The sequence below is a fragment of the Chionomys nivalis genome, chromosome 20, assembly GCF_950005125.1.
Source record: "Chionomys nivalis chromosome 20, mChiNiv1.1, whole genome shotgun sequence".
Taxonomy (NCBI): Eukaryota; Metazoa; Chordata; class Mammalia; order Rodentia; family Cricetidae; genus Chionomys; species Chionomys nivalis.
Genome location: NC_080105.1, coordinates 13,991,439 through 14,054,497, shown reverse-complemented (window position 1 = coordinate 14,054,497; position 63,059 = coordinate 13,991,439). Strand labels below are relative to the sequence as shown.

The following is a 63,059-nucleotide window of genomic DNA, read 5'->3' as shown; positions in this document are numbered from 1 at the left end:
TCAGCTTCATAATAGTCAGCACTGTTCTTGAATATGTGTATGTAAATGAGGTAGCCGTTTGTTTTTTGCCCCAGACATACAACCATCACTGAGGGCCTAGTTTGGTCCTATGCTGGTTCTTTGCTGGAGTTGGTGAGCCCCCATTAGCTCAGGTAAGCTGTTTCAGTGGGTGTGCCCATCATGGTTTTCACCTCTTTGCTTCTATTCTCATTCCTCCCATTCTTTGATTGGACTTTGGGAGCTCAGCCCAGTACTCTGCTGTGGGTCTTTACCCATTTCCATCAGTTGATAGGGAAAGGTTCTATGATGATATTTAAGATAGTTGTCAATCTGACTAAAGGGCAAGGCCAGATGGGGCACCCTCTCCACTATTGCTTAGGGTTCTAACTGAGGTCATTCTTGTGGATTCCTGGGAATTTCCCTAGTGCCAGGTTTCTTGCTAGCCCCATAATGGCTCCTTCTATCAAGACATCTCTTTTTTAATACTTCTTGTCATTGATCTTCTCTTTCTCAGAAGGAAAATACCAAATGAGCAGGTGTTCTCTAGGTCTCTTCTTGTTCTTCTTGGGAGCAGTGAATAAGATGGAGATTGATGGTTTAAGAAAAATATTATGAGCTCTAAGCACTTCTGTGGAGACCCACTTTGTGAGTTAAACAGCCTTTGCTCAGTCATTATCTCCATTGTTCAAGGGCCCACCAAATAATGATAATTTGATTACACAGTTACACATCCCAAGTACTCAGGCGAGTCCTGTCAACCCTTTATGTTTTAATCTGGCTGCTATCATTCCGAACAGGGATAGCTGTAAAGAAACATACTGCTCACAGTTGTGCAGGTTAGAAGTGCAGTGCCAAGTGCTGGCATCTGGCAAAAGTGTTCACGCTGCCACTCCATATGACGGAAGGTGTAATGTGGCGAGGGATCACATGAAAGTCAGAGAGGCGTGAGTAACTGACCTGCTGCCAAAAATACTGAAGAGTCTCCACTACCCCTTAATAAACCACAGCTTAAAACAGTGGCCATTAAATTCCCCCATGAGTTAAAGAGGCTAAGCTGAGGCTAGGGCTGCAGGTCTTTAGTGGTCATGCACTTAGCTAGAACAATCTTAACCTGGAGCTCCTCACTCCTCCTTGTTCCCATTGCTCTTTGCCCTCCCTTCAGCTTTAATCCTCTGCCATGTAGCATTTTGTTACGCACTGTAATGGGTAGCAGACAGCAGGGATAATCAAAATAACCACAAAACTCAATTGAACCTGCTTCCTGGATTAAATATTTTTGAGTAATTGTTAAGAGGTAATGAGGTTGACTGTTTTATAACTTCAACTCCATCTACTTCCCCAGTCATGGTTTTAGGAGGATGCTATTGAAGCAGCAATGATGCCAGATCCCACTGAGAATCGAAACACAGTAAATGTAATCAGCCCTTGAGCAATGGAGAGATGGCTGAAGGAAGATTGCTGAGCTCACTAAGCGGGGCTTCACGGAAGAAATTATCACTCATGATAATATTCTGAAACCCTGAGTCCCAGCTACAGTGGCTTCTAGCCAACAATCCACTGAAACTCCTTAACTTTCAATTATTAAGAACATTTAGTCCTAGCTAGGAAAGATAAATCGCTTCCTTTGGGTTCAATAGTTTACCCGCCTCAAATTAGTTTACTTAATTTAACAAGTTCATCAATCAACAACTATAAATTCGGAGAAGCGTAGCAGTTACTGTACATTTTCTGCTTATAGGTTCTCTAAGGGAATGGAATGTGTCTCCACGGATTTATCTTTGGCCTTGTTGGTATTGTTTTCCATTTCACCTAACAGCAAACCTTGAACTTGGTTACCCTGGAGAAAGTGAGAACGTTTAGTGCTTTAAGTGAGAGCCCGTTCTCTTGCTAAGACTCTCCTTTGTCCACAGTGATACCTTAGTTGATCCAAACTAAGATCACTTTTACAATAGAAGCCTGGCTTCTGAAGACAAACCTGGTGGTTCTAAACACAGCTTTAGTGGAAGCCACATACAGCACAGAGAAGGAGGAAGATATAGTGAGAGAGATCTGATCAGGTAAAAAAATAAGCAGAAGACTTAGGGTTAAAAAAGAGGAGGGGGAGGAAAGTCAAACCAATTTGGGTTTCTCCCCTTTTTGGTAGTGGTGCAAACACACAGGGAAAGACATTAAGGTAATTCCAGATAGCTTACAGGAAAACTAAGATGCCATGTGGCTGTGGTCATCTTCTGAAGGAGAAGAGAGGAGAGCAGCATGCTGACATGCAGACATGAGCTAGATTCTGAAGGGCAGTAGGGCAGACATTAGGCCCGAGGAAGCCATGCTGCCGATACCAGTTCTTTGAGACTCGTGTGAGAATGTCATTAGTTCTCATGAATCTCAAGGATGAATGTCAAGTGTCCTATCAGTTCCCAGACTTGACAAAGGGTGAGGTCCCCGACTGCAGAGCAAGACTCTAAAAGAAGATTAACAGCCTAAGCTTGGAGTGGTATGGTTAAGTGTGGCTGAGACTCAAGACCAATATTATCCTCTGGTTGCAGAGGTGGCTTGTGGGGCTGAGGATTAGGCTCCATCCTCACTAAGGGACCATACATTACATAACAGAAAAAGGCTGGCAAGTCACAGAAACTTCTGCTGCAGCCCAGCAGGAGCCATCAGAGACCACCTTGGGACCCGGCACCATTTTCCGTACCATAGCAAAGCAGAGACGTTTCTTCTGTGCACAGACCTCTCCAAGGATTGAAGAACAGTGCAGACAGAAAAATTGGGGACTTTTAATTGAATAAACACAAGAATTGCCTGTTACTTGCAAACCTAAAGAGCCTTTCTGTGGGTGGTTGTTTGTTTTTATTGTTTTCCTTTGTGGTTAACAGGAATCAATAAAGGGGAATTCTTAAATCAATAATAAGCACTGAAGACTTCAATATTATTTATGCATCTGACTTACAAGTGCAAATAATCCATTATTTTTATAGGGATTTAGCCCTGGCTAGGGATCAGAGGCAAAGCACTTGCTAGCATGCAGAAGGCCTTCCATTCCATATCCAGTTCTGCAAAGAAAAACCAACCAAACAAATAACTGTAGCATCATCAAATGAGCTCAAATGAAAAAAATCAACAAATGAGATTACCTTCATTTTAGTGAGACAGCATGATACCTAACACACACAATGTAGAAATAACATGAAATCTATTATTTACTTTTATTTTATATTAACAAACAGTTAACTAATCACATCCTTTGTGAAGTTTTAGAATAGTCTTAGAAGTTATTTAATAATTGTAAATACAGACACCTTTGAGACTTCACATTTTAGAACATGAAAAGTGTATATGAAAGCAACTTTTATTTGATAGTTTTTAATGTGATGTAACTCTAAACAAGATTTAAAACCTATTTGTATTTGATAATTATTAATAGTAATACATCCAGGTTAGACTGATAATTTCACCAATCTTCAATAACAGGAGAGAATCATTGTCCTGTAAATTTATAATCATAATTTAAGCATACATTTATAGTAGAGTTTAGAATTTGGGTGCATATTAAATATTTTTGTACTTTTACAAAAATTATTAAGAAGCCTGTGAAATAGAAATGAGGATATCTAGGTAATAGAAAGTCCTTAAATCTATATTAAATATTCTTTCTTGTAAGAATCATTTGGCTCCTTACATTTTTGTACAAAATATCAATTTAGTTAACTATCACTTTTACATCAAACAGAAAGTACTATCCATTTATCACCAATGACATGAAATGTAACTACTTTAAAACATGACGTCACAGATTAGATTGATATTGACTCTACAACCAACTGAATTAACCATATTATTACATTAAAATTATCTTACATACATTATGGACTGGCATTAAGATCCAGGACACTTTCATGTAAATTTAATGAATACATACATCATTAGTACAGATGTATTTTAGACAATCTTATTATTTCTCCTTCCCTTAGTAAACAAGGAATCAGGACATGTGTAGGCAGTGTATAAGGGCTCTCAAGTCTGCTTTGATCCCATTATTAAGAAATCCGTATAGGATTGGATTAAGACAGCAGGACATCATGCCTAGCAAGTGACAAATGCAGTATACCAATTTGAAATGTCTGTTGGAGATGAGGTTATCATTGAAATCAGTCACCACGTGGAAAAGGTGGAGTGGCATCCAGCTCACAGCAAACACTAGTATCAGTACGGTCAGTCTGTAGAAAACACTGCGAGATCTCTTCTTTATTCTCGTGATGGAGCGCTTGACTCTCATCTCGCGAGCATCTGAGTTTTCTTCAGGTTTCACCTCGAAGCAGGTTGGGACCCCTGGGATGACCTTACTGGATGAAGACAGCTGACTTCTGACCGAGCCCAGGTTTTCCGGAACTGTTGGGTGGTGCTCCAGGGAGGGTCCTGCCGGAGCAGGTAAGACACATGCTGTCTTCTTGCTGTACCTTCTTCGGTGCTTTCTGATGAATGAGTAATTCCACTTTTGACTGCTGGGGGGTTTTGTCTGGTTCCCACTTTTTTTGGAAGGATGAAGAGTTAAATTGATCATCTCATTTTCTTCCAGTCTGTTTTCTTTGTGAGACAAGCCACAGCTTATACTCCTGCAGACACTAGTATGACTTACAGTTAGACAAACTAAAGGCAGAATATACTGAACTAACAATAAAGAGATGGTGAAAGCAATTCTGTAGGAATCAGAAGGCCATGACTCAACACACAAATACTTGCTGCTCAGCAAGGCTGAGCCAAAGGTTTCCTTAAGTTCCACAAGACTGTGAAACACGGGGAGGGGAGAACAGATAGCAAAGCCCAGGGTCCAGACAGTAGCTATCAGGAAGTAGCCATGGTTTGCTGTTAAATTGTTAGATATGGGATGTTTTATCATATGATACCTAACAATGGCAATTGATATTAAAATCAGAGTCGAAACGAGGACGGACACACACTGAAGGAAAGGCATAATGTGGCACATGGCTTTGCCGAACATCCACTGATCCAACAAGACAGAGGTCAGTGTGAAAGGGGAGCAGAACAGCACTACCAGGATATCGGAGAAGGCCAGGTTGCCTATGAGAAAGTTCACGGTAGTCTTCTGATTGCGCTTTTTCATAACAGCCATTAAAATAAGTAGGTTTCCCATAAAGCCAAGAAGACTTACAAATGTATAGAGACCAATCAGAAAGTATTGTAAATCATCTACGCTGCCCCTGTAGTCATCCCAGACAGGAAAGGCAGCGTTCCGGGCAGCCACAGTATTGTTCTCTGTACCTCTGTAGTCATCCCAGACCGGGGAGGCAGCTTTCCGAGCAGCCGCAGTACTGTTCTCCGCAACAATCGTCTTGTTAAGATGCTCTTCAAGTTCAAAATCCATACTGCAGTCCTGCTTGGAATAAGACCGTGTCCGTTAGCAGCTTGAAGTAAAATCACACACTACTCTAACTTCAAGTCCTCAGAACAAAACTAAATTCTATAGCGTGCCCCCATTCCCTCACAGAACTCTAAGACCATAAAGGACGCTTGATTTGGTTCTAAATTTGGTACAAAGTCAGCAATAATAATTACAGAAAGCTTCAATCTATCACCAGTTTTACACACTGTTATCTTCTGCTCAAGTCATAGAGTTTGTTGTTCAAATTTATTTCAGAAATAACATAAGAAGAAATAAAAAAGAAAAATCCAGAGAAAAATTTTAAGATACGTACTGTATAGTAGCCTCATACTATTATTCTCTGGTCAAGATGTCGAAAGTATGATATTAGCCTATAATCCTACCTTTCAAAATTATTTTCTATCTATTGAGATCAAACCAAAAATTTGCATCTATGTTACTGTCTCTAGGTGTCAGGGAATATTGTAGAAGAAGGGGCAGAAAGAGTAAGTGGGAGAGTGGTATGGAGTGCCGATGGATGTCAGGCATGGCATGGCAGTTGCTCTCTTGAGCTTTTAGCAGCTATGATTACCTGCACAATTAATGACTTTCTGTCCAAGAAGGGGCCTGACCATACCCTGCTGAAGACGGAAGAGAGGTTTCTGGAACCCCAATCCTATCTCAGGATTTCTAGGCATTTAAGGATTGATGGGAGACAGGTAGCCATTGGAAAGTGTCTCTTCCCCTATAAGCAAATCTCCTCTCGTGCCTTAGAAAACTCCTGGGATACATACATATCCACACATGCGCGCACACACACACATAAACACATCACAGGAAACTGGGGTGGAGGTAGCTGAGGAAAAGGAAGAGGGGAGAGAGAAGGTGCTGGGAGTAACATGATCAAAACGTATTATGTAGCTGTGTGAAATGTGATGATGAATCTCCTTGCTATGATTAATTACTATACACTAATAAGAATACTTTTAGGTCACCTTTCCTAAAGTGTCCCCTTTCTGTTAAGTTGGATGTGATCTCCTTAGAATTTCCATGACAGTGAGATTACATCTCTCGGACACTGGTGTTGCAGTCTCCTTCACACGGCCATCATAATGCCTCCAGTTTACTGCATTTGCTTCCAAGCCATGGGAAATACAAACTGCTCCTTACTCTTCGTGGCACCTGTCACATCACATGACACAATGGCTTTATCACTGGCTGTCAAACTTATGTGTGGATAAAAAATCTCAGAGAAAAAAAATCTAGTGATCAAAATGTGGTCTAGTTTGTGCAGTGCTCAAATTTAAACTCCCCACACATGCAGCCTCATCCCAAACCTAGGTGTATGCAACATTCATTCATCAAAGGCTCGAAAAGCCTACCGAATAACTCAGGATTAGTTCTCAGTCTCATGGACTCGAACCGTGGGTTGACCAGCAGTGCTGTTGGAAAACAGATTGCCCGTTTGCTTTTTAATCTAAAAATTACTCATAAATATCATCTCAAGAAAGATCCCATGAGTTCATCTTGTTTCCAGGAAGAATAATATTTTAATTTTAAATATAGAAGTGAAACTAATGAGACCTCTTATGATTTTTGTATCAAATGAAACAGTGACAGTCATACTGTGTTACATACCCCTTCATCTCTGTAGATTAGACATTTGGATACTGCTCAGTGTAGGGATAAGTAGCCTCTAATACACTAGCAAAAGGAAAAAAAATCTCTCTCTCTCTCTCTCTCTCTCTCTCTCTCTCTCTCTCTCTCTCTCTCAAGTAACTGAGAACTTTTTTGAGATAGGTTTTCACTATGTTGCCCAGGCTAGTCTTGAGCATCCCATTTTCCTGTTTCAGCTTCTGAAGTCCTGGGAATATAGACATGGTAACATACTCAGGGGTACTTTCTGCTTTCAAACAACAATTTCCTAGTGAAAACTCATACAATCACTAATTAACTCTGGTAAATATATAGTGCTATAGAATGAAAGAAGGATAGATAGATAGATAGATAGATAGATAGATAGATAGATAGATAGATAGATAGATAGATAGATACATACATACATACATAGGTAGATAGATACATAGGTAGATATATATACAGATGCATAGATAGATGATAGATGATACATTGATAAATGATTGGCAGATAATAGATAGATGATTGATAGACGATTGATAGGTAGATAAATAGATGTTAGTATACACTCATACACATAGTTAAGAAAGACATTTAATATATACCAACATACATTTACTTACTTACTTCTGCAGTAGTAAATGAGAATTACTAAAATAGTAGCAGTAAGCAATGTTCTCTTCGAACTTTGATGGACCTACGGGTCCTGATTCAATACGTTTCCAAACTAGGATGTTTTTATTCACAGAAAACATTTTAAACCAAGACGAACTTCCTTTCACTCGCTGTCATATTCACGTAGCTATTACTATTTAAGAAAAGTTGGGTGCCCTGTGCACTACCACCGACTCCACGCTGCTGGAACAACTTTCTGATGAAACTAACCACACCCCTCCAAAGAAAATTAAACCAGAAGCTCCAGACTGTGTGCATTTGTCTTAGACCCTAACCGTCAGTTTCCATGGGTTCTGACTCGAGGGAAAGAGGATAGCTGGCACAACAGTGACTCACACAGGCCCCTGAATCATCCCACTCACCATATGACCAGACAATAGCCTTCCAGCCACCGCTGTCGGGAAGTCAGTGTGCTTCTAATGAAAGCGGCCTTGACTGGAGCTTCAACCCCATTTCCTGAGTTCTGGTGACCCACCGCTGGGTCCTTTGTGTCTTGTTCATGATCCTATTTATACATGGGATGTGCACGGGCTGTTTGTAACAATACTCCTCCGCCTGCCTGTACTTTTGACTCACTTTTTTGAATCAACCCTTTTCTCTTAAACTTGTGGTAGGTCAGTAGTCACTAATTGGATTTTTCTTCTATGACCGAAGAAGCAAGGATAAGGGACAAATGGGACATAGACATCTACAATAGCTTTGTGCTTTCTTGCTATATAACATTCAGAATAAAATTGCTGTCAATTTCTTAGAGAATAAAGAAATGTAGCTGTTTTTTTTTTTCCTGCAACAAAAAATATGATTTTGAAGGCCTGAGGCTCCAGTCCTTTTGCAGAAGGCTTGCCTGTCTAGCATGTGTGAGACACAGGGTTCAGGATCCAGCACAAGCACATACTCACATATGCCTATACACGCATATAGTTTGGGGTCAAAAGTCACATTATCGCTAAAACATGACATCCCATCTCTTGATTAGATTAAATCAGAAGCGGGGAAGTTATTCATTATTTTACCAATAGTGAGAAGTATAATAAAGCACATCAGCTCTATTGGATACTAAGTAAATATTTGTTACTAATCATTTTAGACAGGTAGCTTAATGTTCTCAGATTTACAATAACAGAAATGGATGGTTCTGTGGATTCTCAGGATACAGGATGCCTATGTGTTTGCATGTCTACGTGTGTATGTATATATACACCCACTAAAATCGGGAGTTTTAAATAGTCTGAAATGAGATACCTATATAGACAATAACCATAGTTTAGCCCTTCAACTACTCAAATGCAGTATCTTCATTGATAAAGACACATGACCAACAAGAAACTAAAACTGCTCAAAATGTTACAATTCTTTTTAGATGTACACCAGATTACACAGTTTTACTAAAACATGCTTGCTTTGAATATGTGGAAATTCTGTGCATTTACCAAATAACAAAAAAAAAAAAACTACTCATTTCATGACAGATCGAAAAAAAAAAAAAATACCAGATGAAGGATTCACTGGACACTGGGGAAATGGACAGTAACATTTCTTTCCTAAGCTATTCTTTTATTTTAAGTAGATATCAAAGATAATTTTAAGATGGAGGCTGCTTTAGTGGATATCAGAGTAAGATGTTACTCCTTGCCTTTAAACAAGCCTTGACTGAACACCGGATCCGCTCAGCACACTGTTCCGAGCGCACTGTGCTGAGAAGGCGGCCACACCATCCACCGTCACACACGACACATCCACACACGAGACAGCAGGTACTCTGAACAGGAGTACCTTCTGCAAATCTTCACTTCCCTGACTGACTTCTCACAGCCAAATTATAGAGGCCGCAACATGTGTGGGAGGACACATTAATTGGTTTCTTTAAAACTGCCTCCTTACACTTAGAGGACAGTTTAACCATTAGGCATTGGCTGGAAGTCATCCGTTTTACCGCTGAAAATGCGAAGTCGGGGAGCTACTTTGAAACAAAATAAATAGATAAATAACAAATCAAAGATCTTGCTTACACTTACCCCTGTACTTTCTCCTGGTTTTTTTTTTGTTGTTGTTGTTGTCGTTGTTTTGTTTTTATTTTTTTTTTTTAAAAAAAAGCAAATGAGTCACAGAAATCTCAGTCTACGTAACAATCCTCTGCTTTTCATCAGTGTAATAATCAACTCCTTACAGCCTGGCTTTATGCAGATAAATATTTTATAGATGATGAAAGCAACGTCATAAGAGAGCCTTAATTCATCTTAGATGATGCTGGAAGTCATGAAGACAGGATGCTTTAACAACTGCATAAAGAAATATTATTGCAGAAAGAATTATTGCAATTCAGACCATGTGGGTTCTTCATTTCTACCCTATTCTCTTTCTCACCATCCCAATTTCCCCCCAAAATGCTCAAGTTCAGTTTCCTGAGTAATAAAATAGAGGAGGGGTGGGGGGGATGTTCGTTAAACTGTGGCAACTTTCAGAAGTCATATCTGTGAGTATTTATTGCAATTTTCTCATAAACTGATCTGTATGTGGCACAACTGAAGTCAGAATGAACATTAAGGGTGCTGAGAAAGTAGATAGTAAGTTCTTAAAAGTAGCAAGAGGAGAAATCACAGTGAGTCAAAGGATAGAGAGAGACGGATCCATACATGTAAGCAAGGTTTCTCTGCTACAATACTTCCCTGCTTAATAAAAATGTGTATCATTCTTGCGAAAGGTATCAACCATGCAGAAATATTAAATATATGTAGATCCCCTCTAGTGATAAACTATCAACTGCCTTGTTTGCTTTGGTCTTGCAGAAATGGCACGATTCCATGTCTCCACGTATCCTCGTGGTGTGTTGTTCTGCAAAGCAAAATCCTGCAAAAATTGGCCCTGGACAAATCAACATAGTCCTGTTCAATTAACAAACATGCAGGTACCCACGACTCTTCTACCCATTCTAGACTCTTAAGAACACAGTCTCGTTCTCCCTGAGCCATCTGAAATTTGAAATGCATTCAGTCTCAGGCTGTTATCACAGATTATGGCACCCCCCCCCCCAATTCTAACAAGATGTTCCATCTAACAAGATGTTCTTCGAATCGCTAAAGTACAGATCTGTAAACGTAGGAGTAAGCATTCCCTTTTCTGGAATTCAGGTGTGTGGATGGCTAGTTCCTCCTGGTCACCTTCCAAACCTAAGTGCACAGCAGTCTCCCAATGTGTGGCCAGCTGTGGGACAAGGAGGCATCTGATCACCCAAGGAGCTGGTAGGCTGCGTCTTGAGCACCGCCAGAGCTCGGCTAGGGCTGGTAGCCGGCCTGGGCACCCCGTTTGCTGTGGTTCTCCCCACCTCAGACGCCCACCAGGCTGCACCCCGGGCACCCACCCAGCCGGGGACAGCGCTTCTTCCATCCCTCCTCCCCATCCTCGGGACCCTTTTGAGAGGATCGGATAGGGTCTAGCAGGAGCCTGCTCCACCGCGAGTTTGGCACAGGAGGAACCTGCCAAACAAGGAAAGGTTCAGCTGCGACCATACCCTCGCTCTCCCTTCCCGCCTGACAACTGCGGTTTCTCCACCTCCATCCCGTTTCCCAATCGCGCTACCTCTGGGTCCGCACCCCACCCTCTTGGAAACCGCAAGATGCTCCAGGACCCAGGACAGGGACGCGGGATTCCGGTAGAGGCAGGCGAGGCCTGGAGTGGGTACCTCAGGATGCCCCAGCCGCCGTGGTTGCCTGGACTCCGGGATACGCGGCTGAGCGCGGTCGCTTCTGCTCGTGGCGGAGGCGGCGGCGGCAGGAGCAGGACCTGGAGGCGGCCGTGAGAAGGAGGGGCCCGAGCCGTCAGGGTTTTAGAAGAGCCTCGAGAACACGTGACTGTCCCCAGACCCCGGAGACCCGGCTCAAGATCGCTTGCTCCCATAGCCCGGCTTAGGGACATCCCAATCGGAGGCCCCAGGGATCAGTTCTTGGATTCGGGATGTGTCCTACCACCCTGTGTTCTGGTTCCAGGAGTTAACTTAGGGGTCCCACAGATGTTTACCAGTCCTGTTCTCAGCTGTGTGAGAAATGGGCTTTTTTTCTGAGACCTTTTGTTTGTATGTGGGGTGGGGGAGAGGGGAAAGGAGAAAGCAATGCGAATTCCAAAGAGAACATCTCCTTCTTGCCTCTCTCACATGGAGAAGTCTAGGTGGGAAGTTGAATTAAACCTGGGGGAAGCACGCTGTGATGCACCATGCAAGACAGACAATGGGACCAACTTCAACTCCAAGGGTAGTGTGTGTGAGAGCAAGGGACATGGACCTGGGGAACCTGGGGAATGAGGGTGAAGTGGAAAGGAAGGGTGTGTGTGTGTGTGTGTGTGTGTGTGTGTGTGTAATTGTTGTCTTAAAAAACGTAAAGATAACATAAAAAATAAACAGAAACAGACAAACCCTCTCAGACCCTTTGTATCACAGCTTGATTTCCACTTTTAAGCCTGTCAAGATCTGCATCACTTTAGCAAGATTGCCTTAGTATTTGGCCAATTATCAGTTAGCAAACACTGTAGGCTTCTTTCTCTGTGACGGCAGCACGGTAGAGCTGTGTCTTAGGATGTAGCCTGTCCTAACAGTGTATTTCCCTTTCTACCATGATGACAATCTGTGGCATTGCCTGCTACAGGCAGGACTCTAGGACTGAAGGCATTCTGTCAACTGAAGGTGACTTTTATCCCTTGGGAATAATGCAGCACATTGTCTAACCCATGGGGCTGCAAATGCTAGCTGTTCCCTCGGAGATCAGGAGACCTTGGCCTGTTTCTGCTGATCTAACATTCAGTACTTCAGGGAACTGTGGCGCATGCCATTCCATAAGCCCAAGTGATCCAAGAACTTCAAAAGAATATGAACTGATTCTTCTGAGCTCCAGTTCAAAAACACTATATTCATCCCATTAGCTGAACACAGCAGGTACCTGAGCAAGGTCCTGTGGTCCTGCACTGAGGAAAGATGCTATGAAGAATGTCCTTTTAGAAACAAGGGCTTAGCAAACAAGGACTTGGTCCTAGGCTGTCTTAACACCAGCTAGTATGTAGTTACGTACTATGTGTTGGCAGATAGACCTATTCCCCCTTCCCTTGCACAGCCACACACACACCCTCCAGCAGTGGTTTTCAAACAGCTTCTTAGTGGCATCCTTGATGGATGTCTTCCAAAAAGGCAGGTTGTGTTACATGCTCCTGTGTTGAATTATCTCAGTTCGAGAAATAAGCAGGCCAGCTAAAAGATAAAACCATTACATTTTATTTATTATTAGGAGCAAACTCACAAAACAGGAACGAGAAGTCCAAGCTCAGCTATGCTGCGAGGGAACCACACAGAGAAAGCGCATCTGGGCCACACGTTTTTTCTCCTGGTCCCAGAAAACTACACCCTAACTTGATCCCACCTCTTGAAGATAATTGGTTGACAAAGATTCCCCATCACCTCCCCCTTTTGTCTAAATAAGAGCTATCCAAACCCAATACAAAACTATATAAAATAGGAACAGATATCAAGTATAAAATTACAACCAACATAAACAATAATAAGCAAGGAACATATAATAAATGTTTTAATAAACATTGTATTCTAAAGAACCTAAGTCTTGTATTGGAAATTGACTTGGCTAAATCATAAGAGGAAGCTAACTAAGACTAGCTAATCTTCAACCCTATCGAAGACCTGAGAGAGAAAATAATATGAGTTGAGTAGGCAGGAAGTGTAATCAAGCAGCTTCCAAAACAAGCAGTATATAACGGAGACAATTTGGCTACCTGAGCAATCACCCAAAGTCTCATTTGCAATGTTGAAGCCACCAACTTTGGCTAAGGCCTGGTATAACTGACAGACCATTTTCAGAGGCAGAAAAGATTTTCAGAACCATCTTGCCTTGTCTTGGCAAGGTTTGGCAGTCCTTTTCCTTGTGTCCTGCTTATTCAGTCCAGTGGTTGAGAAATGGGCAGTTCCTTGCCCAGAGGCCAATTGTGCCAAGAAGAAAAGAAACTCCAAGTGGAGTGTCTTTGGTGTTCAACACTCTCTTGGGAATAGATTGGTACTGTCAGGAGCCATCATGTCTCATGTCAACAGAACCCTAAGTGATTTAAATGCCATGTTCTACAGATCCTTGAAGTGGTTGAAGATTACCTATTTAGGCAGAGTACAATCTCTAAAGAACCTAAATAATCTGACTATATGTTAAACAAACATGAACAACTATTGACCTATAATATTCAATACCTATGTAACTTAAGGACTAAGACTTCATATCAGAATATTAAATAATCTGTAAACAAATGTGTAGCAAATGAGGACAATGACCTCAAAATGTAAACAGTGTATAAGTATTTTGATCAGAGGTAAGAATAAAACATAATGCAATATGAAAATACATTCTAAAAGTTGTATCTATATAGAAAATGTCTTAAACAAAGGTAGAAACATGCATGTATACAATCTGACAAATAACTTGGCATAGATGTACAAACATTGTAAACAGAAATAACAAATATAATTTGAACTTGTATCGATATACAAAAAACTATACCAATGTAAATTATCCATAAATAATAGCTCATAAGTATTCACTCTATTACTCACTATTATTATTAGTGTGAATAAGTTCACAGTACATTATCTATTATCCCGTTCAATAATATTTATATTCACATGGGAATATAATGACTATCCCATGATAATATAATAAATACAAAATTTTTTCCTTTTTCATACATTTGTTTTTCTTTTTGATAATATTATTAGCATATCGAAAATTAAGACTCATGTGGCATTTAGATGACTCTGAACTTACCTGCTTTTCTTCCCAGGATGTCCATAAACGTGCAAGCCTAATAAGAAAAAAGGGTCAGTGGTAACATGCTTGCTGCTCAAACATGATAACCCAAGGTTGGATCCTCAGTAGGCATATTAAAGCTGAGCATGCCATATGCACACATAATAAGACAAGGATCCTGAGGGCTCACTGGCCAGTCAGCATAGCTGAAATAGTGGACTCCAGGTTCAATGACAGACCCTGTCTCAAAGACTAAGGTGAACAGCGACAGAGGAAGACACCTGAAGTCAACCTCTGGCCTGTAAACATACGTGTACAAGCAAACAGGCACATGAAAACACCTTACACAACAGAGAGAGAGAGAGAGAGAGAGAGAGAGAGAGAAAGAGAGAGAGAGAGGGAGGGAAGGAGGGAGAGAGAGAGAGAGCCAATAACACATTATATAAAACACCTTTTGGTATAAAATATTAAGGATATATGAAAGGAGCAAATTATCAACAATTCCTCGTTTGGAAGACTGTATAGAATTGAAAATTTCAGACATGTGCTGTATAAAAAGGCCACCATAAATGTAGGTGGGCTCTTACCTCCAGTCCCCAAAAGAACTGGAGACTAATCATCATTACATTTGTAATACATAATAGAGCAAATTTGTTTCTATTGCATGGATTCCATTTCCAGCAGAGGAAGCACAGCTTCTGGGGACAGAAACAGTAATGACCACCTCTACTGTAGGCATTATTATAAAATGCTCACCTGGGAAATTAAGTTGGATTTTATGCATGTTACAAGATGAAACTGGCTAATTCCCAGTTCCCCAGGATTCACTCTCAGCTCTAAAGGAATGCTGATCTGAAAGGGCGAGAGGCGTGGATCACTGGGGAGTCCTAAAGCAAATTAGGGAACAAGTGTGCTAAGGGTACCATTGTGCTGAGGAACATGTCTGCGGGTCTGTGGCTTCTCTGAGGTTAGGTTGTCAATCCAGCTTAATAATAGCTTCCATTTGTGGAGCATGACTTCTAGAATGCTTTGACATGTTCTTAGATGAGGCGTGGTTCTGATACATTAGCTTCAGGAGTTGTGGAGTAAGTAACTGGGAAAACACCATTTTACTTGATGAGTAGAGTTTCCTCTAAAATGTCACTATATTGATTAAGTATTTCTATGGTAAATTGTGGTACATTTAAGTCCTGGATACTTAAAAGACATGGGAAGGGTTGGGAAACTTTTGACAATGCTTTTCTCTGCATTGGCATCTGTGGAACAGTAATAGTTGGCATGTAATTAGCATCTAGGGTTTAAAATGAAACAGTAGCGTACTATTGTGAAACAACGCAATTATGTTTATGAAAATGTTTTTAAAATATTAGCCTACAATAATTTCTGCACAGTCATTTTTGTCAAACAACTCAGTGACAATCTCGAGTGCCTAAAAAGGCTCCCACAATATTTAATTGACACCTACTAAGTACTGTTCTTAAGCAACTTATTAAAACTATTAAATACATATCTTTGACGACTTCCAGAGAGATTTTACAATTGATCTTTACAAGTTAATTTTCCACATTTAAAAATTCATATACATATATGTGATACACATACATATGTATAGCTATATAATCATACACCATATGTATTTGCAGATAGACACTTAGAATACCTGACTTGTAGCCATGTTTTATAGCAAGTTAATTGTGTGACTTCAGACAAGCAGCTTGACCATTTAGTGTTTATTTTCTTGTCTGAAAAGGAAAAGTGTTTCAACTTACAGTTCTGGAGCCCCCTGTAAGCACTGAATAGTTAATGACTTCACCCCATTAACAAGCAAACATTATAGACATGTTTAGAAATACATGCTGTCCCTTGGTAGCTTCATACTGCATGAATACACTTTCCCCCATGTTTTAGAAAAAATAAAGTAAAGACAGAAAGGTACAGGATACAATATTTATAAAATCTCCTATCCTTTCTGTTGCTGAAAATTTCCAGGTATATTTCATTCTTTTTCTCAAGAAAGTATGGGTGTCTTACATGTCAACAAATCATCTTTTGTATTATTATATTATTTAAAAATTTTGTGGTAATGTATATCTATATATGGTGCAGAGATTCCTTAGGAGACATAATATTGTATCACGTGACTCCATATCCAGACTACCGTTCTTCCCTTTGCAAGCCTCCTACTCTCAGTTAGCATCCTCTAAAACAGACTCTTCCTACATAAGTTTTTCCATTTGCTACCTAAATTTTCAATGGTTACTATTTTAAATCTAGTTTGAAGTCTAAATATGGTGTTACTATATTTAAGTGGAATGAAAGGGTAACTATGTGGGGTTTTGTTTCATTTTGTGTGTTGGTTTGTTTTGAATTCTCTTTAAAAAGAATGTTTGGAGAAGCGCTCAAAGTGTTAGCCTGGAAGTAAAAGTTAGGATGGTTGAATCACGTACTCATCCAAAACGTAGGCTACCACACTGCATTCTTACTCACAGTTCTTCTTAGTGTTCAGATTTTTAAAGTAGGTCATACAGTGAGCAGAAAAAAAAAAAAAACTGTGAGACATTTTACCCAGAAGACATTGTAAGCATTTTCAAAGGCATCCGTTATTCAAGCTTATACATATTGGGAAAAACAGAATCAACGCACTTTCTATATTGGGGTACCTGTCAGGTATTAATCTACACGCTAAGCTCAAAGAGACAGGGACAAAAATGACTATCTCAGAGACATCACAGTGTACTTGTAGATCCATGCAGACAATTACTGGCAAACAATGTAAGTCCTGCGCTGGAAGAAACCCTAGTGTGCTCTAACAATGTAACTATGAACGCAAAGTCAGCTTTGAGAAGAGGTTAAGCAGGGATGAGTTGGAGCTTCAACTGAAGTTCAGGGATTATAAAGACAGAGAGGGTGGGCGAGTAAGATGTGGGCCAATACTGTGAGGTGGAGAGCGTCCCGTCCAGAAAAGTATGAACGGCTCAAGATGACTCCAGTCTCTGTGTGTGGGTGCATATCACGAAAATGAATACGGCTGAAAAGGCTCTTTGTACTTTTCTTGAAATATCTAGATGGAGAGCAATTGGAAATTTAAGTTGGAGAGATGCTACTGAACACCTTGGGAGGGAATGGAGCCAGAACTCTCTAGCAGAGTGATACACAGCCATGGAGGCCAGGAAAAAAAAAAAACTAAGGGAGAGATTTCAAGGAAAAAAACAATATAAGAATCTGGAATCAATTGGATTTGAGAGTGTGTGAGGATAGTGCTTGGGTTCTGATAATGATCCAGGAAACTGGATAGAGATTTGGAGGCTTGAGCACACAAGGACATAAGTGATGGCGAAGAGAATGACCGTGTATTGAAACTGAAATGGAACATGTAGTGCGATTTCAGAGTCAATCAAGGAGGAAACAGGTCTAAGGAAGGTATAAGCTTTATCTAGGTAGTTCTTGGGAGGGATGCAGGTCTCCGCAAGAGACCTTGTAGAGACATCTGAACTTCCACTCAGAAGGAAGAGAGGACAAAAGGACTCTTGGAGAAGGAGAGATAGAGAATTGCTGCATGAGTAGGTGGCCTTGCCTCACAGCAGGGTGGCCTGGTTCTCAGAGAGGTTAGAAGGGCATCAGTGTTTAGGTGTACTTTATTATTCAGGATATTTAATCTAGGGCATGGAAGTAGGTAGGCTACAAATAGCTAAAATTATCTTATTTAGACTATGTTTAAAGCAATTATATATTTATTTGAGTTGATGCTATCTTGGATCTACTAAAAGCTTCTGACAAGATGGAAAATTATTCTCTAAGTTGCTCCCTGAATAAGTTTTTGAGAACTTTAATAAAGAGCATCCTCTTTCAGATCAAGAGCAAATTACCAAATTGATTTTTAACATTGTGATGGTTAATTCCTATTGTCAACTTAATAGAATCAAGAAGCACCGCTAGCGAGGCACACCCTTGAGTGTGCCTGTGAGGGTATTTCCAGAGAGAATTCACCGAGTAAGAAAAGCCCATTCTGATGGGTCTGGGATTCCAGACCGGAAAAGGGAATAAGACCCAGCCTTCAGAGCTCTGCCATTGCCCTTTCTTTGCTCTGAAGGACTGTAATTCTCTGAACTATGATCCACAATGAACCTTTTCTCCTGTAAGTGACTTTTGTGAGCTATGAGCAACACTACTAATATAGACATGTTAGCTTTAATTTTCAGCTTGACGCAGACTAGAATCATCAGAGAAGGGAGTTTCACAGGGGAGGGAAAGATCAGGTCAAGTTGACCTGTGGTCATACCTGCACGGCATTGTCTTGTCAACTGATGCAGGAGAGCCCAGCCTCGTGTGGGCAACACCATTCCCTGGGGACCTGGTCCTGAACTCTTTAGAAAAGCCAGCATAAAGTAGTCAATCTAGCTAGGAAGCAGCTCCCTCCATGGTTTCTGCTTCAAGTTCCAGCTCCAGTGCCTCCCCTTCCTTCCCCCAATGCTATGCTAAGAAGTTTAACTTCCTTCCCCTAAGTTGCCTGTTTATCACAGCGACAGAGACGGAATTACAACAGATACCATCTTCATAGAAGAGAGTCTTAGTCGCTTGCCTTAGTACATGAATTTTCATGTTTTTATCTAAGCTCAAGTTAATTGCAGCTTCTGCTAGTCAATTTTCTCAAAAAAAATAAATAAATAAAATGATGTTATGACCTATTTGACCTTACTAATGAGTTTAGTCAAACTGTCTATTTAATTGCATCTACTATGTGAACTAAAAAATTCTAATACTTTTCCGAAATTTTTCAACTCCTAAAAATCCTAATTTTCCCCTCTTTAAGACAGGGTTTTTCTGTGTAGACCCAGCTGTTCTTGAACTCTCTCTGTAGACCAGGATGACCTCGAACTCCCAGATCTAACTGACTCTTACTGCTTAGTGTTGGGAATGAAAGCACTTGACACAATGCCTGGCTCAATCTTAATACTCTTAAGTTTCATTTAAAACTCTGTTGCAGGTGCTTTCCCCTATATTTTCCTAGCTACAATACTATTTAACAGCATAACATTGCACTGGTGCGGGAGAATTGTCTGTATTCTGTCAATCATGTTTTGAATAAATGCTGATTGACCAGGCAGGAAGTATAGGCAGGTCAACCAGACAAGAAGTAGAGGTGGGGTGATGAGAACAGAATTCTGGGAAGGAGGAAGCCCATTCCCCTGAGTCCTCCCCAGACCACCAAAGAAGTAGCATGTGACCATCCTGCCCCACTGAAAAAGGTGCTGAGCCACATGGCTAACATAGATCAGAATAATGGGTTTAATATAAGTGATAAGAGCTAATAAGAAGCCTAAGCTAATGGACCAATCAGTTTTATAACTTACGGAGATCTTTTGTGATTTTCTCTGGGACTTGCCAGCTGTGGGGTACCAGGCAGGACAGAAACCCCACCAAGCAGGCCCCTCATGTTACACTGCACCTTGCATTCTCGGGCCCCATAGTTTAGATCTATGTACTCCGTGGATACCAGAAAGGAAAACTTCAGATACAATCAATTCATACAATATGAACTGATTCACCCGCTCATTTCATTGGAAGTTCTATCCCAATGCACAGAATTTCTCATCAATATCATCCATCTGTGCCTTATTTTCACATAGAGTATTAGTTCCTGTCAAGATTTGTCTGAATGACCAATGTGGAAAAGTCACCCTTGTCAGGACCTTGCACCATTTTCAGGACTTCTCCTGAACATTTGGATGACAGTGGTATTCCCCTGCATCCAGAAGTGTGATTATTATTATGTATTTGCAGAGCTAAGGATTGCATATACTAGGTAAGCTTACCACTGAGCCACAGCCCAGTCCTGTATCATGGAATTTTAAAACTGGGCTAGGCTATTAAAATGTTGTGTTTTCTAAGTGATAAAAACTAATGTTTACTTAGATTTGATGAGTAAAGTTTATCTTCCAGTTTATATGACAGAGAGAAACTGTTGGCCAAGAGAATATTAATAGGTCATTATCTTAGCCAAGAGTATTATATGAGTCTATTGCAAAATTTCAGAAGGAAATAAACAGAATTATCTCTCCCTGGCAAAGATGGTGTTTTTATCTATCAATTCCAATTAGGAAAGGAGACAACTGATTGTTGGTTTGGGAATAGGAAAAGAGGGCTGGAGAAGTGGCTGTGTTGGTAGTTATTCTCTAGCATGTGCAGAGCCTTGGCTTCAAGTCCAGGGCCACATGCACCAGGTATGAGATAGCATAGACTTGTAATAACAGTGCTCAAGATGCAGAGGCAGGGGGGTCAGAAATTCAAGAATGTCCTTGGCTACATATTGAGTCTGAAATCACTTTGGGCTACCCAGACCCTGTCTCAAAATAGAAAAGAAGAAGAAACCATCTTAAAATTTAGCACATCTCTTCAGAGAAATTTAAATTGTTTTTGCCTATTGTAATTCTCCCATAAATTTACATTAAAGGAGGCTGGCAATCTCTCTGGCTTGTGAATTGGAGATGATCTTCAATGAAGGGTGTTTCTAAAGTTACGTAAACAGGCTGATGAGCATATCCAAACTTTGTACCACAAAATTTGTCGTAAAAAAAAAAAATCTCTTGAGCCCAGTAATCTTTCAAAGGTTTCTTTGTGAGGTCACTGTCTCAGGAACTCAGTTTTATGTGTGTCTTTTATGGGGACTCTTCATAGAAGCTGAGGTAATAAAACAATAAACTGCAATGGCCATATCAATACAGACCTTTTAAGGACACTTCATTAATATTCTTGGAAAACACATAAGTGCCCAAATCCAAATTATAGTCTCAAAGCCGAAACAGTTCCTAGCATAAATGATATCCCATGAAAACACATTCTTGGTAAAGAACAGAGCCATCCCACGTGTTGCTCTCATGGCAGTATAAGTCTAGCTGGAGTGATGATAAAAACTGTAGGAAAACTCCTAAGAACAGTGTGACTTACAGAAACAGAGCAGGCAGGAGGATGGGGAGAAACACAGCATCAGTGGGATAGTCCTGTACTTCAAAGGAATTGTAATTTCTCAGTTGTTCCTACTTCCATCCTTGGTGTGACCACTTGTGTGAAATTTCACTGTTAAATCACTGGAGTAGTTTAATGTACATGCGTGCCTACTGTTCTACAAACATTGTACCTTTAAAATAATCTGACAATAACCCTCCTCCAGCCACATAAAAATACATCCAGTGAAAAATATGTTAGATAATTTCTCCACAAAATCCCCAGAAATTGTGTACGAACAAACATATTCATATTAATAATTAAATAATCTCTATTCAAGATAACCCTCAAAAAAAAGGAAATCATTTTTTAACAGGTTAAGTTTCATGTGATTTCATGTTATGGGATTTTATTGTGTTGTTGTTTTATTTTAATGCCAAACAATCGTGGTTATTTCGGAATGAAATAGCTACATTATACACAACCCCTATTAACTGGGAAGACTTTACTTTTTAATAGTTTGAATTGAAATACGTTCTAGATAAATCATGCATTCGTGTCTATGAGTTTGTGCGTTCATTACTCAGCCTTGATTTTTCAAAGTGAAAAATATGAGATCTGTGTGTAAAGCAATTATCCTGAACCACCAATCACCATGTCCTCCAAGCACACCCACAATGTTCCTTATCAGATAAATCACCAGGGAACTTACATTGACTCTTCTGACCATCAGGAAAATGCTGGCTTCATCCAGTCCCGGGCTCCGTTCCCCCCTTCCCTAAAAAGGCAACTAGTCATGAGGAACAAAACTGACTCAATTGCATGTTCTTAGTGAGGGAGAAAAAAAGACTATCAAACGTAGATCCGCTGCTTTTGCCTTTTCAAGGTCTTCTTTTCGTTCTCTCAGACTAGAGAAAATAACTTCTAGGTACTGGTGTAGAGAATTTGAGTGTCACAAAGCCCCGCAAACCCATTAGCCCAGGCTTTGTGGTGAAGTGCATCTTTCTCCCTTCCCGTAAATGACCTCTTCCTCTAGCCTCACTCGGGCGTAAGCTTGGACTCTGAGAGAAGGACTTCGCCACAAGATGGCACTGACCTGCAGACAAAGGAAATCGCGGTGGCACTGACTTTTTAAACAGGCTTGTGAAAGCGCCTTCCTCGAGTCAAGGACTAGAGGGGTGAGAGCTCGGTGCATACGGTCTGGCAGCGTGGCTTATGTTTAACTGCTTTTCTTTCCAGAACTCCTAGGCAACGCACCTCCGAGGTGTGCATCCGAGGTGCGGTGTTGGGAGGAGGCAGTAGGGAAAACCTTGGGTGATCCTCGTGGGGTGCCATCACATGATCCAGGATGAGGTGGAGTTCGGCTTGAAGGGGGCGTCTCTTCCTAGCTTCCTCAATCTTTACGATTTGAGCAGGAGAAATACCAACGGAGCTCTCCTCTCTCCAGTGACACTTCCCGCTTCTACACGGACGAACAGACGGATTCTCCACAAGGTAAGTTTCAAGTCGGTGTTTTAAGGGACTTTTGAGAAATCTCTTATTTACGGGGTGAGGTATAAGAGGAAGAATACTGGTGTCTGCCCGGGTTCTGAGAATTGAGCGGGTCGTGGAGTCAGTCTTTCGCTTCGGCTTCCAGTGGGAGCAGGTGGCAGGATGTTCTAGATTGTGGGACAGGTCTGGGACATTATGGATGTGAGACCTCAAAGGGAGAGGGTACCACTTCTAGAGTTCGCGCATCCAGGTGTCCTGCGGTTGGGGGCTGCCCCCCTTCCCCGGCCCATTCCCTTAGAACGCCGGGGAATCGCCCGGGTTGGTCTTCCCTGCACCCGAGTAGTCTTCCTCATTTTTCTGTAGCAGCTTGGAGCCTCTGCCCTGATGGAGATCCAGGAGTTTTCCTAGGTAACCTGATGGGATGCACTGGGCAGGGGTGGGGGTGCCAGCCTTCTGAATCCCGGAGCATTTGTCCTTTCCACCACGTGGGGAAAGGTGGGCTGCCCCGGGCACTAGACCCCGGAGTGGGAGTGCCCCTGCCCCAATCTCCTGTGCCCGGCCCGTTCAGGCTGTTGTTCCCCTTGCAAGACTTGAACCTTGTCTTTCTATTTCGGAGTTTTAACCACCCAACTCCTTTTAGGAAGGTAATCATGCTGGGTACAGGTTAGGATGAACTAGAAACAGATGGTTTAGCAGGATATCCTGCTGCTCCCCAGGTAGATTGAAGAGATGCTAACGTTTGAAAGACCCACGTTGGACAAATGAGAGAGACAGACTGACCTCATATTTTCTGCTCTGATAGTCACTTGTTTGGGTAGAAGTACCCTGATAGATCTCTCTCTCTCTCTCTCTCTCTCTCTCTCTCTCTCTCTCTCTCTCTCTCTCTCTCTCTCTCTCTTCTGTCAGTCTCTCCTCTCTTGTCTGCCCTTCTTTTCTCTCTCTCTCTTCTCTCTCTCTCTCTCTCTCTCTCTCTCTCTCTCTCTCTCTCTCTCTCTCTCTCTCTCTCTCTCTGTGTGTGTGTGTGTATAAGGGGAGATTAGGAAGGAAGGCAATCAGGAAGACTCATACAGTTGTACAATACAGAAAAGAGTGGTGAAACAGGAGTTTTGACTAAATCTACCTGATTTCCCTCTGGTAACTTCTTGAGCATGAAAACCTAGAGGGTGGGGAGAGGGAGTGGAGACAAGGTGTGTCTCCAACTTCCACTGTTTTTCTTTCTTCCCTTCCTCCCTCCCTTCTTCCCTCCCTCCCTCCCTCCCTCCCTCCCTCCCTCTCTCCTTCCCATTCTCCCTCTCTCCCTCCCCCCCTTCCTTTTTTCCTTTTTTATTGGAGTGTTCTGTCATTTACTAGGCCCAGCTGGGTCTTCCAAGAAGCATACCTACAGGTGACACAGCAGGAGGAGGTTGGGGCTCCTCTGTCAGTGCTGACTGACAGTAGTAGCTTTAGCTGTCAGTGCTGGGTGTGCTCCGGAGTGAAGCAACACACACACACACACACACACACACACACACACACGGGGCAGAGAGGGGGGCCGGGGAAAGAGGCTTCTTCTGCAGAAAGTCCAATTCCTTACCCATCCCAAAGACTGGCTGCTCTTTCTGGCTCCCATTTACTAGTGATTCCATGTAATTGTTTTAAGGCAGCTGTCTGGTGAACAAGCCCTTCCCCCATTCCCCGGAAGGAGCAGGGAATTATGTAAGTCATTTAGATAAGCTAGCAGTAACTTCAACTGTGTATAGCAAGGCTGATCTTTTTTCCCCAAAAAACAAGTGAGGGAATTTGAAGAAAAAAGCACAGTAGATTAGCCCGAAGAGCTGTCTTTCGTGGTAGAAACAGCTCTGTAAACAGCAAGGAAGGAAAGGCCAGCATTCCTACAAGAAAGAAGGAAAAAGAACTGTCCTGGAAGAATGGGAGAGGGGATTAATTTGCCAACTGCATGTAATGTCTCTGAACATACACGGCATCTGTACTGAGACACAGCCTTTAATTCCTCCAGTGCATAGAGTTGTAAGACACACCCTGGAAGAGTAAATAAAAGTGATCTCAGCAATGGCAGTTCCCCGACTGTTATTCTTTCTCAGAATTATACCAAGGTGCACAAAATATACCTTGTATCTGCCACAAAACTGTTTCCCACAACTGGAATGAGTACTGCTCCCATACTTAACAAAAGAAGCGAACTATTCATTGTCTGTGTAGAGAAGTTAGCTTCTACTTGGTGGGAAACTATTCCCATAGGACCAGTCTATCAGATGAAATCACACAGGTATCAGAATAGAGTTGCAGTGTGTTTACTTCAACTCATTTGTAAGAGATCTGTCTTTACAGCCTATTGAGTGGAAATGACATATCAGTTTTGTGAATTCCTATAGTTGTTCAAATAGGTATCATATGAAATTTTTCTTTTCTTCCTCTCCAGTGGGAACATGTTGCCCTATGCCCCACGTCCCTCTCCCTGGATCATTGCAAAAGTTAACCTTTCTTCTCTGTCATTTCTTAAATGTGGTACAAGCAGCAGGTAGACTAATGATTTTTTTTTTTACTTTTGCATTTACTTATTTAGTGATGGGGGTGGGCTACATGCTATGTTGTGTGTGCCATTAGATGACCACTTGCAGGAGGCAGGTCTCTCCTTGCAACACATGGGGAGTGGAGAGCAAATGCAAGTCATTAGGCTTGGCAGTAAATGAACAATTGAATCCTCATACTGGCTCCTAAAGCAAAGTCACATGCCTTGATGTGTTTTACCAAAGGTTCCTCTTGTCTGACAGTAAAAGGTAAAGACTACCTACCCCATGAACCCCTCTGGCAGCCTCATCTCATTTAACCTTCCCAGTGAGCTCCTTCTGGTCCACCTTCATTTTTCATCCTCTTCTTGGCACAGCAGGTGTGTTTCAGTTTTAGAAATTTTATATTTGTTTTTCCCACCAAGGATGCCAGCCCTGAGATGCCCACATGGCTTCCTAGTTCAGCACTCCTCAGTCTTTGCTGTCTTCCTGGGTACCCAGGTGCCTTTGCTCATCAGCCAGGATTAAGTTGCAATCCCCATCAATCCCAGACCCCTTTCAGCTATTACACTAGGCCTTTTGATTAATTTATTTTGCTTTGCCCTTCTTTGCCCATAAGGCTAGAAACTCAAAGAAAAGGGTCACTGCTGCCTCCACCAAAAGTATGCCTAATAAGAAACAGGTGTCAAGCAAATACTTGTTGGATGAAGTTTTGATAGTACCAACCTTAAGACATATTGGAATCAACGGAGGCTGATAAGACTAGCGAATAAAATTGGTTTGAATGAAGGGGGAATGTGAGTTGCTGTTGAGATATAACACCCCCTGAAAGAATGGCAGGGGTGAAGATTCAGAAGTATAGTTGTAGGCTGGGATAGATCAGTTTTCTTCGGACAGAACAGTCACACCGGAGCTATGTAAGAGTGGAAGCCAGAGCCTAGAGCATCTTGAAGTTCTGAGGTGAGGCATGGCAATGGTCCATGTTTCCTCTACCTCACACAAGAATCCACATCGACTTGGTGGAGCTCAGTGGTAGGACCCCAAGAGAAGCCACAGGCAACAAGAATACACTTTGCTACTCTGCTATTGCTATTTTAAATAATGCCAAGCTGTCTTCAACTAGTAGCCTCAAGAGGACATATGGCGTTGTTTGCCTGACTTATTTAAGAAAGTTGGAGCTTTCCAAACTGTAAAGTCATTACCCACTCCTTCAAGGCTTTCTTTCCCACCCTACATGACATAAATTAATAACACTCTCTGGGCTTTAGATTTCCTGAGGGGAATACAATGCATTATCCCAGAAGTCATTTCAGATAGGAGCATAAGAGAGGGAGTTAGAGACTAATAATGTCCACACCCGAAGTCTGTTCTAGTTAGGATTTTTATTGCTCTGATGAAACATCAAAGCAAGTTGTGGAGGAAAGGATTTATATGACTTAAGCTTCCAAATCATTCTTCATTAAGAATGATTTAAGAAGGACATTAAGATGGGAACTCAAGGAGGGCAGGGACCTGGAGGCAGGAGATGATGCAGAGGCCATAGAGGGGTACAGCTTACTAGCTTGCTCCCTGTGGCTTGCTCAGCCTGCCCTTTTATAGAACCCAGGACCACTAGCTTATGAATGGCGTCACTCACAATGGACTGGGCCCTCTCACATCAATCACTAAATAAGAAAATGCTCTACAGACTTGCCTACAGCCCAATCTTAGCGAGGCATTTTCTCCAGGGCAGTTCCATCCATGCCCATGACTCTAGCTCGTGTCAAGTTGATATAAAACTAGCCAGCACAGAGTCATTCCATCCCCACGCTTTAATGCTGTAGTCTGATTTTATGATGGCAACCCTTAGCTTTATCCCCCAGTCTCATCCAGTTAAATTGTGATTTCACAATAGAAAAGAACTCATGTTCTAGAAAGCAGCATTGCCTAAAGAAAGGTTTATGAGAGTTGTCACTTAAAAAGTAAGTGCATTTCTGCACACTAAATTCCTCATTTTCCTTTCAATAGAAGTAAATCCACACAATCTTAGGCATTGTTCTAAGAGAGGCAGACAGAGAATGGAGCCTCTTAACAGGGGCACAATAGCTAGGTAATTAGCACCAGAGATCCTTTCCGTGCATTTCCTTAGCAAGGGGAGAGGTGATCAGAGCTTTCTCTTTTCTCTCTCTGTAGGAGCTTCTGGTCTCTGTGAGGTCGCTATAATTTCTCAGTAAGACAAGTATGTTTATACTACACAGTGGCGTGAAAAGTTAAGATTACAATGAAAATCACACCCCTGCTCTGGACACTCACATAGTGATATTTCTTTAAATATGGTGTTAGAAATCCTTTAAAATCTTCTCACATGATAATCAAAATCATAGCGTCTTAAAGTTACAATCTCCCACACAATGGAAAACCTTCAGGTAGACCCTTATGAGGCAGTCAGCCCTTTCATGTACAAAACTCTTGCTTCTTTGGCAAACAATTTCTTCCATTTGATTCAGCTTTTGTTCCTCATGGAGAAATCTTTTTTTTTCCTTAAATAATGTACATCTTTTGGTCCTACTTATGATTTCATTAGACATACAGCTAAACTTGCTTGCACATACTCTATAGATAACCCATTAAAACATGAGAAGACAACTCTATAGTCTGAAGAATTTTCTGCATTAAACATTATACGGTTTTGCAAAAGTCGTCCTTCATATGACCACGTTTCTTGGAGCTCCACTGTGCAGATCATCTCCTTGTGAAGACTTTTGTTAACCTGTCTTTCAAAGCAGTGCCGTGTATGGTTAGCTGTTACCGCAGCCTGATATCTGCACTCACGTTTCCATTACACCTTCTTCGGCTCGGTTTGGCGTTTTAGAGGTTTCCGTCTGTGCATCATGTTGTTTCCTGTACATTTCCATTTCTACGATGCCTGAGAATCTGTTGTTGGCACCATTTGTCTAACACTTAGGAGGCGGGATGTTTACAAACACGTTATTGATGTGTAGACCCCACAAAGTCATCATGTAAGCAAGTCCAGTGGATAGCATTTCTGGGGAGCTGGGGGATGTAACTAAGTTGGTAGAGTGCTTGCCTATTATCCTTGAATCCCTGGGTTCAGTCTTCAACTCTTCCATAATATCAAACGTGCCTGTAATCCCATCACTCAGAAGGTGGGGACAGAAAGATCAGAAGTCTAAGATCATCCTCGACTAGAAAGTGAGTTGAAGGCGAGCCTGGGCTACATGAGAGAGACCCTGTCTCAAAAACATTATAGTTGAACTTTAAATATTTTGAGTGTATGCAGTACACTTAAGTGCACCTTTCATACCAGCACCCTGTAGGCAGAGGCAGGCAGATCTCTATGAGTTCAAAGCCAGCCTGGTCTACAGAGTGAGTTCCAGAACAACCAGTACTGTTACACTGAGAAACCCTGTCTTAAAAAAAAATATTGGCACTGCTTGTGAGAATTTTTAAAAGATTATAATTTTATAAAAGATTATAATTTTATAAAGGATTATAATTTTTATTTACTTTTGTGCCTTAATTTTAGAATTCTGTGAGACAGAATTCATTTTGACTGTCCTTAATAACAACTGGCCTTGATTTGGTTGACAGAGTACTCAGTTCAAGGGAGTGAAGAGTTGAGAAGCATTTTGGTGAATAGATTCCAATGTATAGAATAAGAATAACCTGAAGATTTGACCTACAAAGATTTGACATACAATCCATTTGTCTAATCAACAGCAGCAAAACCTGAACAATGAATTCAACGCTGTTCTCCCAAGTAGAAAACGGCTCTTTTCACTACAACAGCTCAGAGAATTCTCCACTCCTGGCTTTTGAAGACGATGACTGCCACCTGCCCTTGGCTGTGATATTCACTTTAGCTCTGGCTTATGGAGCTGTGATTATCCTTGGGGTCTCTGGGAACTTGGCATTGATCATAATCATCCTGAAACAGACGGAGATGAGAAATGTCACCAACATCCTGATTGTGAACCTTTCCTTCTCAGACTTGCTGGTGGTCATCATGTGTCTCCCCTTCACTTTTGTATACACGCTGATGGACCACTGGGTCTTCGGGGAGGCCATGTGCAAACTGAATCCTTTTGTCCAGTGTGTCTCCATCACGGTGTCCATTTTCTCCTTGGTTCTCATCGCTGTGGAGCGGCATCAGTTGATCATCAACCCAAGAGGGTGGAGACCAAGCAACAGACATGCTTACATAGGCATTGCTGTCATTTGGGTCCTCGCCGTGGCTTCTTCTCTGCCCTTTCTGATCTATCAAGTTCTGACCGATGAGCCCTTCCAAAATGTAACACTCGCTGCCTTCAAGGACAAGTATGTGTGCTTTGACAAGTTCCCATCAGACTCTCACAGGCTGTCTTACACGACCCTCCTTCTGGTGCTGCAGTATTTTGGCCCGCTCTGCTTCATATTTATATGCTACTTCAAGGTAAGAAAGCCATCCTCCCCTCCCCCATTGTTTCCTTTCTTCCCTTCTCTGTGTAGACTTTCCCTTGAGGTGGATGCTCTGCCTGACTCACCCTGTCTTCCTCCATAGATTTATATTCGCTTGAAAAGGAGGAACAACATGATGGACAAGATGAGGGACAGCAAGTACAGGTCCAGCGAGACCAAACGCATCAACGTCATGCTGCTTTCCATCGTGGTTGCCTTCGCGGTCTGCTGGCTGCCCCTGACCATCTTCAACACTGTGTTCGACTGGAACCACCAGATCATTGCTACCTGCAACCACAATCTTCTCTTCCTGCTCTGCCACCTCACAGCCATGATCTCCACCTGTGTCAACCCTATCTTTTATGGATTCCTGAACAAAAATTTCCAGAGGGACCTGCAGTTCTTCTTCAACTTCTGCGATTTCCGGTCTCGAGATGATGACTACGAGACCATAGCCATGTCTACCATGCATACAGATGTGTCTAAGACTTCTTTGAAGCAGGCAAGCCCAGTTGCATTTAAAAAAATCAATATGGATGACAATGAAAAAATCTGAAGCTGCTCGGAACATATGGTCCCAGACTACATCGGTGGAAAAGCAAGCACAACCTGCCGCAAGCTTTCATTACCTGTGCTCCCAGGGAATGGGGCAAAATGGCTTTGGAAAGTCCAGGACATTCTGTGTTGCATTTGACTGCTTTTTATTATGGTTGCCATGATTACTTGGGATCAACATAAATGGACTTTGTAATCTTCTGGCAACAGTTTTGACTAGACTTCTTTGGTGTGTGCTGTGTGTTGTATTTGCGTCTGTCTGTCTCTCTGTGAGCATGTATGTGAAATTATGCATATGATATAAAGATTCCTATATTGTATTTATTGGAGTAAATTTCTCAGAAATATTATCATGAGCTCACTTCAAAAGCTGTAGCCACCTGATGTGCTCAAGATTTAGGACTTTCAAGATTAGATGATATTTCCGGGAAACTGGGCTACCTTTGTTCCATGCTGGCATCATTTCAGCCCGTTAGGAGGGTGACAGTATACAATAGTCACCTTTCAGAGTGTGCCAGAACCAAAAGAAAGTCTGATGCCATCGCTCTCTCTTTCTCGAGAGGACTGGATTTGTCACTCCTAATTGAGCATCACGTAAGATGTAAAGAACACGTGCTCAGCTGTGACTATCACTGGGAATTAGGCAACCCATATGAATGAAGTGGCAAAGCAGTTGCCTGATTTCTGACAACCAAAGCATTTCAGGGTAATTAGTTTAATAAGCAAATTAGTCTAGCAGCAGATAGTTAAATTGTATCCACAGGACTTGATAGTGGAGAGGTTTTGCCTTGTTTAAGAGCGTGCAGCACTGTCAAGATCTCTGGCACAAACATGTGACTCTAAGTGCGTTTCCAGCTCACACTGCATAGAAACATAAGATGCAATTTCCATGCAACAGTGCCTACATAGTAATCAGTATTTCACCTGCACCGTTTATCCTTCATGGCACAGGATGCGTGGACAATGTTAAAAGAATGTTCACCTCAGCTAGCAGGTATCCATACCTAACTTTCACACAGCCCGCCTGTCCTAGCTTGTATAAACTGTGTGACATGTGAAGTTTTATAATCATGTACTATTATACTGTAGAGTACTGAGGCATACTAACACATTTACTTTCACATGCCTTGTAATCATGATTTAGCCTCAGAAAAGATATTTTGAAGAACGGTTTCCATGTATTATAGAAAATGTTGAGTGTGTGTGATGTTAGAAGGGCAAACACTTTCTGTATTAAAATCATTTGGGCTTTTTCAGAGGAGTCTGTCTTATGTTTCTCTTGAGACACCCTATCTTCCTATTCATTGCTTCTTTTCCATGATACAGTATCTCCACCATACCCAGTATCCATTTGATGATGGGACTGTCTATTCTGTAATCACTGAGGGCTAACTTGCTTTACTTTTCTGGATTTGAAAGATTCCTAAAGGCAAAGACTACATAATAATGATGGCCCATGGTACATTTAACACAGTGACAAGTAATTAGGATGTTATTTTAAATATATTTCAGTGGCTGACGAGATAGCTCAGTAGGCAAAGAGCTAGCTGTATAAGCGTGTTGTCTGGAGTCCAATCCTGTGTCCCATGTATGTGAATGCTGGGTGGGTGGGGTCCCAGTGCTTCAGCAAGGAGAAGATCAAGGATCCTTGAGACAAGCTGCGCAGACCCAGCCAGCTCTGGGGTCAGCAAAGTGGAAAGCAGCTGGGAGACACACGCAGCATCAGTCTCTGGCCTACATGTATATAGGCCACACCCAGCACAAAATCACATCCACACACTCATGAACACACACATGCATACCACACATATACAAATATCTGCATGCATATACATATGTATATATAATTTCTAAAAGAAGCTAATGAATGTAGGCAAAATATCTCAATATCCATTGTGTCGCACGGATTCTCATCTTGGTGTTTTCTTGGATTCTCCTCCTTAGGTCCCTCTTTACCATGGGACACTTTCTCTTCTGCTCTATTAGTTTTACCCCCAAATGAAACAGCAGTGACCTTTTAGATGTTAGGATCTGCCCAGGTGAGAGAGAAAATTCAAGAGCCTCCCTCTCCTCTTCTCTCCTCTTCTCCTGCTTCTTCTTTTCCCTTTGGCTTTTTGAGACAGGGTTTCTTTGTATAGCTTTGACTGTCCGGGAAGTAGTTCTGTAGACCAGGCTGCCCTCAGACTCAGCCTGTTTCTCCCTCCTAAGTGCTGGGATTAAAGGTATGTGCAACCTCCATCTGGTTTAGAACCAGTTTTAAAAATTCATGGAAAAATATCACCTTTAAAATACCTGAAACCTGGGATTCTTACTAGTTGGCATTTTTCTGCTCCCAGAAACTAATGGGAAACTCTCTTTCTCTACTTGGGTGTCTAGAACCAAGTGTTACTGGGGAGCATTCTTAACACACAGGTATTTCTTTTTTTGTTTTGTGTTTTGTTTTTTGTTTTTTGTTTTTCGAGACAGGGTTTCTCTGTGGCTTTGGAGCCTGTCCTGGAACTAGCTCTTGTAGACCAGGCTGGTCTCGAACTCACAGAGATCCGCCTGCCTCTGCCTCCTGAGTGCTGGGATTAAAGGCGTGCGCCACCATCGCCCGGCTACACACAGGTATTTCTCTGTTAGGACATTTTCTGAGATGGTCATTTCTAGGATACTTACAAAACTATAGATTCCTTAAATGCATACACATAAGCAAGTGAATATCAAATTATTCTGTTTCATCCAAATATGTAAATGAGTTAACAATTGAGTCAGAGCCAGCACCGATGTGTTAGATTTGAAGTAAAAATAAAGGACTATGTTAGAGGCAAACTATGGAAACATTGGACTCTTAAATTCCCGAGAAACTATTAGAATCACAGCGCTATTAATAGTGCTTATATGAACTTGGATGAACTAATGATTACTAGAGTTTTAAACCTCTAATCCAGAAAGCACTATGTCAAATCTGGAAGTCCTGAGTAACATCATTGTCATTCTACACACGAGGAAAACAAAGCGCACACAGGAAGTACACGTGAGAAAGGAATGCAATGCACATGTGACTCACATTGCTAAGCTAATTACAGACCTGTAATTGTGGTTCCAATAAAGTAATCTTGAAGGACTGTAGAATAGCTCTGTTGGTATAGCCTGGTATGCATGGTACTCTGAGTGTGGTGGCACAGGACTGGAATCCCAAGGAGGTGGAGGCAAGGAGAAGCAGAAGTTCAAGGCCGTTCTAGGCTTCATAATGAGTTTGGGAGAAGACTTACCTTTGTGGGACCTTTTCTTGAAAAACTATATTTCTCTCATTTTCTTGAAGTTCACATTACCTGGTAATAACAACACCAAAGATGCCGAAAATTTCAGAGAAGAATGGAATAAAACAGAAGAGTGGAGAGGCGACCATGGCAACTATATGTGTCTCTTATCACCTTCAGAGTTTGAGAAATCTACTTTAGAATATCATTAAATTATACATCTTTATTTCATTTCCTTACTGTCGATTAGATATTTTCATCCCCTATTTGATCTCACGCATTCTTAGTGAAATATGACTGCATAATGCACACACAGTTACAATAAAAATGCATATGCTCTGTGACATAGGGAAAGCATTCATCTGTTGCTGGTGCGAGTACAAACTCATGCAGCCACTATGGAAATCAGTGTGTCAGTGCCTTATGAAGATGGGAATCAATCTACTTCAAGATCAGCTATAACACTCTTGGGCATATACCCGAAGGATGCTGCATCCTACCACAGAGGCACCTGCTCAACCATGTTCACTGTTGTTCTAGTCATAAAAACCAGAAACTGGGAACAACAGATGAAGGGGTGAAGACATACTTTTACACATAGAACATACTTTCACACAATGGAGTATCACTAAGCCATTAAAAAGTGGCATTGTGAAATTCTCAGGCAAATGGATGGAACTAGAAAAATCATCCAGAGTGAGGTAACCCAGAACCAGAAAGACTATAAGGTATTTATTTGCATAAATGGCGATATTAACTATGAAGCCAATGATAACGAAGCTATAATCCATAGAACCACAGAGGATAGGAATAGAGTAAGGGACTATAGGGAACAGATAGATCTCAGTAGGAAAGGGAAATAGAATAGCTATGGATGGAGAGGGGCTAGAATGAGAGTATCACGTGAAGTGGAGGGGAGAGGTGGTTGAGGGAGGGAAGACAGGGAGACACGGCTAAAAGGAAAGGACATTTGAGAGGTAGTATGGAAACCTAATATAGTAGAAGCTTCCTAAAATCTACACATACATGAAGGGAAGAGGGAGCAGAGTTCAAACCGTTCATCTCTTGTCAGGAAAGGAAGCTTCCAGGATTGGGATAGGGCTCTATCTAATTGAGTTGCTGGCTAAAAATGTCCCATTGGGACACTCAACATCCCAGTCTATATCCTAGACAAATGGGATGCTCTCCACAAACGGACATCAAAGGCCCACTGCTGAAGATAAAACCTACACAACTCATTGAACATACAGAAGTTGAGTTGATGCCTATAAAGAGCCTTCATCCTTATGTTCTCTCAGCTACAGGAATGTATTCTTCATGGCACCAAAAGAGAAACATAAGCAGCAACCCAACTATAGCCCTTTGGTCTACAATGTTGTCCTGCCTGCCAGATACACTAGGACAATGGTAGCACAAAGCTTAGAGGAGAAGTCAATATCGGATTTGACTTAAAGCCCCCTCCATGCGACGGAACCTGTCTCAGGGTTTCTATTACTGTGAAGAGACACCACGACCATGGCAACTATTACAAAGGAAAACATTTAACTGGGTAACTTACAGTTTCAGAGGTTTGGTCCATTATCATGATGGTGGAACATGGTGGTGGGCAGGCAGATATGGTGCTGGAGAAGGAGCTGAGAATTCTACATGTTTGATCCACAGACAGCAGGAAGTGGTCTGAGACCCTAGGTGTGGCTTGAGCATATATGAGAACTCGAAGTCTGTCTCCATAGTGACACACTTCCTCCCACAAGGCCACACCTACTCTAACAAAACCACACTTCTCAGTAGTGCAATTCCCTAGGAACATATGTGGGTCAATTACATTCAAACACCACAGAACCCACATCTGACACTTCTTGGTGACCCAGAACCAGAGACTAGATAATCCAAGGACCTCAGATAAAACCCAAACCAAAGATTAATCTGAAAAAAAAAATCAAAGAAGCAAACAGCATAGTGGCAAAATGACTCCTAATGACATTCTGCTATACTCACGTTGGTCGGCCATCATCAGAGAAGCTTCTTTCTTCAGCATATGGGAACAAATACAGGGACCCACAGCCAGATAATTTGCAGAGAATCAGAGACCCTGGAGCACTCAGCCTTAAAAGGGATGTCTCCATCAAATCCCTCCCTTCGGGGCTCAGAAAACTCTACAGAAGAGGGAGAAAGAATATAAGAGCTGGAGGTGATGGAGAACACCAAGAAAACAAAGACCTTTAAATCAACATGATCAAAGGTCATATGAACTCATAGAGACTAAGGCAGCATGCACAGGGCCTGCACAGGTCTGCATCAGGCCATCGTGTGTGTGTGTGTGTGTGTGTGTGTGTGTGTGTGTGTGTATGTGTTTCCAGTTTAATATTTTCTATGGGATTCCTGCAGGTGAGAACTAGTGGGTCTCTGATTCTTGTGTCTTCTCTTGAGCTCTTTTCTTGTGTGTCTTGTCCAACTCCATTGTGTTAACTTTTATTTTATCCTATTACATTTTATTTTGTCATGTTTGTTTATTATACCTTAGAAGACTGTTCTTTTCTAATGACAGATGGAAGGGATGTGAATCTGGGTGGGATGGGAGATGGGGAGGAATAATGGGAGGAGAAATTGTAATCAAGATATATTATATGAGAAAAGAATCTATTTTCAATAAAAAAAGAAAGAAGAAAATACAATTTCTCATATGGTAAATGTGGCCAACAGGTGGCTAGGCTGAGGTTCCCAAGACATGTCTGCCCCCTTGTAACATTGCTGCAATTCAGTGTGGTCATGGGCATCCTGCAGGCTTTTCTTCAGTCCAAGGTAGCTTTTGTTCAGCAAGCAAGGATTATCTACAATAAAGGTAGATTTCTAATGTGGCTTAAATTCTTCTGTAGATTCTGTGTTTTTTTAAACTAGGTTTCTATAACCCACCAAACAATGCTACAGTTACTTAACCAGTAAAATGAGAACTTGTTCTATTAGGGGGAACTAATAAAATTTTCCAGAATCGTATGTATATGTTAGTAGTTGAACATCTGCCACACATTGTTTGGAATGTGTGTTTATAATGTGCTGGAGCTAAAGAAGGAATAAATGACTACAATAAACACAAGTTGTGGAAAAGGTGTTTTCCTGTAAGTTGGTTCTATATCAATTCACTTTTTCTCTGTATTTGTGCATGTGTGTAGTCAGGTGATAGATGATAGATAGATAGATAGATAGATAGATAGATAGATAGATAGATAGATAGATAGATGATAGATAGATAAATAGATGATAGATAGATAGATAGATAGATAGATAGATAGATAGATAGATAGATAATAAACAAACAAACATTTGAAGTTCTTAAGTGGGTTTGTTTCCTTGTTCATTTTTTATTACATATAAAGAAATCTCACATTAGCACCTATCACACAAAGCACTATATAAAGTATCATTTTCCTTCTTTTACAGAAAAGGGAACTGAGACATAAGAGGTTAAGTTACTTGGCCAATGTAACTTAGTAAATTCCAGAGCAAGGATTTGTATTTGAGCAGGTTAGTTTCTGAGCCTTATGACAGACTTTTCAAACAGTGTTCCCTGAAAACTTACACAGCAGGCCTGCCTCTAGCTGAATTCCACTGCCTCTGCCTCTCCACTGTCCAATGTCTTCTCTGTCATTATTGCCATAATCTCACTTGGAATTCTTCTCTTCTTCATCTTCTCCTGCATCCTCTTTCTCCTTTCTTTCCTCTTCCTCCTTTTCATTTTTGTGGCAGTGGTAATTGAACCTGGAGCCTCATGCATGCTGTGCAAAGGCTTCTACCTCTAAGATATACCACTAGCCCTTCGGGAAAGTGTATTTGGAGACATGATCTCATTGAGTTACTCAGCCTGGTTTTGAACTTATTCAGCAGTGTACATTAACCTTGAATTTATAATTTTCCTGCCTTGACCTCCCAGATAGCTAGGATTATAGACCTGTGCCACTAGGCTCATCTCTTCAACAATCTTGAATGATCTCAGACACGTTTTTAAAAGTAAACATTTTCATAGCTAACCTTTGGTATCTGAGACCAGACTCCTAGCCATGATCAGTTAGGTACAGCTACAGAATTGAGACATGAATCTAGTTCACACAAGGATGTTATTATAAATCTGTTCTCCTATTTCTTTTCTCATTTCCTCAGCTCTTATGGCTGATAAAATACATAATCTTCCTAGCTTCCTAGCCAATGCTTTAATAATCTTCTGGGAGCATTTTCCCAGTGTGTCTCTGAATCTTTGAAACGTAATTAGTTCAAGCTTCTTCTTTGTGTGTGTAGGAGGCGGGGATGGGAGTAGAGTATTATCCTAGAAAGACCCATATTCTGGTCCAAAAACTTGGGAATCAGCATCTTTGAGAGCAGGACAGGAATGGATGCCCAACAGATTCTAGAATCGTGACTCTTATCTAGCAGAGAAAGGGAAAGGTTATCAGTTAAAACTGGTGACTAAGGATAAATAATATTTAACTCAAGGCAAACAACAACAACAACAAAACTAAAATAACAATAGTAGAACTCCGAGGCACTGTATCTGATAAAACTTTAAACTTTGCACTAAGCAGCCTTACAGCCATTGTCTGCATTTCCTTTTTTAAAAATATTGTATGTGTTTGAGTGTTTTGCTTGCATGTATGTTTATGTACCATATGTGTGAAGTACCAGAAATATAAACATTGCAGCTCAAATGGAAAGGTATTCTGGCAGTTGGGAACCAAGGAGTACCACAGAGACACTGTAAGCATAGCACTTTACAGCTCTGCTACAGAGAAAAAAAAAACCCAATGCAAGTGCAACCACTCTGTTCAGACAGGCGAGAGTTTCCCCAGAAAACTTGACTTGCAGCTCTGCTCTAGTCTGTTCTGGAGAAGAGTTACAGCTCCGCCCCACTAGGGGAAGTTTCCCCAGCAAAAGTCTTACAGCTCTGCTCTGTTCCAACGAAACATCACGCTATCACACTGTGCAACAAACTTCACTCAGGAAATTTATTAGGAAGTAAGAATTCAAGAAAGAGTCTGCCTGTAGTGTTAAAAGCAACAGCAAACTGAACAGGGTACAGAGTTTATATAGGGGTTCTGGAGGGGAGGTGGATTGGGATTGGTGGATTTTTGTTGCCTAAATCTGGTGTGATTGGTGAAATTTTGCACCCTGACTCTGGGGCAAGCTCAGGGCCTTGAAGGATTTCAAGGGCCTGGGCCTGGGGTGAAGTCAGGAACTTGTGTTTATTTCCTTGGTCCTAATCTTGGGTTTAGGTAGAGGCAGGTTGTTTTTTTCCTTGGTCCTCTTTACCCCACAAGAAAAGACCGACTAATCCCGGGGAATGAGCCTTATAGGGGGCTGTGAGCCATCGTGTGGGTACTGGAAATTAAATTCAAGTACTCTGAAAGAGCAGCCAGTAAGTTGTGATTCCAGTTCTATTGTCCATGTTTTCCAACATAAAAAATTATAAAAGTATGTGTTGTTACATATCTGTTATGTCAAGAATATTGTAGCCTTAATTCCCATTTGTTTTGTAATTAGTGATAAAAATTGTGAAGAATTCAGACTTATGAATGTTTTTACTATTTCATTATTGAGGATAATTAATATACCACAAAATTTTCATTTTGAAATGGTGTGGTTCAGAGACTTTTAGTTCATTCATATTATCCTACAGCCATATTTGTCAAGTTCCAGCATGTTTTCATCATTCTAAAAAGAAACCTGAATTTCTTAGCCTGCTCTGAAAGATGTTCCAACTTTGTTCCAAAAATCAAGGAAACTGGACAAATGGAGAAATCAAGAACTCTTCTTAATTTCATAGAACTTTCCGCATGCTGTAGGAGAGATAAACGACACAGAGACACAACAATGCAAGGCAAACTAGATGGAAAATACCAGTGAGCCAATGCCTTGTAGGAAAACCCTGGCTATGGTCTGAAAACAAACATGCAAGGCACAGTGAGGGACCCCAATGTTATGAGTTTTGTCTGCAAAAGCTGGAGCAATCTCACAGCAGTAACTGACAGGGAAATCCATGTGTGACAAGGGCCAGGAAAAGGAGGTAGCTATAAACAGAATACCAGGACATCCCATTCTTAAAAGAAATGGTTAATACAGAAAGTCCTATCAGACCAAAGTCCAAGGATACAAGGCTGATGGGCATTCAGCCTTCAGTGGAGCGTTATATCCACCACCATCCCGAGGCACAGTGACATCACAAAAGAAAGGACAGTAAGAATTTCAGAGCTAGGAGATGACACTGTCATGGAAAACACATGGCATTACCATTATAACCATGAACACAACAGCCACAGCAGCAGCTCCTATTCCTTCTTCCAATCTTTTCCCTGTCCCTCTTCTTTGACCTCAGTTTCCCCTTTGTAGTCATGGAGACTGGCCCTAGAGCCTCACGTATGCTAAGCACAATGCTTGCACAAGATTGAGAACAAGACTGGGAACATAGGAGCTGTTGATGAGACCTCATGCTTCCTTGGGAACTAACAATTGTTACTGGAGGGGGGTGTGTTGTTTTCTCTAACACTGGAAGACTAGGTGGGATGAAGTGATTCAGAGGAGAAGAAAGAGGACCAGCAGAGAGTAATGGGGTAGGTATAATTTCAATGCAGGAAACTATTTCACCAGAGTGCAAATCCATTAGACAAACCATGTGGCCCAGTGCCAGCTACTCCTTACCACCTGAGAGAAGGACAGGTAAGAAGTATTTGTGAATTTCATAGTCCAATCAAATTTTGGAACTAACTAAAGAATATTTACACACACCTCACACATCACCACAGTATCATTCAACATTCATTGATAGCCCTTTTCTTTACAAAGCGCCTCACATGCAGCTATCCAGGACAAATGGCAAGTCACACCAAATGTAACTGCGCAGTTATGAGAAGGAGGCTCAGGTAAGGCGTGGATGTTGGAATTATCATGACAGAGTGGAGCATCCTAAGAGCTCTGCCTGATGGAGTAAGCAGGACGCTGCACGGCTGAGGATCCAAACAGAATAGTATGACAACAGCAACAAACTACAGAAGAGTAAAATCACTGTAAAAATCAGTGCACAGCAACTTCCCTAGGATCTCTAAAGAGATATGAATGAGTGAACAATCTCTGAGCTTGATGATCTGTCAAGTGAGAGAGACATCTACAATAGCAAAGCAGAAAGAAAAACAATAAGAACTTAGTATCTAAGGATTGTAAGGCAATTGCAAAAGACCTCATGAAAGCAGAATGAGAAAAGCAGGAGAGAAGAAAAGAACACTGTTATCAATATTGATAATCTCCTAAATTCCATGTACCTACTAAAAATAGTATTTTTGTTTATGATCCATTATATTTCATTCATCCATTTTTATATTGCTGGACAACTGGGGGTGGGAAATTTGAATATCCATGTATTTTATATGTGAATGTATGTTCTTCTTCCTCTTGTATGTGTTCCAAAGAGTGGAATTGCAGGTCATCAGATATTCCATGTTTAAATTTATAAAAACCTGCCAGTTGGTTTCCCAAAGCAGCTCTGTATCTCACACGCCTACCAGAAGTGAATCGAGGCTCCAGCTTCTCATGTGTTTGTCCCTGATGGTGCTCATTCAGGCAGATACAAAGGGCCACCTCACTGTAATTTTGATGGACATTTCCCTGTTTACTATGTCATTGTATAGCTTTTCAGACATCAAGTGAACTTTTTATCTTTTTGGAGAAGTTTGTATTCAAATCCTGTGCCCACTTTTAAACCAGGTGATTTCTCTTTTTAAATTTTAGATGAAGAAATTCCCTAGATAGTCCAAATACTAGTTTCTTGTTAGACATATTCTTTGCAAATATCCCTCTCATTCTGTGGGTGGTCCTTTGTAATTTACTTCAGAAATATGCTTCTAGGAGGAAAGGACATGAGAGGAATTTGAATTATGCAAATTTAGCTTCATTTTTATAATGATTCCTAAAAAGGAGTAAAAGATTAGGAAGGCAGCAGAAGAAATATTTGAGCAAGACCAATGTTCCTCAAGCTATATTACTTTCCCTGGTCCTTAAAATCTACAAAGTCACTTAAAAAAAAATCTTTATTTAATCGTTATCTGCAAAATCACTTTTTAAAACAATCTTTATTGCAGACCTGTAAGAGGAGGCTTGGACAAATTCACCAGCACTCAAACTCACTGAGTTCAAGAAGTACAAAGCCAAGATCAGGTGCTTCTGTTTGTCTATGATGCTTGCCAGCTCTAACCTATCAAATTTCCTCCCTCATTTTCTAAGCATTCCTAAACTCGCTCAGAATAAAATTACTCCAATGATGGCTAGCTGTCTTTAATGGGCAAATTCTGTGCTTTGCTTTGTCTTCCTCCGAAAGAGCCACTGTGTCGTGATTCATATGTATTTGCTGGGTTGGCATTCCGTATCCCCTAGAGACGAAGTACCACAGTCACACACTCGTGTTCCTAGTACACTTTTTATCTGCATCTTACATTCCTATGAGACTCAAAAGAGAAGCGTTTGCTGAGGGAAATTGTCTCTTGGGAACATTGTGATAAACGAGTATCTGGATCCAGAACTCTTGCCGATGCAGATCCTGGCACAGCTGTGCTGTCTCCGGATAGTCAAAGATGAGAGAAAAGTCAAATTTAAGTCTGTGCAACTATAAAGTCCAAGGATTTCCCACTGCACCTGAATGCAAGCAAGAAATCGATAACATCCTACAGTTTAATAATTTTTGTCTATTTTTCATACAAGTAAAACTACTAGTGGAAAATGAGGAAAAGCGATCAAGCAAAATATTTTTTTCCTAAATGACAAAAAAGGAAGGGAGGAAGGAGAGAGAGACAAAAAATAAAAAAGGAGAAGGCATGTCTTTTAAAAACCTGAACATTACTGTCTTTTGTAATATCGTCTTTGGCTTTCTTACTGCCACTCCTTTCTTTCTATTCTTTCATCTTGACTCTATTTTAAGACTTTAAAAAATATTAACAAAACTGGAGCTGGGAGACCCAGTCAGGAAGTGCTTTGCCAGGTAATCAATCCAGGAACCTGTATCAAAACACTGAACATGTCATTGTGTGCTTTAATTCCAGAGTCAAGGAGTCAGAGACAGATGATCCCTGGGGCTCCCTGAACAGCCAACCTAACAAAATCGATTGATAATCTCATGGATACAGAAAGATCCTGTCTCAAAGACAAAGGTGGAGACACCCAAGGTGGACCACATGCATGTACCCGCTTCCCCCCACAAACTCACCCTCAAAATAAGGTACACGAATGAACCCTAAAAGAAAGGAGTCTCTTCCAATCTGGAAGTTTTGTTTTCTTTTGCTTAAAATCTTATTCCCCCTTAGAAGTCAACTTTTAAGGCCCATTGTATCTAATCTATATGTGTATCTCCCTCCGTTATATCTAATAAAATTTTGTTACAGATTATAATAGTATAGCTGGTGGCTATTTGTAATTTATTTCTGCCTCTAATCTTAAGAGTTAACCAAGGAAGAGAGTATGTAAATGCATAGATTCCAGCCCAGATTCACCAGTCTCCAAGTCCATGGCCACTTTCTGAATGTAGCACACACTACTCAGTGTGAAAATTAAGTTTTATCAAATAATAGACTGAACTAAGTGTTGATAGAAGAATCAACAAATATGGCACAAGCAGGAATTCAAAGTCATCTCCCACTGAATTATAATTCTACCAGTATCATTTATTGACACATTTTGTGTGGGTCTGTATGTGTGTATGCATGTACACCTGCACACATGTGTGCCGCAGTGTACACGTAGAGCTCAGAGCATAGATTTCAGAAAGTATTTTTTCACTCCACAATGTGGCTTCCGGAAACCCATTTCAGGTCATCAGTCATGGTGGCAAATGCCCTCACCAACTAAGCCATCCCACTGGGCCCCTAGCATTGTCTGTTATAAACACAGTGTTTTGATAGGTAACCTCCAAAGTTAGGTATGTTTTACAGAATTATTATGTCCTCAGCACTAAAACATATTTAAGTTGTAGATGCATGAGGCTGTATAAAACAATGGAATCTTTGCTCACCAGAAGCAGTTGGAGCAGAATAAAAAGGACACGGAGATGAGATGTTTACTTTGTGAGGTTGACTATCGCCCTCTCCCGCCCCCCACCTTCATTTGCATAATGAGGAAATTATCCCAAGTGATTTGTAAGATGGATATTGGCTTCACAGTGTCGGGAATGGGGAAATGAGCTATCAAAATGGGGAGACCTGGACAAGACTTGTTTGCTGGTGAATGTTCTACTTAAAAGTCCTAAAAATGGGGAAAGATCTAATAGAGAACAGTAAGACAGAAACCTGTGCTATCTGCAAGGGTGGGGGCGGGCTCTGACGTAAACCGTGACGAAAGGATGCAGGTTTGGTGGAGGAGCTTAGGCTAGCGAGGCAGGGAGGAGAGGTCCTGTGGAGCAGCTGCTCTGGAAAACGTACCTAGTTTTCAAAGTGTACAATGAATTTAAAAGACATATATCATCTTGGAATTAGAAAACGGAATGAGACACTCAGAACTGTATATAGACATTATTGAAGAAGGGACGAAGATTGACTGAAGTAATAGATTCGAAATACAAGGTAAAATTTAGACTTAACAAGGACTATAAAAATAGGCTCGCGGAGGCCAGGAGGCTACGATGAAGGTGAAGAAAATAAAAAGATGAAACAAGTCACAAAACAAGAAGGAAAAGAAAGAAAGAAAGAAAGAAAGAAAGAAAGAAAGAAAGAAAGAAAGAAAAGAAATTAGCAAGAGCATAACCTCTCTTTCCTTTAAAAGATTTTGAAATTAAGAAATACTAAATTAGATACTATTAATTCATATGAAAACAATCTAAAATAACAGCAGTGTTTTACCAACACCCTCACTCAGATTGGAGAAAAGAGGCTATGGAAAAAGAAACCCTCAGTTTGTTGAGGAAACAGCAATCAAGCTCCTCCACAGTGTTAGTAGCCACCAGGAGAGCAGTTACCACAAGATGGAAGCCCAGTGGTACTGTTTGGCTGACGAGAAGCTGCAGCCCAAAGGAATTATATAACACACCCAGCGTTCCTTTAGCTGTTTGTGAGGTGGAAGGGGAACTTCACCTTGCACTTGGGTAACTCCCAAGTATATCTCCTTCATCCCGGAAATACCACAATGCCCACCAGTCACTGATAAAAAAGTGCGCACGTGGCTACCAGCTTGATCACATCCCAGCAGACATTTGAAGATCTGAAAATTGATCTAAAGGTATTGTTCTTGGCCTGTGTGTTATGCTAGATATAAACACAACATAATTCTGTAAGTAGTTCACAAGCCTTCTTCTAGAATATTTTATTTCTCATTGAGATGTGCCTATTTTTAACAATTCTTTAACTTACTCCTTGAGAATTTCATATATGTATACAATGTATTATGATCATATCCATCCCTATTTATTTTAGAAAAATATATGGGTACAACTAACGTGTCAAAACTTGAAAACTCTTTTCCTAAAAGAAAACATAATCTAAAGTAAATAGCCAGGACAGTATTCTAAATAGTCTACCTTTTACTAATCTTTAAATGTCAGTCAGGTGAGAGAAAAACAAAAGAACAACAAAAAACAACAAATAACAAAAACAGCAGGGCAATAATGAAATTTGAAAATACATTACAAACTACCATACAACTCAGTCTTACCAAAATATTTTTCTTTTGAGCAAAGCATAAACTTGATATAAGAAAACAAACAAATAAGCAAAAACAAGCATTAACTTGTTCCCATTTGTAACCTCTGAAGACGTCCTACTTCTGAGGTTACATACAATGTAACCTCTGAAGACATCTTAGTTCTTTCCCAAGTGGAAGTTTAGACAGACAGTTCCTTTCCAGAGAGCTCTACTGGGCTTCCCAGCCCTTTAACAGCATTCTTGGCTGGAGCTCAGGTGGGGAGAAATTGAGACCTGTTGTCCAATTTTTATGAAGAACACGCATGCTTACCCCACCATCAGTTTGTCAAAATAGCAGAAGACTATGCTTCAGCAAAATATAGTCTAGGTTTAGTCTCCTCAATTTGACATTTACTGAACAGCCCAGCCTCTGCTACAGCCTGTCAGTGATGCAGGCATCTAGAGACCCCGTGGGGGGGGGGGTCGAACATGCAGAAATACATTACTTTGTAGGCAGGCTGGTTGCGAGTATCCCTCAGTGTATGTTCATAGTGTTCTGGGAGATGCATAGGAATGCAGAATATTCTTGAGGACTGTCATTGGAACGTCCGAACCAAGACTTGACAGTAAGTTAAAGTTCCTAGGAGGAATTCGAGAGAATTCTGATTTAGTCAGGTATATGTCATACTTCAAAACTAGTAGAGATTCTGTTGCTTTCCATTCTTTTGTCTTTATTAAGCAGAATGAATGCACTCAAAATAAAGTCATTCATCTATACATTTATTCAGCTGGTGATAAAGCCCAGGGCTTTTGTCCATGTTGATAAGGATTTCATCATTGAGATCAACCCTCAAGCTCAAAAGTTATTTTTAAACACTCAATAAGAATGAGAAATATTTTAACTGATAAAAAGACTAACATTAATCAAATATGACTGTAAACAGAACTTTGGATGATGCTCATACTTTCAGAAAAATTATTAGCACATCCAAAATCCTACTTCTTCACAGTTCAATGCAGAATGGTTCTTCTTGAAAATGGCTGTTGGTTCATAAACCTCACTTTGGACAGAGCTGGAGGGGCAAGCTTGTTATCCACAGTTAGATTGACTTGGAGAAGTTGAAGGTTTCCATTGGGGAGTTTATCTATGCTCATCAGAAACGTTGAAGTGACTTTGTAGGAAATATCCCAACATTTTGGTTTCCTGGGAAACAAATTCCTTTTACACTGACAGTTGGCTCGGAGACAGAGCTGGTTTATTGGGAGGAAGAGTCTTTCTCAGGACGGTGTTGAGACTGCTAGTGACATTGCAGTCACTGCTCGTGGCATAATAGCCTGTTCTCATCTATCTCTTTTCATTCAGGTTTTCTGGCAATGCTGTTGCATGCCAAACAACACCAAAGTAAACCAGGAAACCAACAAGTGGGCTGTGACTGTCAGTGTCCCATGGGGAGACCTATGATGCACTCTCAGTACTAGAGAAAGAGTCCTGCCCTCCCACACGTCCTCTGTCATCTATGTCATTTGACCAATAGCCACGAAGAAAATAAATTGCCTGGTGAGAGAAAGAAAAGTCATTTCCAGTCTTCTTGCTTATGTGATTCAATCCCTTCAAGTTTGTCCTTGGGTCTTATGTTCATTAAATTCATCAATCTTTGTTCCCTGGCATCTTCTTACCATGATAATCAACTTAAAAATCTGGGTCTGGAGATAGAGGCTAGTGGTTAAGAGCCTGTTCTGCTTTTCCGGAAGACCTGAACTTGGTTCCCAGAACCCATGTCAACCACCTGTAATTCCATTTCCAGCCAGATCCATTGTTTCCTGCCTTCTGGGGCACCGGCACTCACACACACATCACACACACACACACAACAAGACAAATAATAATTAAAATAATAAAAACATTATCTTTAATTTTACATTAAAGTGCCTTGTATCTAAATAATTTTTTTTAGTTCATAAACACTTCTTTATAACTAGCTTTATTTAGATACTTCCTATAAATCTTCCCACTAAAATTTATTAGCTTCCAATTTATAGTTAGTAAACGAAGATTACAGATGGAAGAGAAATGAGATTTATTAATTAATGAGTCTTTAAAACCCATTAAAGTAGATGTTTTCCGTTCCATTTTGTAGCTGAGCATATTGAAAATTTAAGTAGTATATGCAAAGTTATAAGTGAATTGATGGAAATTAAAACTAACTTCTTGGCTCTGGGCCATCCATGAATGATGACTAGAACCACACATAGAGTTACATAGAAATTTCCATGTCTAACCCATGTTCTAAACTAACTTGGGAATAAACAATTCTATGTGAATTTCAAAAGATTTCAAAACGTAGTCTGCTGTGCAACCTTGTTTAATACCTACTGCTCCACTATTTCCCAGTTTGATTCTTTGGGAGGAAGGGCAAGGTCTCTAGGCAAGGTGTGGTTGGGACTTCAAGTAAGGATGACCCCCTTGTCTCATATACGTGAATTCCTAGATATCAAGGAATGGCACTCCTTGAGAAGGATTGGGAGATATGGCCTTCTTAGAGTAAGTATGACTTTGTTTGTGGAAGTGTGCTACTTGGGGTGGGCTTTGAGGTTTCAAAAGTCCAAGCCAGGCCCAGTGTCTCTCTCTTCCTTCTGCCTGTGAATCAGTATGTAGAATTTTCACCTTCTTCTCCAGCACCATGTCTGCCTGTGTGCCGCCATGCTGCCTACCATAATCACAATGGATGAAACCTCTGAAACTGTAAGCAAGTGACAATTAAATCCTTTCTCTTATAAAGGTTGCCTTGGTTATGGTTCACAGCAATAGACAGACTATTGACTAAGACACCAGGCTACAAATGACCAATAACTAAGATTATCCTGCCTTTTCCTCTCCACGCCTAGGACTGTAGGCATGTTCAGCCACATTCTGTTTATGTAGTGCTGGGGATCAAAACCAGGCCTTGTGCATGCTAGGTATTGTGGTTGTGAATTTGAAATAATCTTCCAGAAATTCATGCATTTGAAAATGTCATACCCAGCTGGTGGAGTTAGTGTAATAGGCTGTTTTTGGAGGAAGTGGATCACTGGGGTGGGCCATGGAGGCTTTATATCCTAGCTTTCATTTCTCTCCACTCTCTGATTCCTAACTACCGAAGCAATGGCATGCCTTCCCTGTTACAATGGAGTATATCCCTGCTTAGACTCTAATTCAAAAGTACTTCCTTCTTCTTGTCAAATATTTGGTGCAACATGGAGGAACCAACTGATTTTCTAGGCAAGTATGCTACCAAATTAGTTGTACCCCCACACCTCACCATTTGATTCTTTATTATAAATTACCTTCTTAAAATAGATGGTTATCAAGACGTGTTTATCAGGTTTTAACAGCAGACCATCATGGCTTCTCTACATTTTAATATTCTATTTAGAATGTGATCACCCACTTGATCATTAATAATTATGAAACTCGATGAAAACAGATCTAGCTTTCCCTGTTCTGTAATAGTTTCAGTGTGATTTCTACTATAGTCATTTAAAACAACTTACACAATCTAGACCACCAAGATCTAAGATAATATTGGTTGAGAAACAGGAAAAACAAACAAAGCACATAATACAAACAATACAGAGGTAGAATCCAACAGATCTATTTCCAGTGCATATATCTGAATATATGAAATTAAGATTTAAAATATCATATTTCTGCCATCATTACTATTATTGTTGCCATTATTGTTACAGACATACTAGGGAAAATGAGTTAAAAGATGATCTTCTGAATGTAAGTACCTGAAGAAAAACATGGTGCCTAGATTTAGGAGAGAGAAAGAAAACTCAAAAGATACAAACTGTATCTTTAAATTATAAAGGCCAAAGCCTTTATATAGCCTGAAAATGGGCTATAAATTTAAATATAAAAGGTAAAATAAAATAAATTTTGCAACACTGTTGGAAACTATATTCAGGAACTTGGGGTTTGGCAGGCATTTATTATGTGTTAAGTAATATTTCATAGTTAAAAAAATGCTTCCATATTCTGATGGTTTGTCACTATGGAAACAAACCTCTGGGAATGTCTGTAAGAGGGCTTCTAGATTAGGTCAACCAGGTGGAGAAGCACACTTTACAGACGATAGCAGCATTCCATGGGCGGAGTTTGGGGCTGAGTGCGAAGGAGCAAGGGAGCTGAGTGACATGTGTGGTTCCCTTCCTCCTGACAGAAGGTGCTGAGATGGAATACCTCAGGTTCTGTTGCCATGACTCCCCACCCTTGAACTGTGATCTAAAGTAAATTCTCCCTTTCTTGTGTTGCCTTGAAAGGTATTTTGTCACAGTAACAAGAAGTAACAAATGCCACACATTTAAGACACAAAATAGATAAATTTGTATACATTGAAATAGCTGGAATAGTGACTCATTTATCCAAGGCCAGCAGTCTGCAGTAAACATGCAAGTCACAGGACTGAGGAGAGGGTGTGAAAACTAAATGACAAGGCACTAGTAAACACATTTTTGACAAAAAAAAATACTAAAGAAAGGAAGGTGATGGAGGTGGGTCATCTTTTTATTTGTTGTTTTATTGGTTAAGTAATAAAGAAACTGTCTTGGCCCCTTTAATAGGACAAAAAATTAGATAGGCGGAGTAAACAGAACAAAATGCTGAGAGAAAAAAGCCAAGTCAGGAGTCGCCATGATTTGCCCACCAGACACAGACGCAGGTTAAGATCTCCCTGGTAAGCCACCAGATCGTGGTGCTACACAAAATATTAAAAATGGGTTAATCTAAATATGAGAGCTAGCCAATAAGAGGCTGGAGCTAATGGGCCAAACAGTGTTTAAAAGAATACAGATATGAGAGCTAGCCAATAAGAGGCTGGAGCTAATGGGCCAAACAGTGTTTAAAAGAATACAGTTTCCGTGTAATTATTTCGGGTAAAGCTAGCCAGGTGGCGGTGGGAAGCAGCCCTGCCACTCATATTTCAACAGGAAGGGACTCTAGAGGCAAAGATGAAATATTTGAGTTGGAACTCTGTTAAAAAAAAAAAAGGAACTCAAGAACTCAAATTGTTTCTATACATGTGAGACAAACCACAACCTTAATAAAAACTATTGTAGATCTGTAAGGTCTGGGCAAATTGAGAATACTGTAAACTGAACACACAGCAAGGAGTGTAAATTGTCTTAGCCATTTTAGAAAGCAGCTCGGAATGAACTGGTGAAGCTAAAGACATGCACATATTGTCACCCCACAATTTAAACCCCAGGAATAGAACTCACTGAGGACTGGTATGGACTAGAATACATTATGCATAAAAGAATGTCTGATTCCTTGTTACTCCTAACTATCCCAAACTAGAAATAATGCAAATGTCCAGAGATCATGAAAAAGAAAGAATTTCTGATATATTCATACACTGAAACGAAACAAACCCTGGTTCTACTCCCGAATCTTCCACAGATGCTGATAAGCAAAGGAAGTCAACACACATAGCGATATTCTGTAGGACTCCACTCATGACTTCCACACACAGAAATGTGACAAAGCTAACTAGGGATGTGGACTCATTTGGGAGACTATGTAGAAAAGTATTATTGTGAAGTCTTTGCCTAAAACCAGCAAGAAAGGAATGGAGATTTGGAATGGAGGGGAGTGGGGAAGAATCTGTGAGTGGGGTGGCAATGTCATTGTGTGTTCTTTTGTAATTACTAGTTATAATTTTCACTGACTGTTATACACTTTTTTGCATGCATCTTATAGCTCATGATATTAAAGATCTTAGTCAAGCAGAACATCGCCCATGAAATTTGTATTACTACTAAATTAGAGCATAACAAATTTGAGGTTCATAATTGAAAAGGATCAAATATGTCTGGTTTTGTGATGAGTGTGTGTGTGTGTGTGTGTGTGTGTGTGCATGTGTGTCCATCCATGCATATGTGTAAGTGTCTGTGTATGTGCATATGTACATACATATGTGTGCTTGTGTATGTGAGTGTGTCTGTGTGTGTATATATATGTGTGTGTATATGTATTCCGTGCGCGTGTGTCCATCCATGCATATGTGTAAGTGTGTGCATATGCACGTATATGTACATGCATACACGTGCATATGTATGTGAGTGTAAGTGTGTGTTAGTACCTATTTTTTATGTTGTCATGTGGTAGAGAGTGGTTAGCAAAATGAAAGATTTCATACAATAACATCTAGAAATGGGAGGGTGGCCGGACAACTGTTGGAATAACAATAGAGGCCAAGCAGACAAGTCATGGTAATCAGGATTTTAATTAATCAGCATGTTTATTTTAGTATGAATTACCTCCTGCCACCTCCTGTGCTTGGGACCTGTTTTGATTTCTGTGGAGGGCATGTCCTCCTTTCCAGGATCCTGCTCCTTCCTGTGCCGCTTTTCATATCCAAAGAAAGGCTGTCATTTAGCTCAGCCTGCTTCTCACGAGTCTTTTCACAAGAAGAAGCTGATAAAAGATAAACCAATGGATGTATTAAAATATCTTTTTAAAGTTATGGGCAGCATGGCAACAGATTTGGTCATAAAATCTGGGACATATCATGTCAGAACCAGAACATATTTACACAACAAATGAGAACATTATGAATGAGCACACGGAAAATAGAGCTGTCATAACAATGTAAATGGAAACCAGTCTCTCTTCATCTGACAAAGAATCCTTCAGCCTTCATCATTCAGGAAGTAGAAATCAACTAAATAACAAGCAGGTGTTCTTCCCCAAACCTCCCTTGTCTCCTTTCTACCGGGAGATGTAAGTGTGGTATTCTGAGCCTCGTGCCATGGGTCACCACACACATCAGAAGGCTAACTTTGCAGGAAGGAAAGAGGCCTGGGGTCCCTTCAGCTATTTGCAACAATAACTCACATTCATTTTTCCATTGACACTTGGCAAATGCCTTACACCTACTCTTTACTCCTCACAATTTTTTTTTTTTTTTTTTAGAATAAACAGTGGTTTTCTTCCCACCGGGAAAGAAATTGATATTTTGAAATGCCCACTGCTTAGGCTAGGCATAGGGATGAATGCCTTAAATCCCAGCACTTGACAGGCAGAGGCAGGCAGATCTCTGTGAGTTCAAGGCCAGCCTGGGCTACATAGTGAATACCCGGACAACCAGAGCTACATAGTATGTGACCTTGTCATAAAAACAATTTTGCACACAGTACTCTGGTGCCTCTGGAAGGCTCAGGTACTATTCAAACTCATGAGCACAAATCCACAGGGCACACCAAAAACTGTTCCAACTTATGGGGCAGTATGACTACCTAAGATCCCTTAAAATGTCCTGGTAGTTCTGGAACTGAGTTAACTTCCCACAATTTGATTATAAGAGCTAGAATAATTCTTAGATAGCACCCTCAAAAGCCCAAAGAAATCACAGATTTTAGAAGCACAAAATCTATTCTTAGATATCTTAGCATAGGAAGTCTGGTATAGGTTTAAAAAAGATCACGAAACATTTCTGAAATACTGTATCAGTGGAAGAAAGTTCAGCTACACAGCTACCTAAAACATCAATACTATCTCTCTTTCCAGGTTGTGCACCCATAACCTTTCACTATGACGGTTTCCTATTCCAGACATCTTCCCCTGTCCAACACATTTCAGATAACTGTAACTCTAAATTATGAAATAGTGGAGTGGAAAGTGCAATAATAATTCATAAGTTTTTTGTTGCATAGCATTTTGAAGAGCATGATGAAATCTCAGGTTATCCATATTCTGTATCACTGGAATGTGAAGCATCTATTTGTTCTTGTGTTAAAAACTGCATATGCTACCTGCCTACTAGTCACTTAATATCTAGCCACTGAGGTTACAAGACCAAATACCACTGTCTCATAGTGCTTGCCTACAACTTATATCAAGTGTTACTTAATAATGGTCCCAGAGTTCAAGAGCAGTAATGCAGGAATCATAGGGCACCAATTGACACAATCAAGTGCTTCTTATAAGTGGAAAGGTAAAAGCTGTTCACGCAAAGGTCACCTTAGAGGCTGAGGTCACTAAGAACAACTTTTCTATTCAGGAAACTTTACAAGGAAAATAAATTCGTGTTATTTGGCTGCCATATACCTCAGAGTACAAAATTATGTGCAATGGGCATTAAGTGCTTAGTTAAAAAGGAAGAAGTGTAAATATTCTGTACACATGCATAAAATACACATTATACCAGGCATGGTGACACATGCCTTTAACCCCTGCACTTTTGTCAGAGGCAAAATGATCTCTATGAGTTAAAGGCCAGCCAGGTCTATATATTGAGTTCCAAGACAGCCAAAACTACACAGAAAGACCTCATTTAAGAAATGCATATTGTGGACATATGGCTCAGTGCTATTTGAGATGTGAATTTTTTAGTATCCACAGGGCATTTGTGATGTCTTCTAGTGAAACATAAGAAAGGGAGTGCCCTTGAGGATGGAAGAGACATTTTCATCTTAGTGTGCAAACTTGAGAGTTAGCACCAGGACCTTGTCTCGGGAATTCGAAGAATTAAATTCACAGACAGAAGATCACTTTTAAAGAGAAATGTTATTATTATAGAAAGAAGAAAAAAGTAAAGGTCAGTTTCAGACATCAGAACCCTGGGAAGCAAGCAAAGCTCCGGAGAGGACTCTAAGGGAAGAAAAAAACCCAATGAGATGGTTGATGTCTTCATTAGGGTTTTATTGCAGTGAAGAGACACCATGCCCATAGCAACTCCTATAAAAGAAAGCATTTAACTGGGAATGGCTTACAGTTCATCATGGTGGACTGCACATGGGCATACAGGCAGACATAGTGCTGGAGAGATACCTGAGAGTTCCACATCTGGATCCTCAGGCAGCACCCAGAGAGAGTGGCACTGGGCCTGGCTTGAGCATCTGAATCCTCAAAGACCACCCCCAGTGACACACTTCCTCCAACAAGTCTACACCCATTGAACATGGCCACATCTCCTAATAGTGCCACTCCCTATGGGTCTATGGGGACTATTTTTATCCAAAGCACCACAGGTATCTAGAGGCTTTTGTTATAGAATTTATGGGAGAAACCAGAGAAGTACTAAGGTAATTTCTATGTAATTGATTGTTTCTCTGAAATACCAGGGGTTCAGCCGATTGAGAAGGCTCACACAATGAACACCACACAATGAATGCCTAACTAGGGAGATGATCATACAATAGTCACTGACTCCCTATCCAACTAGGGATGGTTGATATCACCTTTCACTCCTGTCTGAATTATGCTTTCTTGACTGTTGACCTTAACTGTGTGCTACCCGTTGGCCCACTAGTCATCAACCTTGTAGATATCTTGTTCATTGTCAATTAAGCTATGTTCTCTTTGCTCTCCCATTTACATATCTAGCTTGTAGTTTCACCATGGAAGAGAGACAACTCTGTCATAATTACCAAGACGCAGATGCAGTCTTTCTTGGTTCTTCATATGTATAGCTCCTAGTGGGGTGAGTTAAGGTAGTTCTCTCATTTATGTAGTATATAGAAGGTTTTTCTTAGAAGCCATCCATTCAAAAATTGAGTCTGCAGTCACTAGCTGCACTAGATACAAGAATATTTTAAAGAACAACAATGATTTACATATATCCCTCAAGGAAAAGGGTCTTTCAGGGGAGCCAGGTGGCCCACACCACAAGTTAGAGCCCCTGACCTTCTTTTTATTTGGTCATCTTGGATAGGTCATACAAAAAATCCTTTTGTTCCCCAACCACCAAGTGTTCCAGATCTTGCTACCAACTCTCTAACCTTTTCTATTATTATAATGTCTGTTCACCCTGCCTCCTGGAGAGGCAGGTACAATGTTCATTCACCTCAGATAAGGTGCCAATAATGGATAAATCTAATTTGGTGAATTGTCTTAGTTAGGGTTTCTGTTGTTGTGAAGATACTACATGACTACAGCAACAGCAACTCTTATGGAGGAAAACATTTAGCTGAGGCTGGCTCACAGGTTCAGAGATTTAGTCCATTTGATTATGGCAGGAAATATGATAGCATACAGGGAAACAAGAAACTAGAGAAGGCGCTGAGAATTCTACATCTGGATCCAAAGGCAGGCAACAGAAAGAGACACTGGGCCTGACCTGAGCATCTGAAATCTCAAAGTCCTCCCCCAATGACACACTTCCTCCAACAAACCACACCTCCTAAAAGTGCCAAATACTGTAAGCCTATAGGGACCATTTTCATTCCAACCACATATGAACCAACGAGTTTAGTGGCATTAGTTACAGAAGGCTGGGTGAAGAGTTACCAAGAGGAGTAGGAGTGACCCAAAGGCAGCTGTCTTGCTGAAAATCAGCCCAGCATGGGTGACATCTCATGATCCCATCCAGCTGCATCCCTCGGTGGCTTGAGGAAGGCCGTGACTCCTGTAAGTTTTAGAAGCTTCCTGAAACCTATACATTTTATTTACTTTCTAAGCCTTGTAAATTTCATTTACTTCCTGAATGTCAAAGACACTTCTTCCCAGGAAGGCATGTTTCAACTTAGAGTACATAGATGCGCAAGAAGGCTATCTTGGAAGGCTACCTTCAGATAAAGGGGTATTGCCATAAACTGCCATTTGTCTGCCTCTTCTTTCTACCATAAAACCAATAAAAGGAATCCAGACTCTCATATCTCTAGAATGAGGTTAGAAACCTCAGTGGCAAGCATAGCAAACAATTCTAGAATGTAGGATTGGACAGGAATGCCATAGGACTTAACACTGTCTGTATCTGCTGTGTGTTAGCTGCTGCACGGCATCTTAGTATGAATGGTCTCATTTGTTCTCTTCAAGCATATAATAAAGCTAAAAATGTATCTATGTCTGGTCTTCAAGACAATCATTACAATCTCAGATTTAAGTGTAAATAGCTTGCCCACGGTCACATGGGTAGAAACAGTCAGGTCATGTTGCACTTGAGCTTTCCTGACTGCTGCTGGAGCGCCTTCCTCTCCTTCAGCCAATAGCCACTGAAATACCAGCCCACTGAGGCATGGTCTATTTCTCTTTTAAAAAGAGCAGCAAGCCTCGGCTTGCTTTCTTGGTTCTGGTGCTTGGTTCCAGCTCTTGCTCCAGCGACTAGACGCCTTTCCTGACAATTGGTGTTTTGTAAGTTTTACCCCTAAAATAAATACCTCTTTCAATCCAAACTGGTGTGGGATTGTTTCGCGCATTACCTGACTTCAGAGTCTACCTTCCATAGGACCTGGGTTTGTTCCTTAAAACTAATAGCATTTATTAGATGAAGCTGCTGATGCAGCTATCCTTTCACATGATTTTATGATAAGCTCTACAAAGTAAGCAAGAAACATTAATATTTTAAATTTCCTAGACAGGCAATTGTTTTCAGAGTTAGACCCATCAACCTCATTATAACCACCTTGTATAACACACATGTGAACTTACCCAAATTAATAATTTTATTCTCTTTTTAATATAAAAGTGAAATGATTGAACAGTGAAAGCAAGTCCCTGCTATCAGATGTCTGTTGTTTTCAGATATTAAAATATAATGGCAGTGAGACCCCGACTATAGATATCACTGTTTTGAAACAGAGTCAGTAAATTTTGAGCTAGCTTGGCCATCCTCAAGCCCTGTGTACTGGAGAAAACAGAGAACCACGTAAAATAATCTTCCAGTTTGGGGTATGTAGTGATGAGGTGAGCAGGCCTGCTTTTGATGGATTTCCATGAACCATTTTGGAAAACATAGACATGTTATCTAAAAGGTGTTCGACCAATTCTATCAATGATCAACTATTTATACTAAAGTTAGCTTTTCCCCATGCTGCAGATTTCTGGATTTTTGTTTTAATAAAAACTTTAAGAAGCATTACCAGATCCATGGGAACAATTTCACACTTTAAGCAAGAGCTGAGAAAAACATCAAACAATGTATTTGAAATAGCATTTTTTTTTCCCAAAGATACCACTGATTTCCACTTTGGGAACCATTTCCCCTCAAAACTTTGTTACATATAATGTGGAATTTTGAGAACTATAAATTAGTTTTCTCTACAATAACAAAAATCAAAATAAGACGAAAGGCTTGCTATGCACAGTCAGTAAGAACTGTGTAAGGAAAGCAATCCATAGTTTCTGGGGACTAAATTAGTGCTGGAAAAAAAAAGAATTATCCAATGATAGTGTTCAACCATTAAGTCACTAGTTAGTAGGAGCTGCTCTTGAGTTCCTGTCTGTTTTTTCCTTGATTTTCTCCTCAAACAGCAGCATAAAAAAAATAAGAAAATTAAGAATAGTTCTCAGATAACAATGCAGTTAGAAAAGGAGAAAATTAAGCATTTGTACGGAGCATTAGTTACTTATCTTATTGCTGCCAAAAATACTTGACAAAAGCAATCTAGGGAAGAAGGTTTATTTTGGCTCAGTCTGAGGGCACAACCTTCATGGTGGGAAAGGGTGGTAAGTGGGCGAGAACTCGAGACTGTTTAGTGTCTGCAGTCAGGCTGGAAAGATGGCGGATGCTGCGCAGGTCCTTATCTCTTCTTAACGCGATCTGCAATCCGGAGATCCCAGTTCTCTGCTCAGGTCTCTCTCTCTCTCTCTCTCTCTCTCTCTCTCTCTCTCTCTCTCTCTTAATTAAATTTTATTACTTTATAAATAATACCAATCAAAATTTCCACTTCCTCCCCTCCTCCCACTTCCCACCCTCTCCCTTTCATTCCCTCCCCGCCCCCTCCTACCTCCAGTCTTAAGGGAGGGCAATGTACCCTGTCCTGTGGGAAGCCCCAGGCCCTCCCAGCTACATCCAGGCTTAGGAAGGTGTGCATCTAAAGAGTATAAGATTCCAAAAAAACAGGACATGCAGTAGAGACAAATCCCACTGCCATTATCATTGGCCCCTCAGTCTACCCCAATTGTCAGCCACATTCAGAGGGTCCAGTTTGATCCCATGCTCGTTCATTTCCAGTCCAGCTGGATTTGGTGAACTCCCATTAGCTCAGGCACAGTGTCTCAGTAGGCAGACCAATCCCTCGTGGTCCTTGCTCATATTCTCCCTTATCTCTTATGTGATCTGGAGATCCCAGTTGGTGGAACCGTGTCGCCCATATTCACTGCAGGTCTTCCCACCGCAATCAGCCTAATTTAGAAGATCTCTTTAAAGGAACACCCAGAGGCGTGTCTCCTAGGTGACCCTAGAGCCTATCAAGTTGCCCATCAATGTTAGCCATCACACACTGGAGAATGTTAAAGAACTGCCGTGAATTGTGTTGCGATAAGTAGACAACTATTGGCCAGCATGTCACAGCTTATTAATGACTAGGTCACAGTGACAGTCTAATTTGAAATCCGAGGGTCTGTGATTCTGATGCTCATTTTCGCTGCTTGCTTTTCTTAACGGGTAAGAAGTTGCGCACCCTCTTGTAGCTTCTCTTTTGTACAGGCAGGGTTTACTGCCGGGCTCTGATTCCTGCCTCTGGAAATCGCACCAGTGTGGAGAGCAGCACGTTTATTCACAAGGAAGTCTAAAATGGAGCAGAGAGGGAAAACCTTCTGTGCTTCTTCTTAGACTCTTGTCCCAGTCCCCGACCCCACCCCACCTCCAGCCTCTTGCGGTTCTGATCTACTTAAGTATCTATAAAAGGTGGTCTGACTCCAGAGCACATGTTCCTGTAGCACCACACAGCATCGGCTCTGCTAGGCTTCTGGCAAATGTGCAGTGAATTGCTGTTTACTGCTACCTGGGTCCTGGCATAGCTCAGGCCCTAGAGAGGACTGGGAGGCATAGGTTAGAGGGCCCGCTGGACCACACTGTAACAACTGAAAGGATTTTCTTGTCATTCAACCAGACCAAAGATAATGCCTCAGGCACATCAGTCACATTTTCTCAAGGAAATGAAGCTGTATTGCTGCTGATAAGAACCTACACTGAGGAGTTCTAGCTTTGAGACGTGAGTTTGCATTCCCTGACTGAATTGGAGAATCAGAGAAATACTAAGTTACAAGAACAAATCTTCAAAGTCCTTGAATTTATAACTTACATTCTGGGGACTAGAAAACAGGCTCAGCAAAGTCAAGATGACACAATGAAAACCAGCATTGATGCAGAAGTTACGGGTCTAGCCTGAGCTCATTCTGCTACATAATCCTTCCCACCACACTGCCGAGGGAGCCTTGGATCAACATCAGTAACTTGAGCACGGCAAAGGAACTCAAGCATTGCCTTTTCAATTCGGCTCAACACCAAAAACTATAACACAGTAAGCTCTATTGACCTGTCGTCTCACCAGGGTATGCAGAGAAAGAGAGCAAAGCAAACGAGAGCAAAGACCAGCTAAACAGAAAAACCATGCAGATTTAGACAGAATGGATGGGGAACACATGTTCTGATCTTAGTGTGCACATCTTTAAGTACTAATTTCAAAGGTTTTTTAAGATTTGTTTTATGGCTTTCTGAAGTATTTTTTTTTATTCCACAGCAACTCTACCTATAAAAAGAGTATAGATTTCTGGCTGTTGGACAAATGAGGATAAAATGCAGCTAATGCTGAAAATATCTTAAGCAAAGCTAAATACGGCAACAGGAGCATGAAGTAAGCCCATTATTCCAGAACAGATTCAGCTTGTTAAAATCTCAATCCTAAGAGCAAATTTCTGTCAAAAGCACAGGTGGGAAGGGAGTTTAATTATGAAGAACTGGCGGCATGTTTTCTTGGGTTTAAGGCGGAACTATAAACACACACTGTCAAATTCCCAGTGATGATCAAGTAACTATATAAGACAGAGACAGGGGAGAAGTTGTTGGAAGGCAACTTTGGGAATTTTAAAAGTTATTTTCTAATTAGCTTACAAAGTAAAAGATTTTCATATGGGGGTTTCATACATATTTCATTTTGACTGATTCTCTCCTGAAACTTGACATTCATTTTCTTCCCTTCCTTCGCCCAGTGCACCCTTCCATGGCCAGTATTCCATCTCTACATTCCTCTATTACCTTCCTCTATTCCCTTTCTGGAGTCTCTGTTTGTGGAGTCCCATGAGCCTCTTTCTAGTTTCCTAAACTTTACCCACGTTTACTCTACCTAGATACAATTGACAGTTAGTTAAATAGCTCAGTCCACTGTGGGTGGTGCCATCCCTAGGCAGATGGGGCTGGGCTGCTTAAGAAACCAAGATGAGCAAGCCAGGTGAAGCAAGTCAGTAAGCAGTATTCCTCCAGGGTCTCTACTCCAGTTCCCACCTCCACACTGCTGCCTCGAGTGCCTTGGCTTTCCTTGACTCTAACCTGTAAGCCAAATAAATGCTTTGTTCTCCAAGTTGCTTTTGATCAGTGTCTATCACAGCAGCAAAGGAGCAAAGTAGACCAAGTTGGATCCACATATGAAAAAGAACATGTGGTATTTGCCTGTCTGAGTTATCTTGCTTCAAACCATGTCTTCCAGTTCCATCCATTTACTGGCATTTCCAAGTTAAAAGTTCTTTTTCCTGTGGGAATAGATGCTACACACAGCACCATTTATACATGCCAGGCAAGTCTTCTAACACTGAGCTACTTCTCCAACATAAAGAAGTTAACACTGAATTCAGTTAATACTGAGGCAAGAAGCTGAAGGAACACCTTACGCTTAAGGCCTGACTAGGCTACATCGTGAGTTCAAGGATGGCCTGAGCAACTTAGTGAGACTTGGATTGCACTTCAGAGGTAGAGGACTTGCCCAGCATCGTGGTTACTAACCTGTGGTACTCTTAGCATGTGATTAGTGCTTTGCTTATGTTATATGCTATTTTATCCTCTGTTTAGAACACCAACAATTTAAAATACAGTACTTCCAATATCGGTGTCACAAGAGATTCATTAATTACTAGAGATATTTTTTTCTATTGAGTTAGGACATCATCTATTACATTTTGATACCTAAAACCTTCACACTGTAGGGAGGTGGATAGTGTTGGAGGAGGTGAGGGATGAAAAGAATATAATCACATTCCCAAAGAACAAATAAAACATTTAAAAAAAAACCCTTTACACAGTCTTTTACATTGTTTGATAACTTTAATATTGTTCATTTTGTTTAAAAGTACATGCGTCCAGCTATAAAAGAATTTAAGCCAGACTGTGGTGGTGCACACCTTTAATCCCAGCATTCAGGCGGCAGAGCCAGGAGGATCTTGGTGAATTCAAGGCCAGCCTGGTCTACAGAGCAAGTTCCAGGACAGCCAGGGCTACGCAGAGAAACCTTGTTTCGATAAAGCAAATAAATAAATAATTTTTGAATTGACAGAATATTTTTCAATTTTATGTATTGTTGCTGCTAAAATATTGTTCTTCAGGAGAAAACAAACAGCCAGTTTGAGAGCATTTTAATTTTATTCCATCTGTCAAACACATCAGACCTAGGCAAAAGGACACATGTCTCCTGAAAGAGACTAAGAAAGTCATTTCTAGTTCAACTCTTTCATAGTTTGCTGTTTTCCCTGTGGTAGATCTGTGAATTCAGCTTTCTTGATATAAAGACCTGCTTTGCAAAAGAAACCAATATGTATTACTCTTTCAAGGCAGTGGTTGTACCCATCGACGATCAGCAAACTAGGAATTAGACATGAGTAGTCACATGACTTCAAATACTGCATTGACCTACTTAGGAAAGGTGATTTTCTTTTTAATTTTGCTTAAAAGTATATTAAAGCTTTTTATAGTAGTGTTATTTTTAATATGCAAATCAGGTTGCTCTATGTAAAATAAAGTACTTAATCAAAAGGTAATGTTCATTTCTTTGAGGATGTTAGCTTCTCATGGAATGCTGGAAGTAGAAGAAACTAGAGGACGACGCACTCTACACACTGTGCGTCCTGGATGACACATCTCAGACCTGGAGAGTCAAAGACTTGCCTCTGCTGCCCAGGTACCGCAGAGCAGCCTGAGCTCTGTAAGTGCTACGCTGTTTAGCTGTCTTGTTTGTCCTGAGGGTTCACGCATCATCTCGCTGTGTAGAAACCATGTGACTTGGGTGGCTTCTTTGCTCTCTGTACCTTGACTTGTGCATCTGCAATGTGGTGGGTTTAGTGGGGTCCTTGGTGAGGCCTGGCTGACATCCTTACTACACCTTTTTCAAACTCTTAATTCTAGATATTCTGGGTTTGGGCTAAGTAACTGTACTTACCATCCTGGCTAGTTTTGATTTGTTAGTCTCTCTGGTATGTCTTCTGACAATTATTATTATATGATATTATCAAACCAAAATGTAATTGGTGTGTTTCAAGATTCATTGTTAGAGCCAACCCTGATTTCTGTAAATTTCCCAGGCTCTTAGGTTGGGAGGACTCTGCCTAGCTCACCCCTAAGAAGTAAGGCAGTCTTTCAGTTCCTTCAAGAAGCAATCTTCCTCTTACTTTGAGGGCCGGTCAGGGTGATTCCCAGCTTTTTCCTATCTTCTTGAGTTTCCTATGAACCCAGCTGGGAAAAGAACACAGGCCGCTCTCACACTCAGAAGCCTAGCAGAGCCAGGCCTGGCTGCCACTCTCCACTTCTGTCAAGATATGGTAATGATTTTTTCAGGCTGTGAATTAGTGTTCAGAGGACATTGGAATGTTGGACAGAAGCCACTTGTTGGTTCCTGGCAGCTCAGACCCAAAATAATCACATAGATACTGTATCAATTGAAACACTGCTTGACCCATTAGCTTTAGCTTCTTATTGACTAACTCTTACATCTCAATTTAACCCATTTCTATTAATCTGTGTATTGCCACGTGGCAGTGGCTTACCCGGTAAAATTCCAGCATCTGTCTCCAACAGGGCTACATGGCT

The 63,059-nt window shown here is 40.8% G+C and overlaps 2 protein-coding genes across 3 annotated transcripts; one reads left to right on the top strand and one right to left on the bottom strand.

Moving 5' to 3' along the window:
* Positions 1 to 3,267: 3,267 nt before the first annotated feature.
* Npy5r (neuropeptide Y receptor Y5) lies at positions 3,268 to 11,627 on the bottom strand. Of its 2 annotated transcripts, none has more exons than XM_057752697.1 (2): positions 11,267 to 11,627; positions 3,268 to 5,389 (listed from the first exon to the last, which is right to left on the bottom strand). In XM_057752697.1, the coding sequence occupies exons 1-2, from the start codon at positions 11,600 to 11,602 to the stop codon at positions 3,980 to 3,982; spliced, it is 1,746 nt and encodes a 581-aa protein (XP_057608680.1). In that variant the 5' UTR covers positions 11,603 to 11,627; the 3' UTR covers positions 3,268 to 3,979. The 2 variants fall into 2 exon arrangements, with proteins under 2 accessions (XP_057608680.1, XP_057608681.1); XM_057752698.1 differs by having other exon boundaries at positions 11,370 to 11,418.
* A 10,990-nt stretch (positions 11,628 to 22,617) lies between these two features.
* On the top strand, positions 22,618 to 31,639 carry Npy1r (neuropeptide Y receptor Y1). The gene is made up of 3 exons (XM_057752630.1): positions 22,618 to 22,908; positions 29,004 to 29,844; positions 29,953 to 31,639. Exons 2-3 carry the CDS (start codon positions 29,149 to 29,151, stop codon positions 30,403 to 30,405), a joined length of 1,149 nt encoding a protein of 382 aa, XP_057608613.1. The 5' UTR covers positions 22,618 to 22,908; positions 29,004 to 29,148; the 3' UTR covers positions 30,406 to 31,639.
* The last annotated feature ends 31,420 nt before the right edge of the window (positions 31,640 to 63,059 follow it).

What these genes read in the sequence shown, in the direction of transcription:
- Npy5r (XM_057752697.1), bottom strand. Translation starts at nt 11,602, where the DNA reads ATGTCCCTAAGCCGGGCTATGGGAGCAAGCGATCTTGAGCCGGGTCTC. An exon ending in GGTGGGGTGCGGACCCAGAG is followed by an intron (nt 5,390 to 11,266) that starts GTAGCGCGATTG and finishes TATTCCAAGCAG; the next exon opens with GACTGCAGTATGGATTTTGA.
- Npy1r (XM_057752630.1), top strand. Translation starts at nt 29,149, where the DNA reads ATGAATTCAACGCTGTTCTCCCAAGTAGAAAACGGCTCTTTTCACTAC. An exon ending in TATTTATATGCTACTTCAAG is followed by an intron (nt 29,845 to 29,952) that starts GTAAGAAAGCCA and finishes CTTCCTCCATAG; the next exon opens with ATTTATATTCGCTTGAAAAG.